Source organism: Pinus tabuliformis, chromosome 8, assembly GCF_031772625.1.
Source record: "Pinus tabuliformis cultivar Carrire ecotype Pingquan chromosome 8, CPIR1, whole genome shotgun sequence".
Classification (NCBI taxonomy): domain Eukaryota; kingdom Viridiplantae; phylum Streptophyta; class Pinopsida; order Pinales; family Pinaceae; genus Pinus; species Pinus tabuliformis.
In genome coordinates this window covers 1,377,147,529-1,377,219,617 of record NC_142294.1, presented here as the reverse complement: position 1 = coordinate 1,377,219,617, position 72,089 = coordinate 1,377,147,529, and the positions used below count along the sequence as shown (strand labels likewise).

General features: G+C 34.6%; 2 protein-coding genes and 1 pseudogene across 2 annotated transcripts; all 3 read left to right on the top strand.

Moving 5' to 3' along the window:
- The first annotated feature begins 23,199 nt into the window (after positions 1 to 23,199).
- LOC149240639 (beta-fructofuranosidase, insoluble isoenzyme 1 pseudogene) lies at positions 23,200 to 24,385 on the top strand (annotated as a pseudogene).
- Positions 24,386 to 28,459: 4,074 nt separating this feature from the next.
- Positions 28,460 to 29,891, top strand: LOC149240638 (antimicrobial ginkbilobin-2-like protein). The gene is made up of 2 exons (XM_089367337.1): positions 28,460 to 29,416; positions 29,546 to 29,891. Exons 1-2 carry the CDS (start codon positions 28,609 to 28,611, stop codon positions 29,707 to 29,709), a joined length of 972 nt encoding a protein of 323 aa, XP_089223463.1. The 5' UTR covers positions 28,460 to 28,608; the 3' UTR covers positions 29,710 to 29,891.
- LOC149240637 (cysteine-rich receptor-like protein kinase 42) lies at positions 29,783 to 31,453 on the top strand (the record flags this gene model as incomplete). The annotated part of the gene is made up of 5 exons (XM_089367338.1): positions 29,783 to 29,929; positions 30,033 to 30,243; positions 30,341 to 30,575; positions 30,659 to 30,803; positions 30,917 to 31,453. Coding segments are annotated over 5 exons (1,077 nt in total), but the record flags the coding sequence as incomplete, so codon positions are not given.
- Positions 31,454 to 72,089: the final 40,636 nt, after the last annotated feature.

Here is a 72,089-nt window from a genome sequence, read left to right as displayed (position 1 = left end):
ATCTATATATATTCATTCTAAACCAAATCAATTAAAAATCATGACATAAACATAATAAAAACTACAATAAAAATTTTAAAATTATTTTTCAATTATATTTTAAATATATATATATATACTCAAATCTCTTCATGTCTATATATATTCATTCTAAACAAAATCAATTGAAGATCAAAACACTAAAGTCTCCGCATGTTCTTTAATTGGGATAGATAAAAGAAATAAATTTCCCGTTTCATTTTTTATTTTAGAAATATATATTTATTAAATAAGATTTCGAAGAGAAAAAGGTTTTTCAATTTAGAATGAAAATGATTTTTCATATATATATATATTTCCTGTAAAAATAAGAGTAGCCCTATGATAAAATTTGGAAAAATAATGAAGTTTATTCTTCAAGCGCGTGAAAATATTTTTTAATTTAAAAGTGATTTTTTAATTAAAAATGATTTTATATTAATTCATTTAGAAAACAGATACATTAAATATGAATATAAAATTTAAAAAAGAAAAGAAATTAGAGGTAAGAGAAAATCCGAAAAAATTTCATATGAATTTTGTAAAATTTAAATTTTATTTTGAATTGAATGGTCCAAGTATTATTTTCATCTTCAACTTTTTTCTATAAATCTTAAACTTAAAACATAATGCCAACACAAACCATAAAGTCAGTTCTGCACTCCATAGATTTATATATATATATAAATATAAATAATACCTTCTGTAAAATATATTCACATTCTTTTTAATCCTGAATAATTAGACACATTCTTGTTTTATTGTATATACTACACTCTCTATTGAATGGTTAAAAATAATTGTTATCTACCTAGTTTCGTTTCTGCATAATCGTAAAAAAAAAATACCCCACCTTTTAAAATATTTCAAAAATATTCCACTATATATTTCAAAAATTTTCCGCTTAGTTTCACGTAATTTGTTCCATTTTATCCCATATGCATCGTATAGGAAATTAGATAATCAAAACCCAAATTAAGCAAGATGGTTTTAACATTTCAGATAACATGAATATAAGATGCATAAGCTTTCAAAATTTAAAATAAATTACAAGTAATTAATTATTTTAATAAATAGGGGGAACTAAAGCATTATATTGTATTGTAGTTATTGTGAATTTTTTTTTTTTTATTATTATTTATTTATTAAATTAGTTCTTTGATTGAGTAGGTTTAAAGATTTATAATATGGGTTTTCCTTTAAAAAGCGATTAAAAATTGTTTTTTTTTCTTAAAATATTAACTAAGTTTCACCGAGAATTTGGTAAATTGTATTTAATTTATAAATATTAAATTTGAAATAAAAATATTATTTCTATAAATTTACGAAGGAATTAGCAAGGATAATTTTCAAATGTAAATCATTATTATAAAAGTTGAAGTGCCAACTTTAAAGCGAGCTAATTAGGAAGGCTAATTTTGAAGTGTAAACTCATTATCATAAAAGTTGAAGTGCCAACTTTAAAGCAATCCATTAAGTTGGCGATGCTGGATTATTATTAGACTCACTAAAATATATTTATACGTGTTATAACACTATTGGTAAATGTTGTTGCTAAAGTATTAGGGTTAAGATGATAAATATAAAAAATATTATTTATATATTTTATTTTTTTTAGTAAAGTTTAGAGTAATTTTTTTATTATTATTATTAGTTTAGTTTTGATTAATGCGAGTTATAATGTTTAATTTAAAATATATATATATATATATATATATATATATATATATATTATTATTTCAAAAATTACTTTTTAAATATTTGGTTGGATCATAACTTGAATGTCTTATGTAGGTTTTGCATAATAAAATGCCATACGAATAATTATCTCAAATTTTTCTACCATATTTTTTATGCACTTGCAATATTTATGTCATGATTTTCATATATTTGTGCAATCAAAATCCTTGAAAATAACTAACACCCATTAAATAACATATTTACCAATAGTTATTGCCCACCATAATTTAGGCAATTATTTGCATAAAAAATGGATAGGAACAATATGTAAATAAATATACCTACCAATAATTATTGCCCACCATTATCTATGTGTTGTTCATCTCTTTAACAAGTTAGAATAAAAATGTAGATGTGCAGACATATTAGTGGTTACAATCTATCAAAATTTATACAAGTCCTTATCCCTTAGTAGGAAAATAATTTTTCCAATTCATATACCAATGTACAATTTTTTTAAAAATATAATTTCCACGACAAAAACTAGTCTACCATGTATCACTTATTTAATTTTGAATCATAAATTTTCAAAAGAATAATAAATGTAATTATTAAGCTTAAGATTTAATAGTGAAGATGCTCAAATATATATCAATACCCATGAATTTACACTCAAAAAACCTTGGAAGGGAAATTATATTGGATTATTTCATATTTATATATTGGATTATTTAACATTTATGTATATTTCTATTATAAAATAAGTCATTTTACATACAATAAATGATCACAATAATATCTCATAATAAAGTGTTTATATTAGCCATCTTTATAACTATTTGTATTAAGATCTTCCTAAAATTTCCTCATAATTTACTAATAACTAAACATTATGCATAGTGAAAATCTCTATAAATGAACCATATAATTTGTACAATATTGGTCATAATTAAGAGTTAATCTTTGACACTAAACCCATACACATGATTTCAATATATAATGATTATATTTTGTCTCTTAAACTACTATAATCTCATATTTTTCTTTTCTTTAACTTCAATTAACAAAATTCTTTATCTTTGATATTACTCTCCACTAGACTTATACTAGTAAAAATAACCTTATACTAGTAAAAATATCAGACACCATTTTTTCAATTTCCATAATAAAAAGTCATCATCTATCCATCTAAGTCATTATCAACTATTATTCTAGGTTTTCTAGGTTATTTTAATAGATTTTCTGGGTTATTTTAATTTGATGGTCATAATTGATATCAAAATTAGAGAAATCACCCGTAAAAATCCCAATTACACCCTTTTCTCTTGGTGTAGTGAATTTTACTGGTTTTACCCGTATATGGACTCGATTGCCACTAAAAAAGATATGCTCCAATGAAAACTTGTTGCAAAGAATAATGAATGAAATTTGTTTAAAGGAAATAAAATAAAGAATCTTTTAATTACAACCTAATCAAAGAAAGATAAATAACATCAATCTAAAACTATTATTATCTCACTGAGCGAATATATCTCGGGTAGGGTATCTTACATATGTGGAACAAAAGGAACAACATCAAACATGAGATACAAATATACTAGTTTATTAGATGTAAGAGATCAATTATAAATAAGGCAATAATTCATTAAAACTGTTAAACGAACTTCATTCATCCATAGCGTTCACACGTAGATTTTTGTCTAATTTCTTCAATAATGATAAGAGTGATTAGTCCTAATAACCGATTTTATTCATACATTATCAAAGCAATAAAAAAGAAATATTTTGACCCAAATGAAAATGGGTAAACAAATGATAGTAATTGTACTATAATTTCTTAATCTTGTAGAAACCTGAAATTGAAATGGTCCATAATTATATTAAAAAAATATAAATCTTACAATAGTTGCCATTCTATTCTCTTAGAAAAGATTAGAACCCTTAATTCAAGGATGTACTACCATTTAAGTAATATGACAAAATAAAGGATAAAGATTTTTTCCAAGTTTTTATGACTTAAAAACTTAAAAATAAAAATTACTTTTCTTTAATATAAAAATAAGTCTTCAACCTATTGGAGTAATGCCTAAAAAAGCATTATTGGATAATTTCCATTTTGAATAAATTTTTAAGAATTGTGTGTAAGAAAATATAGCTAGATATTGACTTGACATTTGAAAACACATGCTTCCATGACTAGTAGCTCTTATGCAATTCTTTCAATGACTAATTTGATCATGAGAAAGAACTTTGTGATTTGACAAAAGCTCTCCAAATACCATGCAAGTCAATCTTTGGAATCTATTCAATATTATTTCGTTTCTCCTTCTTGCTTTCTTACACCTTCTTTCTTAGTGAATTAGCCTTTGTTGGCTTATCTTCTAAAACCTTTGGTTCTAACTTTATATGTTTGGTTATTTGTATGATAGATTGCATCCATGGAGAACAACTTTATTGTGAAATTTAAATTAGTTCTTTAGAACTATGGAAGTGAGTCTTCTATGTTTTGAACACTATTTTATTTTTCAATACCATAATTCGGGGTAGGGTGGAGATGGTTCTATTCTCATTGCTTTTCCAAGAAATCATCTTAGTTAGAGTGCTATTTTCTTCCTCATATTCTATTACTTGATCAATCAAGTCATTAAGCAACATGTCTACCAAATTATGATGGCCCTGAGCAAGAATTAGCCTATTACATAATTTCTCTTATACATGAAGGAGTTGTTCATTAATTTCAATGGCCTCTTATTTTAACTTCTCAAGGTCAATTACATTATTTTCCGCCTTTATGATTTTTTATTGAAGTTCGATCAATTGAGTATTATTTTCTTGATTTGTGACTTGTAACTCATGTTGTGGTTTGTTGATTTCATTATTTAGACTCTATTGCAAATCTTACATTGTTATGAAACCAGCTCACAAAATAGAAAAAGAGATAGATCAACGACTTCAAAATAAGCCTCTTCGAGGGGGCAACCTCCTTTACATTAAAAAAAAAGAATTCTTCGATGATACAAATGATAATACTTCCTTTCTATATATAGGAGTCTAAGGGGTCACAATATAATCAGAGCTAACATAACAATAATAATGTAAGGGCACAACAATAAAAATAGTGGGCTTCTATGGGGCAAAATAATAACAATATGGGGACTACATGTGCACAAAAATACAATAAGGAGGTTGCACTAATAGCAATAAGGGGCTACACTAGTAGTATAGCGACCTAACATGCCCCTCTCCTCAAAAAAGTGTTGTCGTCAATGCTTGAGTAGTTCTGGATGCTTTTGTATAAAATTATCAACCTCCCATGTGGAATCTTTAGTGGGTAAGTTCTTCCACTTGATGAGATACTCTGAAATTGATCTATTTCATAGCTATCGGGTTCTTGATTCTGTGTCTACTTCAGTTTCTAATATGGTTTTTCCTCCCTTGTCAAGTTCGGACAATATTGTTGGAACTGGGAGCTTGTTACCTATAACATTCTTTAAGCATTAAACATGGAAAACTGGGTGCACTGGGGAAGATGCAGGAAGCTCCAATTTGCATACCATAGTACTAATATTGGGTCATAATTTATTATCCTTCTTAGCTTGCTTGAGGGACACTTTTTTTCTATGGTTGTATCTGTAAAAATACCTAGTCGCTTGCATCAAAACTTCTATCGTTGTGATGTTCATATGCCTATTGTTTCATTCGATTCTGCGCCAAAGTGAGGTTATCCTTTAAGAGTTGGAGAACTTGTTATTAATGCTCGATGTGGTCTTCCATTTCTTGAACCTTAGAATTTTCTCTTAAAGATGATGTGATGGATGGTGGATTATATCCATAAATTTCCATAAATGGGGTCATTTTTGCTACGTATGGAAGGAAGTGTTGTACCACCATTCAACCAGAGGTAACCACTTGACCCATTGTGTTTGTTTATCAAATACAAAGCAACGAATATATCATTCCAAATGCTTTTTCACTGTATTCACTTGTCCATCAGATTAAGGATGATAAGATGAGTTATGAGCTAATTGAGTACCCAGACAACAAAATAATTCCTTTTTCTTCTTGATATGTCCATTTATCTTGAGAGTTTGAGAAGTGGTAATTCCTGCCAATGCATTACATGATATGGCCGGATCCATTTCTTCTTTCTCTTAGGTTGGTTCCTGGAATATATCCTCTTCTTTTGGAATTCCTTGATCCTTTTCTTCCTCCTCTTCAGAATCTATGCAAAACAATTTCTTCTCAACACACTTATGACCTTTAGTGTATTTTCTATCATAATTGTAACAAAGACTTTTCCTCTTTTTTCTTCCAATTGTTTTAGGGTCAACCTTGTAGGTTGTAGAAGGCTAGGAACAACAACACTTCCATATTTATAGCCATCAATGGTAGGTTTTCTTATTGCCATAATTTTGCTTTCAATTTTTCTTGCCAATCTGAATGTCGTGTCCAATGAATCAAGTTCCCAAAGGAAAAAATCATGTTAGATGTTATCCTTTAGAGTCCTTATTAATACATCAATCCTATGGTCATTGGAATATCATTTACTCTTATAGTCAACTTTTGGAAGTCCTCAATGTGCTCCACTATTGAACCCTTTTGTTTGATATTTATCAATTGGCTAAAGAAGGTGTTTCTCTTTGTATCCTCATAATGTGATATCATTTCCTTCGTAAAAATTGAGCAAGTCACAATTTGTTTATGAGAGAAAATCCATCGATACTATACAAACTGAATGGGTTTTAAATATAAAATTACAATGCGTATCTTTTGTGCATTTTTCACATTATGGAGATCAAAATATTGCTCCATCTGTAGTATCCATGTTATGAAATCCTTGTCATCAAACTTACTCATATCGATCTTTGGAATATGGTGGGTCTTCAATCCAATATTAGAGTCTTTGAAATCATGAATAACATTTATTTTGTTCTCATCATGAGTCTCCTATACTACCTTTTCTCCATTAGGAAGCATTTCGTGTAGCAACTTTGCCAAACCTCCCTTCAAAGCTTCCATGTCTTTCTTCAAATATTCATTATTGCCTTTTGATTCATTGATGCCATTCCTCAAACCATCAATATTAGCTTCCATGTCATTCTTCAAACCATCAATCTTAGCTTCTGTTACTTTTTGTGAGAGTGAAATTTGTTTCACTTGGTCTCATAATTTTGATATATCATGTTGCATTTCTTCCTCTTCTTCATGAGTCATAGAAGAGATTTCAGGTTGTTTACTAGGTGTTTCCATTTTCTTTTATTTTTTCGTTTTGTTTTATAGGAGCTTGATTTTGAATCTGATGTATCTCTGAAATTTGAGATCTCCAAGGTCTAAAATTTTGTCCTGTCATATACTTCTGAGTCTTCTTTGTAAAACCACAATTCTAATCAAGATTGGATTTTCCAAGAAAGCGTTATGCCCAATCTCCCACAATGACCTAAATATACACTATTTAATATAGTGAACTTGTACAAAGTTCCATGTGTCACTTTTTCAACCTTAGGCCCTCAAAACGATATCCAACAAACTAAAGTCCGTCCTATTTATGTATCTTTTTACGAAATTTGAATCTGATGCTCAGAGAGAAAGTTATGACAATTCTTCCAAGGTCACCATTTTAGGATGAAATTTAGGATCCTGAAAAAACACTAACTTCCTCAGTTCATACCTCTGAATATTTTGTGCTAAATGGTCTGAAATTCAAACATGAAATTCTCCAAGATATCTTCTCAAATGGGTTTTTTCAGCTTCTAAAGCTTCGTAGAAAAAATATTATAGTGAAATTCCACGATGGCCTGTTTGAAGCAGCGAAACCCTAGAATCCAAAGATTTGATATCAAATGTTATGAAACCCGCTCACAAAATGGAAGAATAGATAGATCAACGACTTCAAAATAAGCCTCTGAGAGGGGGAACCTCCTTTACATTACACAAATGAACAATTCTTTGATGATACGAATGACAAGACCTCCTTTCTACATATAGGAGTTTAAGGGGTCACACTATAATCAGAGCCAACATAACAATAATAATGTAAGGGCACAACAATAACAATAGCAGGCTTCTATGGGGCACAATAATAATAATAATAACAATAAAGGGCTACACTAGTAGTATAGTGACCTAATGTACATTTTCTTGTTATATTGTTGTTGAGATTCATGTTCTCATAGTATCAATTGGGCTTGGAACTAATCTCCTCGTGTGATAAATATTTCTCTAGCTATAATATTTTACCATCACTTTGTTCAAAAAGTTCCATGAACCTGGTGACAAGGAAAACGTTGGCTTCTCCATATGCTCTAATAGAATGAGACAAGTCCTAGATTATTTTTTACCATTTAATTGAGAGGCAACTGAGACAACCTATGGTGGAATATCTATTTCTTTGTTTTCATTTTTCAGCTCTTCTTCATTCTGCTTCTTTTAATCACAACCTTCTTCTGAGGGTTAAAGAAAAAATCCAATGAGGGAATACACTCCATATCTCACATGAAGAAATAGTGGCCAGCTCGCTATCAACCACTATAATAGGAGTTTTCAACAAGACTTCGGAAGTCACGAAGCCAGTCTCGGCATGGACAGGAGTAATTGGCTATTGTTGTGCTGGTTATTTAGGAGTAGAAGTGTCAAAAGGAGCTTTGATAGTATTATTATGTTTATGAATGCTTTTTTTACTATTTAGGAATTCATCTCATTGCTAATAGATTTTGATTGTGTCGACGACTTATTCAATAATTCCATTTTTTAGGAGGTAATCAACAACTTTAGCAAACACTTTCTCAATGTCTTCTGAATCTTTATCTAAAATCAATATCAGAAATTTAGATGAAGGAGCTTTAGCTAAAGAAGCTTATGTAGTATGGGTTTCATCTATTGATTACTATAAAATCAAAGGAAGGGATCCCTTTCTTTCTTCCATATATACAAGGAAAAGTCGCTACTGATTAGGGGAGAGTTCTTGAGCCTTTTGACAGGATTTCTAGTAGGACTGGACTCTCCAAACAATGTGATCAAAGGAATACTTTTCATGTACATACATTTTCATATTGACTACAATGCAATGGTTTCTAACAATCCCTAAAGGTTCATTATGTTTTAAATGAATTTGGGCTAATTTAATAAAACTAAAGTCAATAATTATTTCTTGCAATATGAATAATTGTCCAAGGTGTATATGTCAATATGTATGGGAAAACTTGGCCAAATATTTTTGGAGATTTTGTGCAAATAAAAGGCAATGTTGGTTTCAACTGTCTAGTAACTTATTTATTTGCAAATTAATGTATCAAGAACAAATAGAAAAAAAGTATGTGGAGTTGCTTCACACACATTGATTCTTAGGTAGGAGAAATTTTCTTCAAAGTAGCAATCACCAATTGGAGCAATGCCAAGCTTGGCCTTTTTTGAGATTCAAAGGGGTTTTTAGTGGAACAACTTCTGAGAAATTGAAATAATGAAAAAATGACAAATTGAATAGAAATGGTCACTATAGTTCTCTTCCCAGTATTTTAAATGGTAAATATGGATAGGTAGTGGCTCAGAGGGATTCCATTTCTAACCCATTGTAGGAAAGGATGTCAGGAAATAAGGCGTTCCTAATGTATTTTGACATATAAAAGGAAGGGCTATATGTGTCAATATTAAAGGCTCTAAAACTAATGACCATTGTGCATATATTTTTAGATAGAGATTAACCTAATTGAAGGAAATTCCTTCAAAATCTCTATGAATGAGAGGAACCTAGTCTGAAGGAGAATGTGTAACCCCATTTTTGGAAAAAAAACCTACAAAGCATGGCAACAACAAAATATTGACCCAAACTTAGAGCAACGAATGCACACTCTTTAGAAACCTCTTATGTAAATTTGTGTTAATTGATCCTCCATGGTTTAATCCATTCATGCATCCTTCTTGCAAAATCAACACATTCCTTTGGAGTGAAATTTTTAATGCATTTGTCATTGTACTGCAATTTATGCTCGAGAAGTTTATACATAACTTGAAGATTGTATGATAGAAAGGAACCAACTATAACACATCCAAGAATGCATATGGAAAGCATAGGCATGTCGACATGATTTATGGCCCAAAAAATCATATCCATATTGATGTCGATATGGTATTTCCAAATGCCCCTACTTAGAAACTTTCCTCCAAATAACAATTATAAGCAAAACCACTATCTTAAAAAAATCAGTGTATACCATTAAAACTCCACAAGTACACAAATCAAATTTATATACTTCAGCAACGTCAGGTTTATAAGGTCCCAAAATTACAAATTCTTTGTTTTCCCAACTAAGTCAGTCAACTTCTCCACGAACTATTTGTGGTTGGATAAACTAGCTTATGCAAAATTTCAAAAATAAAGAAGGCCCGAATAAGGGTCGAAGCTGACCTGTTCCAATACGAGTTTCAAGGTTATTGTGGTACATGACTAGGTCCTACTGAAGTCGCCTACTTGGGGATCAACTTTAAGTTAGATCAACAAAGATTTAAGTAAATTTGGCTAAGTCTTGATGGCCCAACTACTCTCGGTTTGCATGCTAGTGTAATAAACTTGAAAGATTTCAAGCTTGTATTTTCCTTACAAATTCCTCCATTCAACCAATTTGTAGGATGAATATGAAGTCAAACCACTGCCAAGGAACTCGATCAGTGGTGACCTAATGACACTAGATAATTTTATTGTAGAGGGAGTATGGTAGCTTTGACAGTGTACTCAGTGAGGTAGTCCTCACATTTAGTGCTGGAACAAAAACTTAAATAGAGATTTTGTAGTAGATCTATAACACATAAGTAGGAAGAAAATTTGAATCAGAAAAAAATACTAGAAACCCAATGACAAAAGAGGGAAAAATGTATTCGATTAGTTCAGTCCCTCCTTCAGAAAACATACCAAACCACACTTTTAAAATATCTCCATCTCTCTAACTCTTTGAACCTCTCTCTCACTCCCTAAAACTTGAAAATATAAGAATGTTTTTAATACAAATTATAAATGAGTTTAGATCCATTAATTTTGGATATAAGTCCTAAATCTAGAAAATATCTAAAATAATAAAACTAATTACGAATATTTATTGGAGATTATCTACAACAAATTCCTAATTTATGCAAATACATAACAATTCCAACTAAACACTGATCTTCCTAAGTATTTCAAATAATTAAAATAATTCAGAAAACATGCTTCCTATAGCAAAAAAATTTTATGACCATCACAGTCAAAACAAATTCACTGATGCTGATGCTGATGCTGATGCTCCTACATCATGTATATGGAATAATTTTGGGTAGCATAACAATTTTATGCAAGGATGACTTTAGTACATCATGCAAGGGGGTCTCAAGAATGACTTGGCTTGGTTGTACCTCTTCTAAAGTTCCTTAATATTCTTCCTCAAGAAACTTATAAATACCATAATATTCCAGTATTTATTTTTGCAATCACTGTATTGGAGAACAAGATTGCATTGATATTTTTTTCATTCCGGTCCTCTGTTTCCAATGTTAAGGTCTTTGTATTTTTACACCTTCTTTCCTATGATTTGAGTTCTCCAAAAACTTGTAGAGCATGAATCGTGAGTCTACATAGGATAAAGGAACTTAATTAGAAGATTATTTTAAACACTAAGAAACTTATTAATAATTTCAAAAAAATCAATAAATTCATAGTATTTTAGAATAAATGTGATTAAACACTCAAACAATGGGAACTACATGCAAGGTGATGTCCCGATTATGCACAGATTCACCAAAGAAATGTTGAAAAGACTCACCTTTACCCATAAAGGTGCCTTCTATTATTCATAGGATTAAAACTTAACTCATTCTTATTATCCATTAAATATGAATTAACTTTAATGTGTGTCATAATTTGTTAGTTGTGTTTGTGTGATACCTCATGAAAATGTCGCAACATGACAGGAACTATATTTTTCATGGAAAGTGAAAATTGAATTTTTGTAGCGTAAGCTTAGTTGGCAAGATCCCATGTGGCAAAGATGTTAGAATATCACCTCAGGGTATGGGCATGTGGCAGTGAAATACATGATTCTTGCATGTTAATTTGGCAAAGAAAAATTGACACATGACAGTTCCCTGAGGTTCCATGTGGGGTACGAAAGCCACGTAGAGTTTAAAGTAACATCACTATGGGAGATCGTTCCTCAAAATGAGCTCATAGTGTGTTGTTTATACTTGTCAGGAGTCGTGGCCTAACAAAATCTATGAGACGAGGATATTTTATATCATGTAATGGTAAAATTGATGTCCCATTATGGAGTAACATGTAAGGTTTAGTGCCTTCACAATGAGAGAGTGGTGCATGACTAACGGGAAGCAAGAGATGGGAAAGTCATACAGTATATAACATAAAAATTAACATAATTCTGCATGACTTAAGTAAAGGTGCATTTTCAAGTTAAGCATGGTCTAACAAAAGTTAGGGAATTTATATCTTGAGGGATAGAAGAAGGACCTTCATTTGACAAAGTGCTCAGGACTTAAATATTTGTTGTTGTTTTGGGATGTTTAAAGGGGTTGTGGCCATGGATTTCATACATATGGAATGATAATGGATTTTTTTTCCAAGGGGAAAATATACATAGAGGAAGAACAATAGTGGACGAATTTTAAAACATGGTTGAAGAACAAATTGAAAGGGTGAGGTAGGAAATAAAATAAGAAGGGTCTCATTTTATTAGAAATTCAATACAAAATCGGGGGTTATTTTCTTTCCAAAACAATTGGTGACACATTAGGAGAAACAATTATCTTTTTTCATGAAAGAATAAGGGAAATACAAAATTATATTGCAAAAGATAACATTTTTGTAACTTTGTAGTGCATCATGAATCACTCTTTTATAATCAATTGTAAAAGATAAGAAAACACGTCTATATGTGTACTTTTTTACTTGGTTATTCTAGAGGGACAAAAGGGACAGCATTATAAACTTCAAAAGAGGAAAATTGGATTTTAGTATGACTAATAGGAAACTATTAAAAATAATGATTTTAATGCAAGCAATTTAGCTCATCTTTTTGTAACTCAACACTTCTTCACTACCAGTGAGCATCCATAGCCCCATAGAAGTTTCCTTGATATCATGCATACATTGACCGACTACTAGTGAGCATTCGTAACCCCAACGAGTTTGTATACACTTCCCATGCCTTTATAATGCTTTTACTTATTATATTATAATTTATTCATCACTTTTCGGTAAAAGGGAACTTGTGATTTATTTTTTGAAATGGTGATTAGGAAGTGGGGTGATATGAAGGTTACTTTGATGTAATGCAAATAATGACGTAAGACTAAACTCTTTATCTTAAAAATTTTTACTCTTATCGATTCTTATTTCATTCAAGCAATTAAACTTTGGAATAAACTGAAATTCTAAGTACTTTTTGAGAAGATGTTCTCTTGATAAAAATCAATTGATCGTATAAACTTTTTCATCGTGATAATTTTTACACTGGTTATAAATTTATAATCATTGTAACAACCTATTAATGATAACTCATTATTGATAAAGATACAGGAGAGAGATATGTAAAAACATAGTGTGTTACTAATTATTTATAACAAAAAATAACAAACAAATAAATCATTGGCTTTACTGGAATTATTTACATATTTACAAAAGAGATTCATTCATAAAATAATAAAAATAATTGTTTAATATATTCCTATTAATAGAGAGAGTTTCATCTAATGCATCTAAAGATTGTAATAGAAAAGTTGACGGCCCTATCATTTTAGAAAATTGAAAGTGGCCTAGCTAGAGTTTCTGAAATTTCATATGTTTTCCTTTGTCATCATGGACCTTATTCCATTGTAGTTCGAGATATCCAACATCATAGCTCTTATCGCCCACTTATTGGTTATCGAACCATTGCTTGACCATTTTTTGGTAATTTGAAAATGTTTACTTTTCCTTACCTCTAACCTCTTCAAATTTTAGTAAGTGGGATAAACGGTGTTGCACACTTGTATAGGGATCTTCTTGGACTGATTGAACAAGCATTAAAGATGGTAATGACACATGAGAAGACATTATTGCTTCATTTCCATAGACTATTAAGTAAGGTAAGCTTCCTATTGCGACCTTGTAAGTCACCCTATCTTCCCGTAACATGCTCATAAAACATTTGTGCTATTTTTTCTAACTATCAGCTATGGTTTTCTTTATTATTTTAAAAATATTCTTATTAGTAGATTTTATGAGACTATTACCCTAGGAATAGTCATTTTTAGAACATTTAGTCTAATTCCCTTTTGAAGTGTAAATTTAGTGAGTGAAGTAGATGTAAAGTAAGTTGCATTATAAAACAATAATTAGGAGACCAAATGAGGGAATGATAAATCGATCAATAAAATATATTACTTGTTTAGAAGTAACATTTTTTAAAGGAATGGATTATGGCTTCCACCCATTTTCTAAAATAGTTTGTTGATGAGAGGATATGCTTATATGCTTCTCTGAAGAGTTAGGTATTATTTCGCCTATTACATCAAATCTCCACTTCTCGAAGGGTTGTTCAACAATCACCAACTACAATGGTAAGGCTGGAATTTTATCCTTGTTAAATTTTTATAGGTCTAGCATTTTTAAACATAGAAATGTGCATTTTTAAATAATGCCAACCAATAATAACCTGCATGCAAAATTTTGTGGGATGTAGTATTCCCACCATAATGTCCACCTACGTGGCCAACATGTAGATCATATAAACCCTTATCAATATTAGACTTTTCAATACACCTAAGAAAAGCTAAATCATATGTTTTCTTAAACATCATTGCATTTATAAGTTAGTATTTATTCGCTTTTAATCTTAGGGATTTGATCTTTCTAAAATCTAAGTGTGAAGGTGTAGAACCATGAGATAAATAGTATATTAAATATGCATAGCAAGAATTTAAATAATTGGGAGTAACACATACATGTTATGTTTCTTGACGAACATTTTCAAGTTCCTCGTCATCAGAAATTTTGTCAGACTTCGAATAAATTTCCTTTGTTACTAATTAACACAAACCTTTACCTCGGATGATTTTAGAAGGTTTAATTTTGAGGTCATATTCCTGGAGTGTCATGACCCAATGGGCCCTCTTTTCTCCAAGATCTTTCTAAACCAGCAAGTTTGTTACTGCAAGATACATAACTATTAACCTCATATGTAATTTCAAAATAAATGGTCTAAAATGCTTGATGGACTTGAAAACATCAACATATGTATAATTGAGGTTAGCTCTTTGAGATCATGAACTAGTAAAATATATGGGAACTTCAATGCCCTGATCATTCTTTTATGTAAGGATAATTGTATATGACTGATTATAAGAAAAAGCATAGAAAATAAAATATTTATTGAATTCAAGAGAAATCAAGGCATAATAGCTTGTTTAATAAAATCATAGGTTACCATTTCAATAGAATTCCACTTGAATGCTTGAATTTGTCTTTATCATATTTTAAAAGGGTAACACGATTTGAGCGAACCTGGGAATGAAGCACCTTACAATTTTATTTTTTCTTTGGAAGGACTACATGGACACTTTATTATGTGGAAATGGAATTTCAGAAATGGCTTTGACTCTAGATGGTTATATTATAATCTCAACTTTGGAAATAATAAATCCTAATAATTTACCCTCCTCTAAAGAAAAGAATGTCTTTTTAGGATTTAATGAAATTCCATATTTTCTACATTGTTCAAAAATTTGTTTTAGAGGATGAAAATGGTCAACTCATTTCTTGGAATAAATAGTAATATCATCCAAATAGAATAATACCAATTTTTTTTATTAGAACTCTAAATGTAATATCCATGGCTCTTTGGAACATTTCTCTAGCATTAATTAGTATGAATGGAATTTTTTGGTAGGCGAAGGTGCCCCATTTATTTCTGAATGTTGTTTTAATCCTATCATTCATATCTACTAAAATTTGATTGTATCCAAAAGGCCCATCAAGAAATGGAATTAATTCAGATGCAACCATTGATTGAAGAATTTCTTTCATAAGAGGGAATAGGAAGTTATCTTTTTTTGAAATACTTGTTAAGATTTCTAAAATCGATGCATATTCTAATTTCTTTGCTTTCATTCCTCACTGGAACAAGAATTGAAATCCTTTATGATTGTCTAGAAGGAAAACGTTTTTTTTTTCTCTTAACAATTTATTTCAACTCGGTTTTAACATGAGTTTCAAGATTTTGATGGATCTTCCTCAATTTATGCTAAATAAATTTTACATCAAGCAACATTGATATCATATGTTTTATAATGGATGTGACACAAGTATCAACATAATCATATGACCACTTATGTCATAATTTGATCAACAAGAAGCAATGTCACAAATTCATGAACAAGAAATGACATCACAACTTTATGAACAACAAAAATGTCTCAATGTGACATTCCTAAATTTACTAGGTTGACCTAGGTTTACTAGGTTGACCTAGGTTTATTAGGTTGATATAGGTTTACTAGGTTGACCTAGATTTACATGGTTTAGTAGATTAACCTAGAGTTACTAGGTTTATTACGATGACCTTGGTTTGCTAGGTTGATGTAGGCTTACAGGTTGACCTAGGTTTACTAAATTGACCTAGTTTTATTACTAGGTTGACCTATGGTTAACTAGGTTAACCGTGGTTTACTAGGCTCACTAGGTTGGCCTAGGTTTATTAGGTTGACCTAGCTTTATTATGTTTACTAGGATGACCTAGGTTTACTACATTGACTTAGGTTTACTAGGTCGTAGTTCGACGGACAATAAATGACATAATAATGTGATGAACAAAAAATAATGTCATAATGTGACATTATTAACTTACATTTATTAGGTTTACCTACCTTTACAAGGTTGACCTAATTTTACTAGGTTAACCTAGGTTTATTAGTTTACAAGGTTTACTACATTGATATAGGTTTAGTAAGTTGACCTAGGTTTACTAGGTTAATCTAACTTAACCTAGGTTTATTAGGTCCACTAGTTTGATCTACTTTTCTAGGTTTATTAGATTGACCTAGGTTTATAATGTTATCGTTTGTTCATTGGGTTTACTAGGTTGACCTATGCTTACTAGGTTTACTTGATTGACCTAAGTTTACTAGGTTGACCCAGGTTTACTAGATTAATCTAGGTTTATCTGCTTACTAGGTTAACCTAGTTTTATTAACTTGACGTAATTTTATTGAGTTTACATGGGTTTATTAGGCTTACTACGCGACCCTTCACTAGGTTAATCTAAGTTGACTAGGTTGGCCTAGGCTTACTAGGTTGACCTAAGATAGGTTTATTGGGATGAAAACCACATTAATAAAGTGGTTTGCTAGATTTATTAGGTTAACAACCACATGAACTTCATCTATAGTTAAGCATTAACAACTATGGTCAACCATGTTCACCCATAGTCAACCATGGTTTTCTATAGTTAATATGGTCAAACAACTTGAACCACAGTCAAATATGCTCACCATGGAGAGTCATGATACAACATCGTTAATAAGTTCATCCATGGTTAAACCAACTCAGCAATGATTGACCATGGTCATTAATGGGCAACCATGGTCAACATGTTCAATCATAATTGACATGGTCACTTATATACATCTATAGTTACATGTTGATAGACATGGTCAGATAAGCCCAATAATGGTTAAACCAACTCCATGGTGGTCAACCATGGTTAAATGAGATCAAAGATTTTAAACCATGGTTAAATGAGCTCGATGATTTCAAACCATGGTTAACTCACTTAATAATGGCTAACCATATTAATCTTTTATTAAATATTGACAACCATGGTCAACCATATAGTCATCTACAGTCAAACATTGATAGTCACGGTCAACCATTTTCACCTATATTCAACCATGGTCAATCGTCTTCCCCATAGTCACCCATGGTTGACCAGTTAACCATGGTAAAAAATGGTCAAAGACTTTAATGTTGTAATGTGGTGAAAAAAAGTTGAATTAGAATTTGATTAATAAATATTAACATTGCATTGTGAGAATTTTTTTTTGATATTACAGTGTGATAAACAAATACCAATGTCACAAACAAATGAACGAAAATAGACATTGCAATGTGTTGAAAATAAAGTTTCTCCAGTGCATGTGATGAAATAAATTTAATATCACAATGTGATGAAAAAAAATCATCACCATAATGTGATGAAAAAAAATTGATGTTGCAATGTGATGAACAAGAATTGACATTACATGTGATGAACAAAAATTGATGTCACGTTGTGACAAACAACTACCAATATCATATTGTAACAAACAAAAATCGATGTTGCATTGTGATGAACAATAATTAGCATCACAATGTGATGGAAAACATGCACAACACATCCCAAATTCAATGTCAATCCTAGTCAACTATGGTCAAACATAGTTAGGTAACTCAACCATATTCACATATGGTTTACCATGGACAATATTGGGTACACATGTTCATCCATGGTCAATAGTAGTAAACTATAGACAACAAGATCAACCACAATGAAGTTGGTCAAACATGTTTATCCATGGAACACATTCACAAAAAAATCAACCCTTGTCAAACATGGTCAAGTGATCTACATGATCAACCATGGTAAAATACGATTAACCATAGCCATCTATAGTTAAACATTGAAAACCATGTTCACCAGGGCATCCTTATGTCGATTTTTAATTCCCCAAATATTCGACAATCAAACGGACATGGGCACGGTCATAATTGACCGTGCCCATGTCCATTTGATTGTTGAATATTCAGGGAATCAACAATCAACACAAGCTCAGGGTGTTCACCATAATAACCCATATGTGGCCATAGTCAACTATGCTCATATAATATTAGTCATGTCAAACATGATCACCATGGGCAAACATAGTTAACTAGTTAAACCATATCTAATCATGCTCAAACTAGCTCAACTATAGTCAACCGTGGTTACCATGCTGATACATATTTTTGTTGGTCAACCATGGCTAAACATGTTTGGCAATGGTTAAACATAGTCAACATGTCCACCCATTATTAACCATAAACAACATGGTAGCCCATGATGAACTTGGTTAAATAATGCATGACCATGGTTAACATGGATAACATAATTTAAACATGGCTAGGTGGTCTACATGGTCAACCATGGTCAACCATAGTCATTTATTGTTAAATTTTGCAACTATGGTCAACCATGTTTTCACATGGTCATCCATAGTTAACTAGTGTCAACCTTGGCCAAACAAGCTCAACCATGGTCACCAAGTCAAACATGCTTAACATGGTCATCCATGGTCATGTTTAGTCCACCATAATCTATTATCTACACCATCATTCAACCATGTTAATCATGGCCAACCATGTTAATCATGGCCAACCATGGTTGATGATGATCAATTAAGGTCAACCATGGTAACCAAGATCAACCATAAGCAACCATATTGAACCAAGGTCTACCTCGATCAACCATGGTCAACCTCATCAACACACTTCAACCATTAATGTAACTATTATTGTAACATTAACATTAAAATTAATGTAATATCAGTTGTGGTCAACCATGGTCAACATTAATGTAATGTGAATCTAACATTGTAACAATCATCAACATTAATGTCACATTGTTAAATTAATGTGACATAAGTACATTGCCATGTTAATGGTTGACCATGGTCAACCATTGTCAACCCTTGTAAACCATTTTTAACTATAGTTAGTGAAAATTAACCATAGTCAACCATTGTCTTTGAATCCATCCCATGCACATGGGCCATCTATTGGCACAATCACATAAGTAAAAGTGGTTGATATACGAATGTCATCTTTAGATGTCGATTGAAGAGGTAAAAAATGACGCTGATGAGTGTATATCAACTACATTTACTATGCTAATTTTACATAAGATTATATTAGTTAAATAGTTCACAATAAAAAATGAAAAAAAAAAAATTAAATAAAAAAAAACAAATGAAACTCTGGTCAAGGCTAAGAGTGCATTTTCCTTAGACGAAAGGAAATAGGTTAATGGACCAAGATGTATATGCATCTATGAAGAGTGAAATCTTGCCTCCTTATGGACATGTGGTGCGGTTTTCCTTTAGTAACAATGATGAGTCAACCTACATTCATAGCTAGCATCTAGTATTGACTATCCCATTGTTCGTTGGACAAATAAATTATGAAATTTTTTCCCAAACTCTAGTCAAGGCCCATATCTTTGTGCAATTATGTATATAATGTCATTTATTCAAGGCCAATATCTGTGCAATTGTGTATATAAGGTCATTGCTAACATCTTAGTCTGTCATTTCAATCCAATCTTACCTAAAGCGATATCAAAAGAGTAGTTTGGCTTCCTTGAAGGGTGTTAGATCCATGAAGCTATTGGAGTAGCCTAGGAAGGACTACATTGTCTAAAATTAAGGAATATAAAAGGTGTGATTCTGAATATATTGACCTTTCAAAAGCAAATTATCTGGTAAGTTGGATCTATATTCGTTTATTGCTTACACATATGTGGTTTAGTCTTCCTATTTTTAACTAGATTATGAGCTTCATAATCTCTATTTCCTTCATTATACTTATTAATGGATCAACCTTAATTTTTTTTCATGCTCAAACAGGTCTCTGACATGGATTTTCATTATTTCCTTTGCTCTTTTTATTGGTACGGTTGAAGGGTTAAATTGAATTCTTAGGGAGGCTAAAAGGAGGGGTTATCTAAAAGGATTATGTGTAGTTGTTGGGCTCTACGCCTCAAATTTAATATTTCTAGATGATGTCTTTATATTTTTTGATGGTAAAATTAGAGATGGTATGACCATAAAAAATTATCTTGCTCTCTTTGAAACTACTACAGGTATGAAGATTAACTTTATTTATTTATGGGATGAATGTTGAAGATTTGGCTTTTTTATCAAGGTACTTTCCCCTTTGTTGTAGTTGAGATTGATGTGGGATTGAAATATTTGGGATTCGGGTTAAAGACTAACACATATAAAGTTGCAAATTAGGTTTGGTTAATAGCAAAAATCAAGAAGAGTACAAAACACTGGATCTTAAGATGTCTTTCTAGAGCTCGAAGACTAGTTCTTATCAAATCAGTCTTTGATGCAATGCTAGTTTATTAAATGCCACTTTCCTATATTCAAAGTGATATTTTAAATAAGATAAAGAAACTTCGTGGTAAATTTCTATGGTCAAGTTCATCAGATCACTTCCATGGGTAAACTAGACAATAATAACTCTTAAATCTTTTGGAGGCTAGGGTTTAAAGGACTTACATTTGTTTTCAAAAACTTTAGCATCTAAAGCTAGACGGAGTTTATTAAAAACTCACTCTCTTTGGACAGAAGTGGTGTATATGAAATATATGCAACCTTTGTAGTTAGACAACTCGATTCATTTACCCAATAAACCAAAAACCAATGTTTCTATCATCTAGAAAGTTGTTTTCTCCTCTTTCTCTTTGATTGATTTGGGCTTTGCACGGAAAATGGGTGATGGCTCACATTTAAAGGTTGGTCTCAATCCTTGGACTCGAAGTCTTAATGGTCACAGAATTCTAAAAAAATTGATTGAATTCCTTTATGTCAATGGCCTTGTTTCCCTAAGCCAATTTGTATATACAAGAAAAACTAATCTATGGACTCACGGTTGGGTCTCGACTAATCATTTAGGCATACCCTTGCACCTTCATCATTTCTAGACTAGATATATTGGCAATTTACATGCATCACATATCAAATTAGTACATGAGGAGGATGAGTTGATTTGGTCCCATGATCCTCATGGCGTTTATATGCCAAAATCTAGATATACCTTTCTTATTTATGATTAATTATAAGATATTCATGAGGACTAGTGGAAACTTTTATGGAAAATTTAGAGTTCTTGCAAAATTAACACTTTTCATGTGGTGTTCACTAGCTAACAAAATGTCATCTTGGGCCAATTTGACAAGGAGATGTTTTCAAGGTACTGAAAGATGCATGCTCTATGCAGAGCTGATGAAGAATATCTTAGGTCTTTGTTCTTGTTGTGCCTCTATTTTAAAGTTGTTTGGAAATATGTTATGACAAAGCTCAGATATATGGGTATTTAGTCATGTGAAGAGTTAATGGAGTATTGGTTTCAATGTCTCTCATTGACGGAGAACAAAACACATTGAGTCTTACCCCTTTTAATAGTTTGGGGATTTTGGATCACAAGAAATAGAGTTAACATACATTGAAGATTGTCTCATTCCTGTTGAGTTTTCTATGACACATATCTTAGCTATTTATTACCTTCTCCAAAAGGACCAAAAGGACAATAATAATATAATTCTCAATCCGGTATTCATTGATAGATCACATCCTTGGGCATTCTTTGACAGGGATTCTCAAGGAGATCGTCGTGGATGTGGTGGAGGATTTGTACTTCATCTTTCAGAGACTCCTTCTTTCTCTCTAAAAATGGGCTTGGGAGCAAGGTCAAACAACTATGCAAAGCTCTTATATTTAAAATTGCTACTGATATTTGCAATTGAGAAAGGAGTGGATCATTTACAAGTCGAGAAAGGAGTGAATCGTTTACAAGTCTTTAGAGACTCTATGTTCATTATAAATTGGGTCAAAGGGACTTACACTTGCCACAACATGAGACTATTACCTTGGGAAGAAATATCAAAGCTAAAAGATACTTTTACTCATACTTAGTGCTTCATGTTTCTAGAAAACTCAAGAGTCAAGCAAATGGTCTTTCTAAAAAAAGACATGGTATTGGATTTTGGGACTTTGATGGTCAAAGAACAACAAAATGATTAACTCTATGAATTTTATCATGGACCATTGACTAATAGAATTAATAAGTTTTGACATCCTTTCTTTTGGCTCACATGCTTCATTAACATTTTGTGAAATTGTTTTATTTCTATACATTTATAATTATTTCATATAACAATTCATGTTTAGAGTCTATTTTGATATTTTGTACTCAATATTGTTCAATATAATTTAATTATTTTAGAGAACAATATATGTAACAATTTTCTAAAGCTACCTGGCCTCTGTTTTTACACAGATCCTAGTAGATCCTCATACTTGAATATATGCATTTTTAGGCCGATAGGCCTTCCTATGCATCAACAATCGTCAACACTTTTACCCTGCTCCATTGGATCAGGTGAGACACTTTCAATCGTTGATTTGAAGTGTTACCACTTTTTCCAAATATCGGTTGAGTTGCCTTACCGCTTTTTCCCATTCTTTTATGTCACCCTTAAAGATATTTTTACTGCTTTTTCCCTACCATTTGTTGTTGTTGTTCTTCTTCCCCGGCTTTTGGCAAGCACTGTTCTTCTTCCCTGGCTTTTGGCAAGCACTGATTAGTAACGATCATCCTTCACTCGATTGCAAATCTAATGGCCGGTGCTATAAAATAAAAGAGCATGTGAACGTATAGCATTTGGTGTATTCGGTTCTGGTCACAGAATGGGGTCATGGGTTAGAGGCATTCCGATCTATCTCATAGCTCTGGCAGGGCTCTGTTTAGGCATTTGTGTTGTTATGTGGGTTTCTCATCTAGAACGTACTGTCAACACAACCAGAACAAATGTTCAAATCGGTATTGCATAGCTTACCATTTTCATCCTCAAAATAATTGGATGAATGGTGTGTACAGTCCATATTATTCCAGATTTTCCATAACAACCCTATATTTGACATTATTGTCGATCTACTAACTCTGTTTTGCTATGTTTGTGTTTGTCTGCATGACTATGTCGAAAACCTCCAACATACCCAAATGGTGACCTTTTCCTTCCTCTTCAATTCATTCATTCAATAGTTCTCAGATTTAAAATTTTCTGTGATGAAATCGAATTGGGTTCGTTTTGCAGCGCCCATGTTCTACAAAGGGTTTTACCATCTCTTCTACCAGTATAATCCTCAAGAAGCAATGTGGGGAAATACTTTTTGGGGGCATGTTGTTTCTGAGGATCTCATTAACTGGCATTCAATGGTTCCTGCCATTGTTCTGAGCGAATGGTATGATATAAAGGGCTGCTGGTCCAGTTCGGCGACGTTACTGCTCAGAGACAAGCCTGTAATTTTTTATATTGGATGGGCCAATTCATCCCAACAGGTGCAAAACGTGGCCATTCCTAAGAATATCTCCGATCCTCTTTTGAGGGAATGGGTGAAGATACCTCAGAATCCTATTCTGATTCAAAGCGATGGAATTAATGGGACTTTCTTTAGGGATCCCACCATTGGATGGCTAGACACGAATGACAAATGGAGGATTGTCGTTGGAAATAAGAGTAATCGTAGTGGGGTGGCTCTGTTATACGAAAGCGAGGATTTTGTCAATTGGGTGAAGGCCGAGCATCCTTTACATTCATCAAACTTGACAGGAATGTGGGACTGTCCTAATTTTTACCTTGTTCCTCTTTCTGGGACCAAGGGGCTAAACACTTCCGCAATTGGGCCCTCTCTCAAACATGTTTTGAAGGCGAGGCTAGGCGATAACATGATCGATTATTATACAGTGGGAACTTACTTTTCTGGTCAAGATCGATACGTGCCCGACAAAATCAACAACGACGACAAAAATGGGTTGAGATATGACTATGGCAAATTCTATGCCTCCAAGTCCTTTTTTGATCAATATAAGTAGCCACGAATTCTGGTAATGGTGGCGCACTGCTCTGGTGGGAAGTAAAGAACAGAGAAAGAATGGAAGAAGATTTTATTAGAAGGTGGATTCGGTCATTATAAAATAATCACCATTCCTGATTTCCAATCTGTGATTGAAGCATCTCTTTCTTGATTATCTGCTCTTTATGGGCTCATTTTTAGTATTTACAGTGTTAAAATACAAACAAATTATTGTATTTACAAAATAAACGAAGATTTATCAAGGCCTTATGGAGACATGAAACATCCATAGCTAGTGATTTTCTTTAGTCTTACCTCGCACTCTTGAGAAGACAATGCATTAATGGGTCACGGGACGCTCCTCATCTCCTTTAGAGACATGAAGGATCCGTAGATAGTGTTGTCCTTTCATCTTACCTCTCTTTGAGTAGATAATGTATTAATGGGTCAGGGGGTTTTGTTTTTTGTGGTTCTATTATGGCTCATGAATGGATGTGTTTATGGATTGAAATTTAAGGAAAATATGGGTTTACTGTAGCATATGAATGGGATGCATCCAAGCATTGAAATTTCAGAAGTTGGGTTTATTGTGCATATGAAATGGTATGTGTTCATGCTTTTGACATTTTACTCAGAGAAAAGAAAAGATGGATTTGGTATTGCATATGAATGAGATGTATTCTTCGTATATGCTTGGCCATCTATAGAGGTTTCTTGATTTTGGGTAATTAACTTAACCTCTTGATTTTGGGTAATTAACTTACTCTAAAATGAAATAAGACATTCGATGTGTTCCTTGTAATATAGATATAAACAAAACATCTAAAGAAAAGTAATTGCACAATGATTCAGTTCAAAAAAACAAGGTTTTCCACAAACCAATTAACTCTTCTAGAAAAATTCAACAATTCCAATTTAATAATCCTATTGGCCTCTCTTTGTACCTTTTGGGACAATTGCTAGTTATATATACATTTATTTCTTTAGTCATGTAATTAGGCCGATAGGCCTTCCTATGCATCAACAATCGTCAACACTTTTACCCTACTCCGTTGGATCAGGTGAGACACTTTCAACCGTTGATTTGAAGTGTGACTGCTTTTTCCAAATATCGGTTGAGTTGCTTTACTGCTTTTTCCCATTCTTTTATGTCACTCTTGAAGATATTTTTACTGCTTTTTGGCAAGCACTGTTCTTCTACCCTGGATTTTGGCAAGCACTGATTAGTATTAAGCATCTCACAAAGGGCATTCTCACTTTCATCTCATCATTTTCTTCAATACTATGCATTGCATTGGCTTGCCTTGTTACTTGTTCAAGTTTATTTTCTTTGTTGCATGGCCATGCATTTTGGATTTTACAGTGTTTTATTTTCGTTTTGTTTTTCTCTGTTTTGAATTTAATTTATGTTTTTTTTAAAAGAGTGATTGCATGGTTTATCTTGGCGATTCTATTTTGTCGCTGTTATGTTAAGCAAAAGAATCGATAGAGATGAAATTCTTGATCCATTGGAATGAAATTTTTGAAATTTTTTATGGATAGAAGAGGGTATGCTTTTGGTTTTCAATATCTATGGGTTTTACTAATAAATTTGTATAGGGAAAAGCAGCGTGGTAGATAATGGCTATGCTTGGAACCCAATTTTTTCAATAGTTTCAATCCACTATTTCTTTATTATAGTGAAGCCGTGGCAAGGGCTTTATAACCGTAGAGATAGTGTTTTTATTTTATTTGGCAGTTTTTGATGAATAGTTTTGCCCTCCCTATTAATTTTGCAACCGAGGAAGAGAATAGTGATTACATTTTCTTTGCTGAGTTGTTTAACCTGGCTATATTTAGAGGTTATGACGAAATTGCTTTCATGGTACTATATGCAGACGAGAACGGAACAGAAAAGGACAATTTCGAGCACGTCCTTTTTTAGTACGAGGTTCTGAGTGACTCCACCGGAAACTTTGACAGAAACAACATGCTTGGCAGAGGAGGATTCGGTGAAGTTTATAAGGTCAGTTTGAAACATGTATTTGATGGGTTATTCCACATATATGCTTTATTTACACTGTACAGATCAGTTATAATAACTTGAGTTTAGTAAGCAGGGAAGACTTCCAGATGGGACGGATATTGCTGTCAAAAGACTGAACGGAAGGCATGAGAGTACTCATCATGTGCGGGAGTTTCTGACAGAAATAAAGCTCCTAACGAGCGTCCGTCACCGCAATCTTGTTCGTTTACTCGGATGTTGCACAAGTGGGAACGAACGTTTGCTGGTTTACGAATTAATGCTGAATAACGGTCTTCACAAGCATTTGTTTGGTATGTAGCTCTCACTAATGCTATTGATTTCAGGATTCAAGCTTTTAACTTCTAAAATCATAATGTATAGCGTTCTGGAGGTTTGTTTTGTTTTTTTTGTCTGTCTTGTTTGTCAAAATTTTACAGGGATGGGTTAGAAATTTTGAGTTGTGAATTTTCCAGGTTTCAAGCGCTGAGAGATTTTTCCAGAGTGGTGAATCTATACGTAAGAAAACAAAATATAAAGATTTGATAAGAAAATTATTGCCTAATTTCCAAAAAAAACTCCAAAGCCATAGTTACCAAATTCGGGTGAATTGTCACAAAAAAATCCTAATATTTGCGGGTTCAGTTTGATTCGTCTGCTAATTAGTGAAGTTCAATAAGGTACGGGTTTGGCTTCCTCTCGTTATCATCACTCTGAAAGTGTGTCGGGCTACCGCTAGTTCAGTCTAGTCATTATAGTATTAGTATTGAGAAGATATTAGTATTTTATAACGTCACATGGCAATCACTTTCTCAATGTATAAAGTATGACTTTTATGCAAATTGTGAAGGTCTCAATGTATAAAGTATGAATTTTATGCAAATTGCGAAGGGTCATCATGAATTCCTCTCGTTATCATCACTCTGAAAGTGTGTCGGGCTACCGCTAGTTCAGTCTAGTCATTATAGTATTAGTATTGAGAAGATATTAGTATTTTATAACGTCACATGCCAATCACTTTCTCAATGTATAAAGTATGACTTTTATGCAAATTGTGAAGGTCTCAATGTATAAAGTATGAATTTTATGCAAATTGCGAAGGGTCATCATGAATTCCTCTCGTTATCATCACTCTGAAAGTGTGTCGGGCTACCGCTAGTTCAGTCTAGTCATTATAGTATTAGTATTGAGAAGATATTAGTATTTTATAACGTCACATGCCAATCACTTTCTCAATGTATAAAGTATGACTTTTATGCAAATTGTGAAGGTCTCAATGTATAAAGTATGACTTTTATGCAAATTGCGAAGGGTCATCATGAAGCCAAATAATTAATGGGTACCACCTTGATTGACATTGCTAACAATGATCAAAACCATGTGGGATCACCTAAAATTAATTTTTAATTTATCGATAATTTTTATTATTTATTTTTTTCAGAAAAAAATATAATATATTTATATAAAAAAGATTATATAAAGTAAATACAAGAATATTTATATAAAAAAAATTATATAAAGTAAATGCAAGAATTATATGCAGAAAGCCACATACAAATTTGTTTTAAACAGATCACCAAATACAACCCCGAAAAACAACAAAACAAACCCATCTATAAAATGCAGATAACCTTTATTATTTATATATCTTAAATTATATTGAAATTATTTTTTAATTTATCAAAACCATGTCCGATCACCTTTATTATTTATATTTTTTAAATTATATTAAAATTAATTTTTAATTTATCAAAACCATGTCCGATCACCTTTATTATTTATATTTTTTAAATTATATTAAAATTATTTTTTAATTTATCAAAACCATGTCCGATTGCCTTTATTATTTATATATTTTAAAATATTAAAATTATTGAACGTGGAAACACCTTTACGGAATCTTAAATTAAATATAATTAAAAAATAACCGAGACGTGGCACGATTATCATATTTTAAACTCTAAAATATAATATTTTGATATAAAAAAACATGTGATTATTAAATTTAAAGTTGTATAGATAGTGAGATCCTTGGCTATGTAGTGATTATTTATTCCCGCGTTCGTCTGCGAATTCCACGGAAGCCACCAAAGCATTAGACGATATCTGCGAAACTTCCTTGACGACCTTGAAGGGATCCTGGAAGACGAGACTGAAGACGAAAGCTATAACTTGAACATGCCAACGCCATTGCCGAACCACCTGCACTCATCTAATTAGAATAGAGGAACCCGTGGACAATGGCGATGAAGATGAAAGAGTTAATTAGCAGCCTCTTCCTTATCGTAAGTGTGTCTATCCTTATGCCCCTCTCAGCTGCTGATCCGTTCAATAGTATCATTATACGGTATTGTGAGAATAGCGAATATACCGACGGTGGCGCTTTTCAGAGTAATCTAAACCAGGTTCTGGATTCACTGGTGGGGAACGTTTCTACGAGTGGATTCAATACATCTAGTCGTGATGACGGGCAAAACAGCCACAGTAGGGTTTATGGGTTTGCCCAATGCAGGGGAGATTTAAACTCCTCCGATTGCAAACAGTGCGTAGCCACTGCAAAAGCCGCGATTGGAAGTTGCATCCAAACTTCTGGGTCCATTATACTAGCTGGCTGCTTATTACGTTACGACAATCATAGTTTTTCCAACAAATTTAATGAGAGCACAGAATACTTTCGTTTATGCCGTCCTGGGGAAAACAGCCCTTCAGACTTCGAAATTACTATTTTGGCGATGCTCCGAAAGGTTCTGTCTAAAGCTACGAAGGCTCCCAAATTTTTTGCTGCGGAGCAAGACGTTGCGCCTAATAATTCGACAGAGCACATCTACAGCTTGGCGCAGTGTTGGGGAGATCTGTCTACAGAAGACTGCGATGCGTGTCTACGCTTTAACTTGCGACAGATAGGTTCCTATTGCAAACCTGGAGCTATTGGATTGCAAATGGGATCTGTGAACTGCTATGTGCGTTCCGAGGTTTATCCATTTTTCAATAGTCCGATTATCTCGCCGTCGCCGTTGCCCTCGCCGGCAGAAAGCCCTCGAGTATCAAGTATCTTCTTTCACATGTTTATAATTTTCAGGAATATTCTGGGGGTTTTGTAAAGATTTTGTTTTGGTGATTTGTGAGATTTCTGAGATTTGGTGCGAATTATCTGAGATTTCTTGTGCAAATTTGCAGAAGCAAAGAGATCTAACGTGCTTTGGGTAACTCTGGGAGTGGCAGCCGCTACGGTTGGATTAGTTGCAGCCATATCCCTTTGCAAGCTGATTTTTTCCTCTCGAAGGAAAATTTGGAAACGTATTTCTGAAATGAGAGGTTTTCAAATTGCTATGATTCAATGACCGCTATCTTGCATATTATGAACCGCTTTCCTATTTCTTTTTCGCAAGGTAATTAAAGACTTTGTAACTATTTTCCGCAGGACACGAAGGAGAAATTAGCTTGTTCGTGACTATACCGAATCGGAATCTTATTTTCAAATACCAGACTTTGAAAGGGGCGACGTCTAATTTTCACGCAGAGAGAAAGCTTGGCGAAGGCGGGTTTGGATCCGTCTTTAAAGTGAGACTTTTGTGTTACAACCACTTTAATTGATTTTAATGTAGATACCATGGTTAAACCATATAATTATTTTTGACCTGGCATGATGCTTCTTGATCGGCAGGGGGATCTACCAGATGGCAGAGAGGTTGCAGTTAAACGGCTGAAAATACGTTCAAGTCAAGGAGATCACGAATTTTTGAATGAAGTAAATCTCATCAGTCATGTTCAGCACAGGAATCTAGTCAAACTGCTTGGTTGCTCAGTTGAAAACTCGGAAAGGCTACTAGTTTACGAATATCTCCGGAACAGTAGCCTAGACAATATTATATACGGTTGCTTTTCCCTCTTTAATCGCTGCACCGATCTTCATTTGTTCGAGTTTTGAGTTTGTTTTGTACCTTGCTAATCTTTTTAGTGTATGTTTTGCAGATATAGAAAAACGCCATTTACTTGATTGGAGACAAAGGTATGAAATCATAGTTGGAACTGCGCGTGGGCTGGCCTATCTTCACGAGGAATCTGAAATTCGAATCATTCATAGAGATATTAAAGCAAGCAATATTTTACTCGATAATAATCACAAACCCAAAATCACAGACTTTGGCTTAGCCAAACTGTTTGAAGACGATAAAACCCACGTCAGCACTAGAATTGCAGGAACTTTGTAAGAATTCTCTCCTCAATATGGTTCATATAATTTTGAGACGTTTAAGATATGGAGATTTCATTGTACATCGTATTGTGCAGAGGTTACATGGCACCTGAGTACGTGTACGGCGGACATCTAACAGAGAAAGCGGATGTATTCAGCTTTGGAGTGCTGGTACTTGAGATTATCAGCGGAACAAAGAATCAGAGTTCAGCTCAAGACACGGAGTTTCTCAGCAAACGGGTATAGCCATTCTGGATCTCATCTTTGAAGTAGATATTTTCGAAATTGTTGTTATAATTGTGATTCCTTGGTGACTAAAGCTGTATGCTTGGTTGATATGGGTCAATTGCCAGACATGGAAACTGTATAACGCAGAGAGAGCTTTGGAAGTAATGGACCCCACATTGGAGGGTAGTTATTCGCGGGAGGAAGGGATTAGGGTCATTAAGATTGGTCTTCTGTGCGCACAAGCAGCTGCAGCGTTGAGGCCTTCAATGTCTCGTGTGGTGTCGATGCTGACGTCTGAGACAGAACATCTTCCTTCGCCCACAAGCCCCGCTTTCGTAGATCTGCATAGCCTGGGCGTACCTGCCCCTGATAGAGCCTCAGGCAGTACAGCAACTTCTAGTACACCACCCGATATCCACTCTGCAGCTGCCGATCCTTCATCAGGCATCCTAGAGCCGAGGTGAAAATCTGCAAACGCTTTGATCGCATTATATTAACAACGGTTTATTGTTGGACTTCTCTCCGTGTATTACTTCTCTGTGCAATAGAGAATTGCTACTTGGAGAAAGGCTATGGAGTGTCCGTGATTGTCTACGCGGTCAAATTTACATGTTTTATATATGCAACTTTCGGGTAAAAAGAAATGGCTGATCTCACAGCTATATTTATTATATATTTGCTATTTTAAATTCAAAATTATGTTTCTTATTTTGAGTTCAAGAATATGTACCATAGTTTACAAGCAATTCAATTTTCTTACTAATACAAGATATTCGTTCATTTCATGAATCAAAGCCATCTTTTTTTCACGAATTGAAATAAGTTTTTAGTATTTCAATTTAATTTGATTGTATACATTCTAAATATAAATCTATTAATTATTATTAAATAGATAATATGATTTTAATTTTAATTTTAGCAATTAAATTATTTAATTAAAAAATGTTATATTTATATGAGTTAGAGTATTTTTTTCATCTATTAATAAGTAATAGTATTAATCTATAATATTATAATAAAATTTATTTACAAATTAAGAATCTCTTGTAAAATAAGAAAATGAGAATAAATTTTCCTTATTAAGAATTTTCTTATATGCTACTTTATGTATATATGTGTTTATTTAATCCATTTAGTAATTCTTTTTATAATTGATAATAATATTATATTAATTTAAAATAAAATTATATTTATTTTTTCCAAAAAAATCATAATTTTCATTATTTAAAATAGAAATAAAAATCATAATTTTCATTATTTAAATTAGAAATTACATTTTGTAGATGCACCCTTATACATTCAAAAGACCATATAAACTACCCTTCAAAAATACAAAAAAGAAAACAATAACTTATATATCTCGTCTGTGTGTTATATGATCACGATCCCCTCTGTAAGGCCTCTGAGTGATGGGTGAACGACGGACGCAAGGCGAGCGCAAGGTAAACGACGAGCGGGCGATGGGTGATGAGTGAACGATGGGTGTATGGCGGTGCGAAGTGCAGTTGGCGACACTTGTGCAACAAGTGGTGCGACGTCCTCTTGGGTGTATTACGACAGAGATGCGACGAAAGCAAACACTTATGCGGCTAAAGTGTTGGGCGTAATGCATAGACATATGCGATGGTTAAAGAAGTACAAGCCGACGTGTAAATGAAGATTTGGGGGCGTGCGTTAGTGGATTGTGGGGTCGGCCATGGGGCTGACACCCCCATGTAATCCTACGTTAACTCTCATATAAATGAAAAGAGCATGAGCTCATTTCAAACATCGAATAAGACTTCGCTCATAATACATCTTCGCATAGGACAAGAAGGTGCGCAGTTTGGTGAAGCACATGCGCATATCTCATGCGCATGAGACTTGGAGATTGCGCAAGTTTGCCTTGGTTGATGGTTGGCAAGTGTGCCATGTGTTGAGTGGGTTTTAGTGTACGGTTTCATGCAGGACTTGGCTAAGGGATCTTAGGTGGCTCGGGTGAGCACCTCCCTTCGTGCAAGGGTGCAGAACATGTTGTAAAAGGCAGGTGGCCTGTCTATTGTAAAATTCGGTTAAGTGTGAGACTTGGTTCGGCCAAGACACACTGTTGTATGTAATCTGATATTCTTAATAAAATTGTCGGGCAGACTCACATTACGGGGAGTTGCCCCTCCCCTTTATACTTGTTTGCAATTGTTGACGTTCTTGGTTAATTGCATATGGATAATGAATGAGTATGGGCTTCATTAAGTATATAGGATTATGCTTTTACTTGGTTGCGAAACACAAACTAAGTATGTTAATGTTGAAATAGGCGTAGTCCACGAATGTTAGTATTGTTGAAAAGAAAGCGTTCAGTGGTGCCGCACCTCGCTACAAGCGGTTGGAAGATCACCGCAGGTGTAGGGGCGTGACAGTTGGTATCAGAGCTCGGTCGGAGCTGGTGAGCAGGGTTGCTCGTGACGAAGGTAAAATGGTGAAGCCTGATAGAGCTGAGTTGCTCATGGCGGGTGAAGCCGATGCAGATAAGGTTATGGATAAATCATGGATGAATAGTCTGGGTTTCGTAGACTTGATGGTTCATGGCAAGACCATTCAAGCTCTGGTAGACACAGGTGCTACACATAACTTTATGACAACACGGTTAGCAAAAGAGGCTGGGCTGACATCTAATATGGAGGTCAAGGCAGTAAACTCTAGAGCTAAGGTGGCAGGTTTGGTACACGATGTACCTGTACAGATGAAAGAATGGAAGAGTCAGTTGGACTTCATAGTGATGGAGATGAATGACTTCGATGTGATACTTGGACAAGAATTCTTGAAGGGCAACAAGGCTATTGTTGTCCCCTTCTGTGATGAAGATGTTGCAAACACGACTATGATGGAGGATGAACTTGAGGTTGATCAAGTTGAACCAGGGTCGTGCAGTTTGTCAACATGGATGGATGTAGTCACTCACAGGGAGGAGCCTCATGATGATGAAGTAAGTATTGATACTTGTGTTTCATTTGGGCATCTGGAAGATGGACCATGTGCAGGGAAGGGCAAAGCCAGTTTGCCAAGGCAAGAGGACATCTCACCATGGATGACTATGATGGAACCTTGTATGGAAGAGCAAGGATTGTCAGTTGTTGGAAAGCTTGTTGGGGTTACTTGTGACCTTATGATGAAAGGTGCAAGGACCTGGGATAAGGGTGGAACTTGATGATCGTTGTGGAAGAATGAGTCATGCTTTAGCCACATGAATTGGCTAAGTGCCCGACATAACTCATGGACAGGTTGACGAGGGCACACACTTGTGATGTTTTGGGTGGACTTGTCATGGCCGAAACCAAGAGCAAGTCTTGATGGACACTTTGGTGGAGGAGCTATGATGAAGGGACTCATGACATGATGATGAGATGGTTGGGTGACCGAGTTCACTAAACCGAAAGTTGAAGACTTGGATGGGATGGCCAGATGTTGTGATGTGTCTACTTGTTTGGACTACATGGGAAACTTAGTCATGGACATCAGGTTGGAGACTTGAAGATATGGAGCATGGCAGACCTATGCAAGGACATTGTGTGGAAGCACTTGTAGAGATGTCAAGGGACATCCAAAGAGGAGTGCTAGGGCAGGAATGTTATGCAGGAGGACTTGCTAGTGTGACATGGGAACTTGAGGATGGCACATTGCAGATGATGAAGAGGACTTCATGGACCTGAATGGGGCGCATCAAGAATTGATAAGATTGGAGACTTGAGGATGGCACATTGCAGATGATGAAGAGGACTTCATGGACCTGAATGGGGCACATCAAGAGTTGATAAGATTGGAGACTTGAGGATGGCACATTGCAGATGATGAAGAGGACTTCATGGACCTGAATGGGGCACATCGAGAGTTGATAAGATTGAAGACTTGGATGGACTTGTGAGCAGCTATGGAGCATTCCTACTACATGGGGATGGGTTATGGAGCTCATGAGGACATGGGATTGTTGTGACTTAGGGACTTCATGCATGGTGGACTTAAAGATCTAACACATTGAGGAGCTGAGGTCAGGTGACTTTGATGCAGTATGGGATGCATACTTTCAAAGTACATGTATGGGCATGGCTTGGAAGAATGACTTGATGTAGATGATCGATAAGGGGCACTTTGAAGTGATGAAGTTACAATGATGATGCTTTGGTGATACACTTGAGCATGGGTTGAGCCGAGACTCAACGACTTTCTATACATGAGAGCTGATTTGATCAAGGATCATGGGCAGCACATGGATAGGTAAGACAAGTGCATACTTGTTTCTATGAAGACTTGAGGATGGCACGTTGCAGATGATGGAGAGGGCTTCATGGACCTGAATGGGGCACATCGAGAGTCGGTTTGATGAGATGATCTCTTCACTTTAGAGGAGACACACACATGGACAACATATTGCAGATGACAGTGGTTCTACATATGTTGCGGTGATGTTTGCCTTATGTGGAGGAGACAACATCATGGATGATGGTATGTTGTTGAGGACGACAACAATTTTAGGTGGAGGAGAATGTAAGGCCTCCGAGCGATGGGTTAACGACGGATGCAAGGCGAGCACAAGGTAAACGACAAGCGCGCAATGGGTGATGAGTGAACGATGGGTGTATGGCGGTGCGAAGTGCAGTTGGCGAAACTTGTGCAACAAGTGGTGCGACGTCCTCTTGGGTGTATTACGACAGAGATGCGATGAAAGCAAACACTTATGCAGCTAAAGTGTTGGGCGTAATACATAGACATATGCGATGGTTAAAGAAGTACAAGCCAACGTGTAAATGAAGATTTGGGGGCGTGCGTCAGTGGATTGTGGGGTCGGCCATGGGGCTGACACTCCCACGTAATCCTACGTTAACTCTCATATAAATGAAAAAAGCATGAGCTCATTTCAAACATCGAATAAGACTTCGCTCATAATACATCTTCACATAGGACAAGAAGGTGCGCAGTTTGGTGAAGCACATGCACATATCTCATGCGCATGAGACTTGGAGATTGCGCAAGTTTGCCTTGGTTGATGGTTGGCAAGCGTGCCATGTGTTGAGTGGGTTTTAGTGTACGGTTTCATGCAGGACTTGGCTAAGGGATCTTAGGTGGCTCGGGTGAGCACCTCCCTTCGTGCAAGGGTGCAGAACATGTTGTAAAAGGCAGGTGGCCTGTCTATTGTAAAATTCGGTTAAGTGTGAGACTTGGTTCGACCAAGACACACTGTTGTAGGTAATCTGATATTCTTAATAAAATTGTCGGGCAGACTCACATTACGGGGAGTTTCCCCTCCCCTTTATACTTGTTTGCAATTGTTGACGCTCTCGGTTAATTGCATATGGATAATGAATGAGTATGGGCTTCATTAAGTATAAAGGATAATGCTTTTACTTGGTTGCGAAACACAAACTAAGTATGTTAATGTTGAAATAGGCGTAGTCCACGAATGTTAGTATTGTTGAAAAGAAAGTGTTCGGTGGTGCTGCACCTCGCTACAAGCGGTTGGAAGATCACCGCAGGTGTAGGGGCGTGACACCCTCCCTCCTATTAGTTGAAACCCAAAACTAACCTGTTTAAAGAGGCCTATCAAGTTTTCTGTTAAGTTGTTCAAAATATATACATAAATATGACTATATACATTGTCCACAAAAGTTCTATAAAGAGCTTGTGGTACTAATCAGAAGATATGTCGCATATCCTTTCAATTATTAACAATATGAGATGTATAATGAAGTAAGCATTTTGGTGATTAACTATTTTAATTAGCCATTTAATTTATAAAGTTGCATTAGTTAACTATTAATTATTCATATTTTTGTCATTTCTTTAAATATAAAATAAATTCAAATCTAGAAACTTTTATATTAAAAATATGATTTGTTTATTGTCATATTAACTAATTATTATTAATTTGGCTATACATCAATGAAATTAATATAAAAGAGACGAAATTACTCTAAATACTAAATACTATGACAATATTATTGGAGTTTAAATTCATAATATATATAAACATAAAACTTAAAATAATGGAAATGAAATATAGATTAAAAAAATATTTTAAACTAGCACATTAAATGATTGATAAATGTTGATAGATATCAATTCATAATAAATATCAATACAATAATAAATAAGTGGCATGGAAGTGTAGTTTTTATCGCTAATACCTATAAGTAAGTCTCCACATTTACCTTTTTACTCCTAATTAAAATATTGAACAACACAAAAATAATAAGACCTTTAATTTATGTCCAATCAAATATTTTTTATTTTTTATTTTTATAATATCTTTTACAAAAGAATATTCCATAACCACCTATGCACGCATTTGTGTGGAAATGGACTTCAGTGCCAGATTCCCAGCTGAAATACACCTAACAAGTAAAGACTATGTGTGGAACCAGAAACTCGATTATGAAAGTGTCCTCTTTAGATGTTGATCTTGCTTTGAGAGAGGCCACCTAGCCAAAAATTGCTCAAATGCCTCCCAGATAAAGTCTGCTAGGAAAAATCACCATAGATCTACATGGTGGGAAGGAGCACAAAAAGAACATTACACTGTCATCAAAGAAAATGCTCTCGAGAAAATTCTGAATCAAAAGAAATCGGGCAAGAAAGAAACAACTCTCAAGACATGCAGGGGGGAAAACCCCAGCCAACAACAAAAGAACGAACTCGACAACCCCTCAAGCATCAACAGTTATGAGGATTAGAATACCACACAAAAGAAATCTTCATTTAACAGTAAAGTAGATCTCCTAGACCAAACTTCTCCGAATATCTTCAAAAGGACGAACACAACAGATCGAGAAGCTAAGACACCAATGCCCTAAGAACCAGAAGAGATGAAGGAGATGCAAGATAAATAAAGTTGGAAGACCGTGGAGAAGAAAAAGAAAGTTAAAGCACTAATCTCGCCAAGAAAGACGAGGACCTGGACAATTAGAAACTAAGAAAATTATAGGTCCGATAGACCAATTTAGTGTCAGTGGACGTTAACCACCACCATCATCATCATCATCATTAAAAAAATATAACATTGTATATTCTAAATTTTACAATATTTATTACATTGTTGTTAAATATATATTATTTATCATAATTTGAAAAAACTGAAATATTTTTAATAATAATATATAAATAAGATATATATACGCATATATATAAGTGTGCATCCTATTTATCATTTACCCTTAAGTCCGAAAAATACTCCAGTACCCTCTAATACAGTGTGTTTTCATATTCATAATAATAATGATATCATCGGTGGACGGCTGAGGTAAAATTCAAATTTCGTTACATTTGTGATGCTCACTCCAATGCCCAACAATTATCTAGTGGTCGTGGTTGTTTTTCACGTTATTTTTAGCGTGAATTTTTGGAAGTTTTTTGAGTGGATTTTTCTGGAATACAGTATGTTTTCATATTCATAATAATAATGATAAAATCTAAATTCTTTTAAATCTGTGATGTTAACTCCAATGTTTAATAATTATTTAGTGGTCTTGGTTGTTTTTAGTGTGATTTTTTGGAAGTTTTTTGGGTGGATTTTTCTGGTTTAATTTTTTTAATGGTAAGAATTTATTGAAATCACAATTTTGATAGATAATCTCTGCACATTAGAAATGCCCTGAGGTTTTTCAGAGCCCTGAATCCACATATGCAGGAAAAAAAAAAGTAATTTAAATAACATAAATCAAAATTTACTCACAATTTTTTCTGCCAAATTTCTTCACAAATTTTTCTGCCAAATTCCAACAACAAAAACGCCAAAAAAATCATACTGAAAACAACTTTTCCATGCTTGCGGTCCTGTCACTCGCGTATGCTGCTGTACGAAAACCTGTAATACAATCTGGCTGTATTGCAGGAGGTTCCTGTGCACGCAAAATTCTGCTTGTAAGACAATACTAAGTTATGTACCTTATTGAAGGCCACGGACTAAAGTTAAATGATATTACGAACTTCATAATCGTATTTAAAGTGGTGTGTGCACCTCTTCTACTCTCGAGTTATTTACTTGTAAGAAATAAAATAATTTAACATTAGCAATAAACTTTCTCATTTTGTTTGGTAACAAATAAATACATATTTTAATATTAAAAAAATTTAATAATAAAAAAGAATGATAGTTTGTTTAGTATTTAACATATTCATGCTTTTCAACTCTTCATAAGTTGGTATTTGAATTCAAACTAGTGCTTAATGGAAATTCCGTCATTCCCCATGATTTGAGATCTCAGAGCATCGATGAAAGACCTTGGCACATAAAAGAAATAGACTTGAGTTATACTAAAGAAATAATGACTTTTTGTTTCTTGCCACATAAAAGAAATAGACTTGAGTTATATTAAAGAAATAATGACTTTTTGTTTCAAAATTTGAGAAGGCTAAAATTTGAAAAGTTGAGAAGACTGTAATTGCCAAGTTAATAATATATAAATAATTATTTTTTGTTTTAAAATTTGAAACACTTGTACTCGTCAAATTAATAATATATAAATAACGATTTTTTGTTTCAAAATTTTAGAACACTGTCCAAACTTTATTAATTTGTTAATTAGATTACAAGTTTTTCTTCAAAATTGGTGATCCCCGCAAAAACTAGTGAGTTCTAAGTTAATAATATATTTTTATATATGTATTATCACAAGTTCTAAATCCCATGAAAACTAGTGAGTTCTAGGGGAGCAAATTTCATGGGTAATATGGACTCTAAAATAAAACATACAAATTTGTAATCCAATAAAATGTTAGTAAATTTATTTATTTATTTTTTAATTCAAATAAAAAATATTTTAATTCTTCATTTTAGTTCAGGCACATGCTTCACAGCTGTCAAGGTGATAGAAGCTCCATGCTTCCTCTGAAAGTAATCGTGCCCACTCCTGAAACACTATACTTTTCGTCGTCACCCATCTCTATGAGTATCTTGAGGTCTTTCTCCTCCAAGGTACTGAATAAACTTTTATCGCTTGTCATGTGGAATGAGGCTCCACTGTCAAGAAACCAACCACAACCCATTATCGATGAAACCATGCATGCGATGAGGGTGAAGCCCATCTCGAACTGAGAGGCCAATGCCTCACTTTCAGATCCTTCCGGGGATCCCTTCTTGGACTTCTTCGATGGCCAATTAGTCACATAATGACCCATCTCGTGACAATTAAAGCATGTCACTTTAGATTTGTCAATCTTATTCCCACCATGAGAAGAACTCGATTTGGGATGAGAATCCTTCTCCTTCCCTATCCTTGCCTTACTTGCTAAGGCCAGATTTTCTTCATCCTCATGCTTAGATGAAAAACCATCTCTGGTGCTTCTCGTGATCTCCTCTTGCATCAGATCTGATCACAATCGTTCCCAATCTGACAATTTCTCCCTTCGATTCACTGAGTCCTGGTAGATATGCCAACTCTTAGGAAGACCGAGGAGAGCAAGACTCACCATATCATCATCGACTGTCGTGATTCTTACTCTTCCAAGCTCATCTCTGAAGGTGGTGAGCTTGTCCAGATATGTAGAGATCGTGTCGCCCTTTTCAAACTTGATTTTCCGAAGCTTGTCCTTCAGTGCCAGTTTCCTCTGGTCGTTGTTGTTTTGATATAGGTCCTTCAATGTCTTCCACATTGAAAACGGAGTCTCCTTCCCATGGAGGCTCGAGACAATATGGTCTCGAACTCCCTCCAGAAGAATCCTCCTCACTCTCACCACACATTTCTTTTATTCCGCCAGTTCTTGGGCATTAGCTGCTGCTGGCTTGGGGACTTCTTGATCAATGAAGTCCTTCAAACCATTGTCCTCTAATACCACTTCCATGCGATCCGTCCATGCTATGTAATTTGAGCCACCATCCCGGGAATACTCGAGTCTCAAGCCATTGAACGCCATTGGTGAACTTTGAGATGTGATAAGCAATCGATTTTGTACCTATAATCAAATACTTGAAACTTGAAACTTCTCCCTTCTTTGTAGACTGTTCTTAACTTTGATCAACTTGGCTCCGATACCATGTAGAAATTTCTCTATAGATCAGCTAGCTCTGATACCATGTAGAAATTCTCATTGTAAATTAATCTGATTATGCAATGTACTAAAGAAAAATACTTAATCTACTTCTATAATCAAACTTGCGGAAGCTTAATCGATTTTGAGCAAGATCAAATAGAACATAATCGCACATGAAACACAGAAGAATAATCTAGGGAAAGCCTCAGCTAAAAACCCTGCTATCTATATTATCATACAAGGTGGAAATATCTCAGGGTTACAGAAAGCTTTAGCTCTCACAGCTATCCAACTCTCAGTACAATCCCTCACTCTTGCTCATAGACAAAATAGACAACACATATGCCTTCCTTCAGTCCTCCAAGCCTCCTATTTCCTTGTGTAGTTTCTCCTGGGTCCTCCAGCTGTATACTATGTGATTGTCACCTCACACACTGCTCTGACCTCTGTAGTAACCCACAATCCTCAAGGAATCTGATTCCTTCTGCATGGATGAGTTTCCTTTATAGGAAAAATTCCTCCAACTAATAGTACAATGTGTCTATCTTTAATCTCAACTGGGTCTTTGTTTGAACTAACATGCATGAGTTATTTATGAGAGAATATTCAGTTATCTGGAGTACAATGGTTGCATGCATGCATGCATTAACTGACTGAACTCACAGTTAGTTCCTCAAACTGTTTGGAATTAATTTAATTGGACTTAACTCAGTGAACTGAGCTAACTAATTACAACTCATTAATTCTCACTTTTATCTCCTTAATTAAGGGATAACTTCCTCAATCAAAGGGATAACTATTGCATGTCTTCACAAAGACTTCATGTTTGAATTTCACCAACTAGTTAACTGAAGATGAATTAATTAATTATTTTTCAACAGCTGGTGAGACTAAATTCAAATTTTAATTCTCAATTTTAATTCAAGGGAAAATTAAAATTGGAATATATCGTGAAATGTTATCTATAGCAATGCTATTTTTAACATTTCTTGTTGCTATTTTCAACAATATACTATATGGCATGTAAGGTTAAGAATTTGAGTAGCTATATTTTCTTAGAAATTGGTGAATGTTAAAAATGATCATTTACCTCATTATATACTATACTAGAATAGCCCCAAAACCCCAATGTGGTGGAAGGGAATGCTTAAGAGAATATAATATTGATATGTTACACAAGAAAAGTAAATTGTTATTTTCTTAAGTAATAGATATAAGTGAAAAGAAAATTCTTTTTTTTTAAATATTTTTGATGAATACAATACACAAATAAAATTAGGGAATATATTTTACTAAGATAAATTCAATAAAATACAAAAATAAAATTAGGAAATATGTCTTATTAATATAAATTGCATGTTATAACCATTAAAATTCATATTATACATTACACTACTTACCCATTAATTCACTTCTATTATACCATTAATAAGAAGGATAACATATAAATTATTTCACAAATACTACATAGTCATTCATCTCGTCACTAAACTCTTAACATATTCAAAATCTAAATTTACTATATTATATCTATTATTCATCCAAAAGTCTTTAGCTTACTATTTAGTATTTAGGATGGGGTATGGATAAATTTCCTCCACTTCATTCTTCATGCCAATTCACTTTATGTTATATATTCAAATAAGTTGATTGTTACCATATGTGGAGGTTTAGTAGTATTATTATTTATATTAAACTTAAACCATATTTTTTTATTTTCTTTAACAAAGTTAATAGTCATAAACAAAAGGAATAATATATATTGATAAATCCTTTTTGTGAAGTTCCAAATTAATAATATTAAACAAATATAGGAAAATAGCTTTTAATACCTTCAATGAAATAAGTGATTTTTGACTAAGCATGAATTCATGACATGATTTTAACTCTAAAATTTATATTTAGTAATTATATTTGGCCTTAATATACATTATCTTTTTACACGTTTAATTGACCTTCATGTGTTCACCACATCTTACCAAGGATGTATTATCATACAAATGTATCTTTTTTTCAATATATTTATTTTAATCATTTTAGAGTTTTTATAGTCATTCAATTTTGTATGTATTATCATACAAATGTATCTTTTTTTTCATTATACTTATTTTAATCATTTTAGAGTTTTTATAGTCATTCAATTTTATTTTATTTTATAGCACTTTATAATATTGATAATTACAATTAAAGTTTTTTTTTTTTTTCATTTTCACAATTAGTTATGGAACAAATGATATAATAACTGGTTATATTTAACTTATATATTAATTTTTTTATAATTATTATAATAATAATAATTTAAAATAAAGTTGTGATTTAGTTAGTTTTATGACTTTTTAAATTTTAATGTTAAATGTATTATGAAGTGTTTTGATGCTTATTATGGATTGTTTTCTCTTGTTTTTTATTATGAATATTTCAACATATTACTATAGGCTTAATTATTGTCCCCTTATAAAATTTGATTAATTTTACATTATTTTTTTTTTTTTTCAAGTTTGATGTTTAATTTTTGACTTGACCATCTCATAGTTATTGTCAAATATGCCATTATTAATCAATTATTTTAGGATATATTTTTAATGATGTGATGTGATACAAAGTTTATATATAAATATATGCAAAATAAATATCATGAGATCTCCCCTCCCATTCACGTCATAGGATCTCCCTCTTCTTTAAAATATTTGGATGATGGGCATCTTAATCACCAAGGATAATAGTAACTAGTAAATCTAAGGGACTCAATTGGATCTGAATATGAGATATATGCATTCCTTGTTGACAATATGCCTTAGGTGGATAGTTTAATGAATTGAACTAACCCTCAATGCATATATTTGTGTGTGTGTGTGTGTCTAATGGTTAAGAACTTGTGTTTCCTCATTCGAGTCAACACGTGTGAGGAGGTGGATAAGGTACACACACTTTCATAAATTAAGTAGTAAGAGAAGGTATTTTGTCCCACAAACAAGGGGGTCTCATATGTTAACCAGACATTTGGTTAGGTCATGATCATAAGATTAGATCTTTGTGTGTGTGTGTGTAAAACCTCACAACGAAACCTTGGGTACCTCCAGATATTTCGTGAATGATACATGGCATAAATCCATTGGTGTTTATTAGGCACTCAATAGAGTCGAATAGATCAAGGGATTGACCCAGAGACATCCTGGATGTAGCTCAAAGCAGTCAACCACTTTAGCTAGCCCACTAGCTTGCCCCACACACATTCAGAGTAATGATTTATGTTTTTTTGTTTCTGTGCATTCCAAAAATCTTTTTAATTTTGATTTATAAGCAATCATATATGTGACATGTCTTACTCACCGTAACTTGTATATCACACCTCTCTACTCTTAGTGAAACAATGGTTAATTGGTTTCAAGTTATATATATATATATATATATATATATATATATATATATATATATATATCTATATATATATATATATATATATATATATATATATATATATATATATATATTTATTTATTTATTTATTTATATATTTATATATGTCTGGTTGATTGCTACCTCCTTTCTGGTATTGCTCTAAATAACATATAATGAATAATAATACATGATAATAGAGAGTCATAGATGCATCAAAGATCTTAGTTGGTACCCTTGCATCCTCCTATAACTTGCATATACTTACATGCCTTTGGAATGTTTAACACTCAAAACAAAATGATTGACCAAGTACAAGCAAAGTCTAGGTGGACATGCTACATGGTTATTGGGGTATGTCAGTAAACTAATTAATTCTCAAGAGATGTAGATTTTGGGCATAATGTTTTCATTTATGACAACCAATGTCATGTCATTGATGTCAAAGGAGGTATAATGTATTTATTTCAAAGGAGGTATAATGGGTTGAAGATTATTTAGAATTATTATGATGATCAAATGAGTAAGAAAATGGTCTAGTTGGAAATTCCCCTCCAAGACCTTTCCAACAATAGATTTCACTTGGTCAAGCACTTTGGGAATAAGAAAATATGCTAGTATGAAAATACAATGGTGAAAAAGGGTCAAAACACCAAATTTGTTAAAGTTCATGTATGTTAAAGGTGGATCTATGCACTCATTCATAATTAGTGGTTATTGGCACATGAACATGTGCATTGTTTAATGGGCCTAACCATCTCACAACTCTAATCAGTTACAATGGTTATGGACATAATGTATGGAAAATGGAGCAAAAACTTCAGCGATAGTTAACGAAGGTTGCACCACTCCCCCCCCCCCGCCATGTCTTTCAACCTCTTGTACATGGACCTAATAGAAACATGGCATGTTGAAAACAATTGGATGACATGGAACTTTCAATGAGTGAACATGTGGGTTGGTGATGTAGCAGATATAGCCAATGGAAATTTGACATGTCAATAGGATGACATGTGTGACATGGATGATGTAGCTAGGCCATCCAATGGTAGTTTGACAAGTGGAAGCATGAGATTGGTACACATTGTCAATGCCATGGAAGTATGATGGATGATGTGGTAGCACGAAGGGGTACGACATGGCATGTCTAGTCAGCAAGTTTTGGTAGCCTGTTAGGCCAAATATAGTGACACATAATACCACTGAGAGAATGCCATGTGTCATCATGATGTCACACTGACGTTAACATCAGATGGACCATGGACCCCTAAGGACTTATTCACATAGCAGGAACATATGGATGAATTACGAAAGCCTAAGGGGCTACCTTGGTCATGGCCTAGGTGCCAAAATTAGGTCATAAGGAAGTTTTCACATTGGCCCAAAAATTGATTCATGTTTACCCAAAATCAAATTTGTCATCCCAAACTCAAATTTGTGTCAACCCCAACATGGCATAGGGGAAACCACATGTATGTGTGTGCGTGTTGGTGTAGTACATAAGCATATCAATCGATAGATTAGTCTCAGACATAATACATAAGTATTTCTCATGGATTTATTGTGAAGCACGAATAATATTGACTTGGTTACGAGGTTGAGTCTTCGTTTATCATTTCACATTATGGATTTTATGAGACATAACAATGTGACTCTGTGGTTGTGAAGCACAAAAACTTTTGATTTGGTTATGAGGTTGAGTATTGGTTTATTATTTGGCATTATGGATCAGTCTTAGACATAATAGATTGGCCCTATGGTGGTGAAACATGAACAATTTTAAATTGGCTATGAGGTCGAGTTTTTGTTTATCATTTATCAGTATGGATTTGGTCTCAGGCATAATAATTTGGCTCTATATTTAAGCCTGAAATTTGTTTTTGGTTCTTTCATGAGTTCGAGTCCCGGTGAAGAAATTCGATATGAGACAAAATGTATGGTGTGGCTATTTGGTGACTCATATTTAAGAAGGGATTCCCAATATTATTTTAGCTATAAGTGGGAAATCATAAGGATTCTTAGGGTCATTACAAGTGAAGGTCATATTTAGTTCCTAATGAAAATGATGAATGCCACCTGAGAGAAGTATAATATCCTAGGATAGTTCAAATTGAATTTTAAAACCCATAGAGGCCCTCTAATATCTATATAACAATATGACATAAATGTGAGGCACATTTTCAATTAATAGATTCATCATTAAAAACTTTGTTGGTATAAAAACCATTCTTACAATATATCTTTGATAGTTCGTTAGCATTGGGATCCCTTAGAATACGTATCTGTGTATGTGTGTGTGTTCGTGTGTAGATTGTATGTATCTTTGTAATGTCTTGTGATGTCTAATCCCAATTTTTCAATGACTAACAATGACATCAAAGAATAGGAGCCTAAATTCATAAAAATAGTTGTGACATGAAGGTCATGGAGATCCAAAGTGATATACAAGGGACGGGTATTTCCATCACTCATGTTTTGTAGTTTTTCTAACACAATTTTGGGTGCATCATGTTGCAATTTATCAAATCAACCTAGGAGAGGGGTTCAGGTTGTAGTGTAATGATACTTACAAATTTTCATGTGCTCTTACGTTGAGAAATTTGAACTTCTATAGTTTGAGGATACTCCCTTTCTCCTAATAGCTCACACATTTCTCTCTTATGATAAGCATTCTTGACAACTTCAAAAGGAGCCATCGAGATATCTAGTTTGTTCATTACATGCCTAATATTGAAAAGAAAAGGAATGAAAAGATTTGTTTCTAAGCATTTGGTCAGAATAATGGGTTTGATCATTGTAACCTTTGCTTATTTTGATGTTGGACACTTCTAAGTATTTATAGCAACAAACATTTTGATGTTAGAAGTATTTAGTGCTTCCCATTTATTTAATCTTTCAACACCCTTAAATACATCTTAGCTTCTAAAATTTTAGGAATTTAGCGCAAATTCATAGTTTCTTATTTCTTTTTTATGTTATCAAAATCCATTTTGAGATGAAAAATAGCCATCTCAAATGATTTATTATTATTAGAAAGAAATAAGCATTGAATACTTTCTTTGCCTCTTTACTCATAAGTAGGCTACTCGAGCCAAACCGAGAGGAGAAATCATCTTCCATGTTCATGTTATCATCAATATGTAGAAATAAATTTATGTACATGGGCTACTTTAGAAGATCCTTAGTGAGAACTGTAGGTTATGAAATAGGGCTCAAAATATCCCTTGTAACCAGTTGGAACCTATGGGAATAACATGTCTAGCTTTCCCGAGTTATCTAAAGACATGTGTACTTAAGAGAGGTTAATAAATGTTGAAGGAGGTGAAGTAGAAAATTTTGGAGATTGATTTGGTGATAATATATTAGAATGAAAAGTTTACTTGTGATGAGATATTAGTTTTAAGATTATCTAAATAAAGTAAATCATTAATTTGTAGCTCACATCCATGAGATATCATGTTTGGTATCATCTACATATAGTAAGCCATTAATCCCTGAACCAAATCCATCATTAATAATCACACTTGAAAGTATACTAAGGGGATTATTAAAATAAGGAGGAGATGTAGAGTTTAGAAAAATAAAATCAAGCCAGTTAGCTATAATTGATCATGGAAATCATTGTCGTATTCACATATAAGTTGTCCTAAGTACAAGAATAGTTTTGTAGAGTCACCTTCTTGGCTATTTTCTTTGGTTCAAAGATAAAATAAATTATTTTCAAGGATTCCTAATGAATGAGACACCTTTATTTGTAATAAATTGTTTTCAAGGATTCCTAATGAATGAGACACCTTTATTTGTGAAATTACAATAATGATAAGGTTTTGTAAATTTTAGAATACTTTTAGAATATATCCATTACATCACTTCCTCTTTGATAGAAAAAAACCATCTTATGGTATAATGGGGTTCAATTTGTAAAAGGAACCTATAAATATACAACATGTTTGGGTCTTTCTACTAGGGTTTGCACTAGAATTGTAGAGAAAGCAATTGTTAAGAGCACTTAGAAGTGAGATTGGCCATTTTATAATAGTTGAAGGGAATTTTTAGTGTCTAAGTGACAAGAAAATTTCTCATATATTAATAGAGGCGTTTGGTTCTTTGTACTAAGGTTTACACTAGAATTTTAGAGCAAACAAGTGTTAAGAGCACTTAGAAGCTAGGTTGGCAATTTTATAGTAGTTTAATTGAATTTGTGGCGTATAAGTGACAAGAAAATTGCTCAAATATTAGTATAAGTGGATATTAAGGATGTGATCCTAGCCAATGTAGAATTATTAGAGGCTATCAATTTTTGTTTGGAAATTGGATTATTGGAAGGTAGCCTTGTTCTCTTAAAAACAATAAGAGATTGGGAACTTATGGAAAGATTGAAATGAACAAAAACAAGGATGAAACCCTAAGAAGGTGATTTGAGTAAAAAATTGTGTAGCTAAAGAGCAGGTATCCCCAAAGACAAAATCTTCAAGTATTGTATATGAATATTGTCTCTTGTGTGTCTTGACTATTTGTGATAGGCTTCTAGTCATTTCTTTCCAAAATGATGTGATGAAATTAGAAATTGAGGACATATTTACTTATGCGCCATTTTTACTGGGAAGAAATCATAACACCATTCCACTTGCCTTGTTGCTAAAATTTTCATGCTCATGTTAAAATAAATGGAGCTAAGAATTTTGTTTCTCACTAAGAAATTCTACTACAACACAAGTTACGATCAACCAGACTATTATGGTTCCAACAATACTAGTTCATATGCCTTCACCTCTTTTGGTGACCAAAAATATCATGCTTCAACTTGTCTCTCCCAATCTCTACAGGCTGTGAGGTCAATAATGAATTGTTGGATGTGTGCTATAGATTTCCAACACTACACTGGTACTAGAAAAGGAAACATTATTTTTTCCTCTTTTTTGAGTAAATAAACCAAAATCGTCATGATGATTACTATCATCCAGTAAAATCCTATTAAAGGATATGATCCATATTTATGTGCTACCAGCCTTGATCCATAAATCTAGATTACTCTAGATCTACCAAGTGTTGAGAGGGATCAAATATATTTTTACTCTAAAAAAGATTCACACTAAGATATTTGATCTCTATGGGTCCTTTTTAAATCCCATATTAGGATGCATCTTGGTATATCTCATGTTAAGATGGATCTAGGCTAGCATGTGTGTGTGCGCGCTCAGTCAACATAGTGAATAATGGTATGATTCTTCCTCACCACTTGTATTCTTTTAAGCATCTTCTCAATATTTAAATTCTAAAAACCAAGTTTTTTATAAAATATCACCAATAAATTCAAAACTTACAAATTTAATGCCACCAAGTTTTGCAATAGATAAAGTTTATTTATTTTTACCTCTATGAATCTCAGTTTGCAAATTATGAGAATTTTTCAACTAACTAAAATTAGATCAGGGACTTCATCCATTTCGACTTTCTTGCTACATATTAATAAAGGACGTCCTCATTGCATTTTGATACCTTTCCTTTTCACATAGTATATAGCAAAAAAATCAACTTGACCAAAATAATCACTCCAAGATGCCAGTATGTTATTACTCCATTTCTTGGCCATTTTTTGCATCCTGACAATGGATCCAAAGTCCATTTTTCACTTAGGGACAATGTCTTCAAATTCACCCTTGTAATGAAAATAATACTTTCATTTGAACCCTTCCAGTAGAATTATTAGAAGCTTAAAATGTTTGTAGGAAAAGACCTTCAAATAACATGGCTACTCCAAATCCTTGTTAATATTCTCTAAAGAATGAAATTACATTGTTCTCCTTGAAAAAAAATCCCATATATCTCTAAGAACCTATGGCTAGTGATCATTCCAATTCTCAAGATAAAATTCAAAATAAAGGCCACAATATAATAGTAGAAACTTTAATAATCACATTATTTGGGATAGTATAGAAAAACTTAAAGAGTATATTTAATTAAAAATGTGACCTGGCATGAGATTGGAGTTTTATGAAAACCCACCAATTAAATTTGTACCTGATATCAAGTAAGCATGTTATAAATTTTACAAAACTCATTTAGGGAAGGGATAGAGTAGAGATAAATAGCACCCAAATCCCCATTGAAATCATTCTCCTTGCAAAAAAGGAGAATTCATTGGAATTTCATTCTTTAAATGGTCTACATTAAAGAAAAGTATCATGGGAAAAACCATGGGTTAAAAATATGATGCGAAAAATCATAATTTGTCCAAATCTATATTTCGAAAAACTCTGTTTACATGACATGACAACATCTATTCCATAGTGGAGAGAAATCATTAATTTAATTTTTTTAATCTAGTTTCATCTTATTTATTTTTATTTTTATGTAGTTTGACCAAATCAAAATGTTTACAGGAAAATACATTGCAACATCTCTACTATACTATGTTGGAGAGTGCCTCGACATAAAAAAAAATATGTATTTTCACGAAAAAAAATATATATGCCTTTGTCCTTCATTAATTAACAACAAAATACTCACCATGGAATATATTTGAACCAAAATAAAATAAAAAAATCCTTTCACCCCACACTTTGAACCACTATAGCTCCATCAATTCAAATTTGTGAAAAGCCTATGACCAAATTGGTCATTGACCATATGCACTATGAATGATGGGTCATACTCCTCCCTTGCAACCTTAAGGATCCACCTAGTATAGTGTAGGACCTCCACATATGAATGCTTCCTTGTTCTTCACCGTGGAAAATATCCACAATAGTGTTGGGTCTTCTCCATGTAGCTAGAGTGACATTCACATTACTACAGTGGTGGTTGATTCTTCCATGTTATTTCCTTTTAAAATCTTTCCTCTCACATAACAAGACTTCTACTTCCACCCATAAGTATTTTAATATGATCTCCATTGATCACCATTCAATTTACCTTTCTCCCGGGCACATGAATTACATACGACCTTTACGAGCAACTTCAAAAACCAATAGTCTAAGAAAATAGAGTAGAACATGTTTTCTTCACTGATAAATTATTAATATGTTCCCACAAACCATTATCCATGCTCTAATATCACTTGACAAAAGTAAGAGTTGCCTTACCAGGGAAAGAAAGCCAAAAAAAATTGAAGCAAGGAAATCAAATTGCAAACTCAAGTAAAAGAAAGGAATACTAAGAATATTACTCCTAATCCTTTAAATGATTTTAACAATTAATCAATCTTAGTGTGTTACAATTATTATACAAATGGTTCCTTATAACTATAAATGACCGTTACATAACTATCACAATAATTTCTACTATCTCAGCAATCATCTCCATATCTATTGTTTATTATCTTTCCACTATATCCCTTAAACTCCTTCCATGAATCACTCGATAAATCATTATCCCTATTTAACTTATTCCCTTTAATTTATCCTTCATAGTAAAATTAGTCTACATCTCATCACATCATTTATTTATTAAACATTACAAACTTAGGAATCAATCCTTCATGCATTCTTTAATGAATTGGCCCCTTATTCATCTTTGTTCCTTTGTAGATGCTTGATTTCATTTATCATCTTTATTATGGTTGTTTATTTTCCCTAGATCTTCTTTATATTGTACCTACAAACATAAATATTAAGGGAGTCCATATAAAAATATTACCCTCCATTGAAGTACATGGGTTTCCAACCATTTTATCCATCGATTCTCTAGTAAATCCTTTCTTGTACATGGTTCATAAATCACTTTACATTGCATATGTGCATATATTACTCCCTCTATCTCATCATCAGTTATCATATTCATCATGAGCCATTTTTATTACATGTAACCATGCTCTCGATACACCTATATTAACAAGGGAAAGGGATACTAACTATGCAAGAATATAGGGATTAAATCCTCCTTGCAATGGAAGATATAACTCTCTTTTATTTTTTTATTAGTTGATTATGTTGTTGATCCAAATTGGATCATTATATTATTTTTCATCCATATTGATTCTTTTAGAGTGGAAAAAGTAGAGGAATCAATGTGCAAGACCATTTTTACCAGCAGTTTGAGTTTGGAAAGTTTTGGGTCAAAAAATTTAGGAGTCGCTTTAAGACCTTATATGAACACTTTTGTGGTCTTGACCTAACTATGGACCTAGTTTCCATTGTCTTCACATTGATACCTTTCCAACAACGTAAGAATTGCCTCAATCAAAGCTCATATGAGGAATTTATGGCTCCCAGAAGTTGACATATCAAAATTAACCACCATAATTCAAGATGATGCCACGTCTACCTTCATTATTAGTGGAAAAGGTGCTAGCCACATAATCATAATGAATAGTATTGCAGAAGATGTAATTTCATAACTCTAGTTAAGGGTTGAAGGAGTCAAACCTAAGCACTAGTAAGCTATTAGGACGTTTTATAACCAAACCACTAGGGGAAAAAAGGGTCTCATTCTTTCCAAGTGCATATCATTATATAAAGGAGAAAATTAGCCAAGAGGGATATATAGACAACATACAAAGGATTTGTACATTGTAGTAGCCCATGGGCCATAAGCCTTACTAATTTGTACTCATAATCATTTTCTATTCAGATGAAGAAAGCAAATAAGCCTCACCTTCCAGCTAGGATTTCTCCCAAAAGGGTTTCCCAAATTATATTTTGTGTCAACTTTGGTTTGTAAATTTTTATTTCACTACTCTCTCTTTTTTGCATAATTATAATTTTCATGCATACACAATAAACATTAATATACACATAAAAAAATATAAAGAGAATTAAACCCTCATAGTGTATATTTCAAGTTTTTAAGTATAATTTTATTAAATCTATTATGATAAACTATCTAATGGAATACCTATGGAAGTTTACAAACCAGGTGTTGGTTCGTATATCCTTATAGTCATGGAGGGTCAATATTTTAGTTTTAAGGTTGTTAGTTAGTTTTGATGAAAAGTGAATGTAATGTTTCAATGTAAGCTTGAGTAGTTATATTGTTGTTTTGTTGAACAATCATGGTCATTTGAACTAACCCTAGGGGCTAGTAGAAGTGTATTTCAGTTTCCCTTATGAACTATCAAACATATGCATTTTTTCCTAGAAAAGAAGTACATTGTTGTAAAGATGGTCTTAATTAGAGAAATACTCACTTCTTGAGAAGGACGAGATTGGTTGTATTGTTTCTAATTCTAAGACTAGAAGATACGTCACCTAGTTTGAGTTTGAGGTTCTTGAAGTTTGAAAAAAAAAATCAATAATGAGAATTTTGATAATAAAATTTAAAATTAAGTTCAACATACTATAAAAATTTTGAAATACACACACACACACACACACATGTGAGGGAAATTTGAACCTGAGCCAAGCCCGCTCACCTTTTGAGTAGTGAGGGTTTCTCAATAGATATGCCTATGGTTTGACGAAGATGGTGTTCAACATATGATGGAGATCCCTCCTATAAAAATGTGGTAACAGATAAGGGGAAGGGATTCAAGGAAGGATTTAGGGTTCTAACATAAGGGGTGTTAAGGAATGCCCAAGGTACGACTGGAGTAGGTGGGATCAGTAAGAAAAGAGATGATGATAGAGGTACGCCAGGGAATTAAGCAAACTAGTAGCAAAAACAAAAGTCAAAAGGACCTTCGGTATCGTGTAAGCCAAAAAAAACAATAATCCCAATGGAACTAATCTTTGATCCCGAAACTCAAGGCTTTATGGATCACATTAAATCATATGTTGTCATATGCAAGTTTGTGGGGCTTTGGCCCATAGAAAAAGCCTTATGTGAGTGGATTAAACATCACTGGAAACAGAAAGGTTATATATAACTATATCTAGGGTGCAAAGGATTTTTTACAGTGGTATTTGCCAATATGGAGGATAGAGACTGAATATTTGATGATGGTCCCTACTTCTTTACATCAGTTGCCTTATACATACGACCATGAATGGAGAATTTTAGGTTGTACGCCCTACCTCTGGATTATTGGCTACCTTCAACCCTAAAATTTATAGGATCTATACACTGGGGAATTTTATTAAAATATCGAAGGCAACGCTACAAGGAAGATATACATCATACGCAAAAATCTGTGTGGAAATGGATGTCTCTGGAGCCCTACCTGTAGTAGTCAAACTAGAGTTCAGGGATGAAATATGGTTAAAATATGTGGACTATGAGAATATTTTGTTCAGATGCATAATATGCCATGAACATGGCCACCTAATATGAGAATTCCCTCTGAACAAAGTGGAAGAGTAAGGAAAAGAATCAAAATTAAAGGATACAGGTGGGTTTGTAAGACTTCACCCAATGGGAAGGGAAAATTGAAGACAACAACACATGAACACGGGAGGGAGAAAAGCATAGAGAAATAGATTTAAAATATTATCAGAAGAGAACCCAGAGACTAATGGGGTGGAAGAATATAAAAATGAAGAGAAAGAAGAAGGTAAAGAGTAAGAACTACTGCAACCGATAGAAGATATTGGACAACAGGGGGATATCGTAGATCTATCAAAGGATTTTGAGGGAGATACAAAGATGACTCCAAAAGAGGTAGGAACAAAGGACCAATAGTTTCAGGAAATAGTGGAAAGGGAAGGAATCAACGTCTAAAATATGATGGAACAAGTGAGAAAACAGGTACTGGAGGCCATCCCAGCTAAGCAAATGGATTGGATCCAATACCTATACTTGATGAGAGAAGAAAAGAATATAAGAGGTAAGAAAAGATCACATCCTTTGATAGTTTATATGGGAGTGGAGGCATCGGGATCTCTGACGATTTTGGTGCCATGACACAACTATCAAAAAAGAGGAAGGAAGTCTAATAATGTTTCCCTCTAGGATTTAGGATCCATGCTAATTAATTTGGGTAAGATGAGAGCGTTAATCTCGCAACACCTTCAACATAGTTAAATCATGAAAGTTTTAACATGTAATCTAAGATGCATCAATAACCTTAGGAAATAAAGATTGATTGAAAGGAATATTAAAATGGAACAAGCAGATCTTATTTTTCTGCAAGAAACAAAGTGCTCAATAGAAAAAATTAAGCAATTAAGTAATAAATTGGGGAGGAGGTTTGAGATAATGGAGGTCACAGCACATGGATCTGCAGGGGGACTAACAATTGGTTGGAACCCCCAAAACTTGATTTTACTTGATGCAGAAGTGATGAGGTCCTCTTTATTGTTGGAAATCCAAGCTATGGTGACTCCAAGATCACTAGTTTTTATGAATGTGTATGGTCCTCAAAGAACATAGGAGAAATCAATCTTCTTAAATATTTAAGAGAGATAAGAACTAGGTAAGGCCACCTCCCTCGGGTGTTGGGGGTGGGACTTCAATATGATTACCTCTCTATCGTAGAAAAAAAGGGGCCAATGACATATAAACAGAGATGCTAAATCCTTTAAGGAATTCATTGAGGACGTCAATATTATTAACATGGAAACTACCAATGGTTGCTTTACATGGAGTAATAAGCACGGGGGGAATCATCAATTTGTGTCTAGGCCTGAATTTGTTTTAATTTATGAGGATTTGTTGATGCAATGGATAGATGTGAAAGCAAATATCCTTCTCCGTGGAGGATCAGATCATTGGCTGGTGGTATTATGATCACAATATTAGGTACTCCCAAAAATAGCCCTTTCAGATTTGAGGCCTTTTGGTTCGATCACATAGCCTTGATGGAGAATATTAAAATATGTTGGGGTGAACAAATCCCAATTAGGGGCTCTATAATGTACATCTTATAGGAAAAGTTAAAATATATCAAATTGAAATTAAAGAAGTGGAATAATTTAGAATTTGATAACATATTCCAAGAAAAAAATGAATTGGAATAGAATATTGAAACAATACAACATAATTTGATCAAAGAAGGCTACTCAGATGAAAGCAGAAAAGAGGAGATAGAACTGCTAAAATAATGGGATTAAAGGTGAAGATATGAGAAAATTATATGGAGAAAGATGTCTCGAGTGTTATGGCTTAGGGAGGGTGATAAGAACATAAAGTTTTGTCACTAAACATAGAAAATCCAATCAGATTCTCAGAATTAAGGATGAGAGGGGGCACACTTACAAAGTACATCAAGATATTGAGAAAGTCTCAATTCAACACTTCCAAAATATAGCAAAAGTTCCTCAAGTGGATAGAAGAGAGAATATCCAACTAATTTTTAGGAATATCCCTAAGTTGATCATGAAGGAACACAATAAAAATTTGAATAAGCTGGTCTCCATGGAAGAAGTGGCCCAGGCTGTGAATGAAATTCATAATGGAAAATACCCCAATTCAGAAGACTTTACTATAGATTTCTGTAAAGAGTGTTGGGATGTAGTTAAACAAGATATTCATGAGGTAGTAGTAGATTCAAAAGATTCATCAACTATTCTGAAAGCCTTAAATTCGACTTTTGTTTCCCTCATTCTGAAGGAAGAAAGGGCCAGCACTCCTAAGAAATTCAAGCCAATAGCCCTATGTAATGTTCTATACAAGATCATATCCAAAGCAGTGGAAAATAGAATGAAAATGATTCTTCCATGTTTGATATCAGTAGAACAGTCTGGTTTTATTAAGAGGAGATAGATTTTGGATAATGTGATTCTTGTGCATGAGATAGATCACTCATTAAAGACCCAGAAAAATGCAAGTATTATTATTCAAATAGATTTATTAAAGGGATATGAAAATATTAGTTGAGATTCTATGAAACTGGTATTAGGGGAATCTGGTTTTGATAAGAGAAGCATCTCTTGAATTATGGCCCTAGTCTCATCCCCCAGTTTTTAAATATTGGTTAATGGAGCCCTGAAAAATCCTTTCTTTCCGTCTAGAGAAATGTTACAAGAGGATGCCATTTCTCCCTTCTCGTTTATCATAATGATGGAAGGTGTGGGGAGGGCGATCATCATGGCAAGAAGAGAAGGAGATATAAAGGGCCTCAAGTTGCATGAGGAAGGTCAGGAAACAATGCAACAACTATTTCTTGTACCATGTTGCATGGTATTACCATCGTGAAGGAGGATAGTTCATTTAAAGTCACCTTGGATTCCTATAATTCTACTTCATGTATGGATATCAATCAGTCCAAGTCCATGATTTTTTTATTTAACACCCATATTTCTATCAGAAGAATTTAATGACTATCTTAGGGCTCCAAGGAAAATCCCTCCCATCAAAGTACCTAAGGGTCTGTCTAACAGTGCAAGCCTGGAAGAAGTCCAATTGGGAGAAAGTTATCTCAAACCTTGAGGACATGGTTAAACGATGGACGGTAAGAGCCTTGAACTTGGCTGGTCAATTGGTCCTAATAAATTCATTGCTTTAGGGTATTCCATATTACATGTTATCTATCCCTCCTACTCCTATTAAGGGAGTGCTCCAAAGACCATACAAATATAAAGGAACTTCTCGTGGAGAGGGGTAGAGGAAAAACACAAATGGTCATTAGTGACTTGGAATACTATTTGTAAACTAAAATATGAAGGAAGCATTGGCCTTCAAGATCCAGAAATAACCAATGGAGATGGTTAAAAGAGGGGTCGACTCCATGGGCGAATCTATGGAAATCAAAATATGCTCCTGACTGCCAAACAAAATACTTAGTCAGGCTCTCGGGTTCAATCTAGGGATCAACTATCTGGAATATGACATGGAATAACAAAGGCATCATACAACAACATTATTTCTAGGAAATAAAAAATGGAAAAGAATCCCTATTCTAAGATGATTCTTAACAACAACAAATAAATTTAAGTAGAGAGGAATGGCATCCTTTCTAATGAAGCAGGGACAACCAGCGGTATAAATAAGTCCACCAATTCTGGGAACAAATACAGGAGAATAAAAAATGGAGAGGATGGAATTTGAACATCTTTCAACATCCAAGCTCAAATGACCTAGCCACTCAGAACATAATTAAGGAGCTAAGCTAGAGAAAAAAATTGATTAATAACGATCAGGACCAGCTTAGGTGGGGGGAAAAAGAAGGAGGGGAGTTTAATTGACACATATTCCATGATAAGAAGCTTTCTATCAAAAATATGGTGGAGGAAATAAACGTCAACTTAGGGAGACAATTATTAGCAGAGGCACTCAATCCTTAGAGGAACAACCATCCCCCCAAGAAGTGAGAATTCTGAAATTTTTGATATGGAATACCTGAGTGGTCCGAGCCATCAACCTAGTAAACAATATATCCAGGTTGGCTCTGCAGTGTGGCTAGATCCCCCTAACAATTTCTTGAAACTGAATTTTGATGGGGTGTTGAAAAGGAATTCGGGCAAGGAAAGGAATGGAGGAGTCAGTCGGGCCTATACAAGTAAAATATGAAGATTATACATCATAAACATGGGGCAGACCTCAAACAATGTAGTAGAATTCCAAGCCCTCGAGCATGCATTGGAAATGATGATCCGTGAAGGAATGATGAATGTGATAGTCAATGGGGACTTTATGTTAACCATCCAAGCAACACGAAGGATGAAATGTGGCACACATATGAGCAAAGAAACGAAGAACTAGCACTTGGCCCATTTAATCCAACACATTCAGAAACATTTGGAGGTATTGAAAACTATGGATTTCACCTTAGTATGTCGCTCAATAAACACATTGGAAGATAGTGTGGAAAATGAAGGGGTCAAGAGCAACTAATAACTAATTGATGTGGTGTGGGAGGAAATGTATGTGTGTAAAATAAAGGATGAATGTCGAAGGTTGGAAGAGAGAGATAACTCTACATCAGGAAGGTGGGTTGATAGAGAAGGAGTGGGCCTGAATCAAGACAACAGACCACTTGGCGAGGTAAATGAATAACCCTCATTATGGAAAGACAGGTAGTGACTAGTTGGGAAATGAGAATGGGTTTGTGTTCACTATATAAGGAAGTAGTGATGTTTTATGATGGGAGAGGGGATTTCCTCCTTAATAGACCATCCTTCGGATCACCTCATTAATTGGAGAAGGCTGCGAGAGGAGTGGAGAAGTATGATATCCCGAGGGGTGGCATACTAGAGAAAGGCAATGGCAATTATGACTTTGTACAGACTGATCGAAGGGGTGAATGAGAGGGAGTATTCCCATAAGCTCGCATGCTTGTACTGAAACACCGCTAGCATGACGAAGTTACCGAAATTAGAGAAGGAATACACTCAAAAATCAGTGAGGTTGGTCATGTCTTGGCTATTTCCTTTAAATTGTGAGTTAGGATAGGGAGTAGGAATTGTAGAGATAAGGTTGGGAGCTGGAAAGTGGTGTAACAGTGAGGGTGGGTTAGCAATTTTAGCATAGGAAATTAAGGTTCCAGGGAGTGTAATGGCCAAGGGTCGCAGTGCTGGAGGCAGGTTGAGGGGAAAACCTCATGCAGATGCTCAGGGTTCTGAGGCTAGTAAAAGGACTCAAATGGAGGATGTGACGACTATTGCGCACAAAAGGGAAGGAGATAGTGGAAACTTGAGAGAGGGAGGTTAGAAGACAGTGTTGGGTTGTCCCGAATGATCAAATTGAGGAGGTGGTGTACTGGATTATTGACATAGGGAATACCAAAACTCGGATGACGGTGTACCATAAGACCTTGGAGACATCTTGACACATTAAAACTCTAGTTGGGAAGTTGCAAGCAGAGGCAACATATGAGTGAGCCAATGGATAGATGGAGTCACAACTCCAATTGAAGGTGATAAACTAGAGATTGAGAGCTATTGAGGAGGCTCTCAAATGTGTAGAAGAACAAAATGTTTGCAAAATTATAGGATTGGGGATATGAATAAAATTTTCTCGATCTACCAAAAGTACATCCATAATCTAGACATCACATTGGGTGAAGAGCGAGGGGATCCTACTCGTCTAAGAAACTATAAGGTTCAAGAGGTCAAAGATGTAGGCAATCATCAACACAGCTCCAGGTGTGGGAGGGGCATCATAAAAAACATGAAGTGAAGGAGAAACCCCTACAGTTGAGCAAGGTCCGGGGACAATGACGAAAGCAACTCTTGTTAGTTGATTATGGTTTTTGCCACTCTTTTGTTTAGTTTTGCTTTATGGTTTCATATGCAGTATGGTAGTTATTTTGTTAAATTCTAGTATGTAGATATAAAATGTGTAGTCAGTAAGGTAGACAGATCGATAATTAGCAGTAGTAAGGAAGGTGATTTTTTTGAACTATATAATATATACCAAAGACAGAAAAACCTCATGGCATGCCTTGTTAAGTATGTGATTAAGACAATCGTTTAATGTAGTTAGTCTGGTTTCCAATCTGGCATACTAGCTATCATGTTTGTACTCTGTGTTTATATCGTAATATAAATATTTGCTACTGACTGACAAAACACACACACACAAACAAAAATACTTCTAAGTTTCAAATGTGTGAAGATTCGACTTTGGAATGATTTGAATGGTTGTTTCATTGTATTGAAACTAGACTTGGAATGAATGTTATGTTATGCCAAGTGGGAGGAAAGATATGTAGAGGGAGGAGTATTCTATGCAACTAGAAGACTTACTTAGGATTTTATTTTAGTACTATTGTTTTTTTATAGTAAAAAATATTGAGTTTTAATTTAATACCAATGAATTTAGATGAAAACAACTTAATTTAGTCAACAACTTATTTGAATTTGAACTCAACTTTAAATTTTCATTGAACTTCATTCAATTATAACAAATTTATTTGATCTTGCTTCAAGTTTAGCTAATTTCAAATTTCAACCTTGAAATATGTTGAATCTAATGACAATGCTTATAGGTTATATAAAAGGCTTTTGGATTTTTTCAATGTTTCTCCACAATTATCTACAAATGTTGTAACCCCAAACTTCACATCCATATAAAATAATAGGAACAATACAAGTTGAAAGAAGAGTTTATTTTATTAGCATCACTAAAAACCTATTGATTTACAATTGTTTTCAAAACCAAAAAATTCTTTACATAATCTAATAGTCATTGTCTCAAGGTTATATTTCTAATACAACTTATGATAAAGGTAAACCTAGAACTAGTTGTTATTGTCATGCACAAAATTAATATAAGTGATGTTTTGGATTTGATTATCATAACCTTTATTTTGTTAGGGCTTATTATCATACCTATGCTAGAATAGCAACTTTTGAGAACTCTTAGTTGTTTTTTGACCTAAAAGGACACCTCGCCATAAAAACAACATAATTAACTTAAAGAAAGATGGCTATTTGAACTAAAATAACATCATCAGAATATGCTTTCTAAACATGTCTATAGATTGTAAATATATATGCCAAAAAAAAGTAATGTCCATAGGAAAACCTTACTTAACTTCCTAAAGGTTATTATTCTTTTAATATTATATCAAGTTGACTTATAATCAATTTTCATATGAGAATTCGACATGGATATCACAACTTAATATTATGTTAATATGATTAAGATATAAGTGCATTGTTTATTATCTTTTAGACTATATAGATCTACTCAACAATGTCTATAATTAGTTACTTAAAGTTAAATTTTATAATAATAATAATTTAATTTTAAAATAACAACCCAACCAAACACAAATTAATATATAAAAACCCTTTGTTTATTGATAAAAAAACCCATATCTAAAAACCCAAATGCTCTAGATGGACAATTGTCAATATAAAGGGACATACTTCTCCTAGTAATAATTAAGAGTATGTTCTTTTAGGGCTTAGATTATGTTTTAAAACTATTTTTATTTAGTTAAAAGTTAGTTCTTTTTAGAAGTAAAGAAAGAGGTTACGATTTTACACATAGAATAACAATGATGATTCAACTTGCATTAGTTGATAGTAGCCAATAATAGTTGTCCCCATTATTGATTTGACAACTAACTTATGATCAGTTTTCCCACTATTAAAAACAAGGAATGTTTTTTTTAAGATTATAATTTTAAATTAAATAATAAAGAAAAATATATTATTATTATCTAATTTTAAGGTCATGGCCAAGCCAAACACCAAATTGGTGTGTGAGACCCCATTGTTTATGTGACAAGGGACCCACCTACGTGCAACAATTTGACTACGGGGTCTACGAAGGCATAGATACTCTACCCCGCAGTCTACGAAGGCATGGATACTCTACCCCTCTGGTTTTGAACCTGTGACCTCTTAGGAGGAAACACATACTTTTAACCATTAAGTCGTATGTCAATTTTATTATAATAACTAAAATTTTAAATATATAAATAATAAGACGCTTTTCTCACCAAAGTTGTCAAATATTTTATCCATCCCAAATTTTTGTCTCAGAAGCATGAGAGTATCATAGATATCAGTAGATACGTAAAAGTATAGGCGTTGCAGAATGTTCACCTCTTGATATCATGGGAGAGGAGTTGAAGGCTTCACTCCTTCACTTGTTAATATGTTTGGAGAGGGATGAAGGCCTCGAGTATTCAATGATTATGTTCAGAAAAGAGCATTGTTGAGCTCATAAAATAGTTGGTTGGCTTCTTGTGTTGTTGATTTTGGTGTTTACGAATGGAATTTCGAAGGACATTTTTTTGTGAAAAAAATTATGTTCTTAAAAGAATATTAGAATATATAAATTCCGAAGAATATCAACTTTATAAATAAATAATTAAATTATATATATATATCTATATATATATATATATATATATATATATATATATATATATATATATATATATATATATATATATATATATATATATATATATATATATATATATATATATTATTTTGTTGACGGTGTTGGACCCGCCAACATTCAGGGGATTTCCCCGGTGTGAAGTCCCAACTAGACCTCACAGCGTTTGGTACGATGGCCAGGTTCCCATTATCTTAGAGATTTGCCTTAGCTGTTGTTGTTCAACACATGAGAGTGTTATGCTTGTAACTTCAAGAAAGCAAGATGAGTGTTCCTGGTGAATGCGTAATGTAATTCTGTGTCTCGGTTCTCTTATTGTAAAAAATGACGGAGAAAAGTGAGCCTCTTGATGAGAGGGAATAGTCCCAACCCAGGAAGAAACACACGTGAACAACAACAAGGGTCTGTCCAGCATCTAGCGGAATAGTCCACGGCGGATGTGGTAGTCATGAAAACCAAAGTTCAAGGGAAACATGTACACCATCCAGCGGAATAGTCCACGCAGGGGTGACGGTCGTTAAAACCAAGAAAACACAAGGATGGTATGTCTAATGCCCAGTGTAGTAGTCCACACAGATGGGACAACAATGATAAATAATAAACACATCTTCAACAATATGAGTACTAAAATAACCGAAGTAGTTCAACTATCTTAGTACATGTTAAGCAAACATATATTACAAACGTTTAAAGAATAGTCTTACTAACAGATACAAAACATCTGTGAAAATGTGCTAGCTTGAGACAGGCTTCTGAGTTAAGAAAAAGACCCAAGACACATTTGTACACCATACATCACTAGCCCTAGTAGTGGGACATTGGAGCCACTCCTCGCTACTCAAAGAACAAACTATAGACTCTTAAGGCTATGTGGGAGGAGCCAAGATGAAAAGTCCCTTGCTCATATAATAATGGGGTATATATAGCCAAGGGGGTATAACTGACCCTTGTGACTCTTCGACCTCCTTCATGACAGTTTGACTTCCTATGACTTTTCGACTTTACATGACTCTTCGACTTCATATGTGGGTCTCTTGGACTTCCACTTTACATGACATTGATTACAACAGGTATGGCCCAAAGTAGTTATGTGGCCAAGACAACTCATGCCACAACTCCACATGACACTACTACCATGTATTGGCTGACTATGTTGTCCATGTCGAGCTATTGTGTTGTTGAGTGATGGTATGCTCGCAGTGTAATATGTCTTCACCTCCACATGTCAAAGTGTGGGGCGTCTTCGATGGTCTTGGTATTTGCTTGATGGTGCATGTGAATGTGTCCCTTTCGCTCACTTGCTCGATGTGTTTCATGTGTTCATTCGACTATGAGCAAGTATTCTAGCATGCGCCTCTTTTCCATCTCGTTTGTCGTTGTGCAATGTTTCATTGATGTACCTGTTCCTGCAATCACTCATGACGAGATGACATCAAGTCCAAAAAAATCTCTTAGTCTATTGTGTTGCATTGTTTTCCATTTCGGTGCAGGTGACTGGGAGAGGACAAGGAACTGAAATTGTAGAGAGAAAAACACAGGATGGGATGCGAGGCTTTAGAGAAATGTCGGGAAAAGTTGTGCAGATGTCACTGGGAGACATATTTTTTCAATCCGGGACAACAATGATAGTTGTAGGGAAAAATCCAGCTGGGAGGTAGAATTGCGCAATTTTCGGGAGGAAGGCCAGGCTGGGTGTCGAGAAGTTGTTGGGCCGATCTACACAATTTTCAAGGGGAATACTTGGAAGGTCATCTAGCTAGGATCTACGCAATTTCTCTGGGGAAGACAGTGAGGGCAGCAGGAAGCGCTGGCAGAAACAATCTTCGTATTTTTATAGAGGAGGACAGGATTGGGCTGTAGGAGCTGCTGGTCAAAATTGCACAGCCCTAGGAGACAGTACAGGCCTAGACAATTCTCTGCAATTACTAGGTTGATTGCAGAGAAGGGAAGAAGGGTTGGTGACATCCAATTCTACATATTTTTCTGAGTGAGTAGAGCAGGTCAACAAGGAATCCTCCCTTACAGTTCTGCATAGTTTCTGGGTTGTTTGCAGAGCAGGGAAGAAGGGTTGGTCAAGGATAGCTCTGTTCAATTCCTGGGTTGGTTACAGAGTAGGGAATAAGGGCAGGTGGAGGAAAAATCTACCCAATTTCAGAGATTAGTACAGCCCTGGGTCATAGCTCAAGTCATTTTTTCCAATTGACCATTGAGAGGCTTGATGGGAGGTCTTATGGGAAGTGCAGACTCGATCAGTTTCGAGAAAAACTTCTGCGTAGTTTTAGGAGTCAATCAGCTGGGTCATTTCCATAATTATGCATAGTAGGTTGCTCGGAGGATAGCTTCAAGCTCTGCGCATTTCTGGGCAACAGTGCAAGGTCACTAAGATTGGGTCCAGTTGACAGAGGGTTGTTTGGTTAACAGATTTTTAGGAAAATTGACAAAGTGTTAAAACAAGTGTACTTGTGCATACATAACAATGTGATCACACACTTAGCACAACTTGATGGTGACACCTCAAACCAACAAGAAAACATGTGCTTAGTGAGACTAACTCAAAGGTTAAGAGTGACAAGTCTATTAGTTTACATATGTCTTCGAATTACCGTGACGACACTTGCATGACAGTGTCTATAACATTGTGTGTGAGTGCGAACGATGTCGATAGAGTGAATAAAACTCATTCACACAAAGAAAAACCTTCAAAATGGCAGAACAAACTCACAAGCATGACATAGCGATCAACATGCCAAAAGACAACCCTGTGATCAATCAAGTGAAGAGGGTGTAAAAACTTGACAAGAGCTCATGTTATGAGCCTGAGTGTTTGCAACCATCAAGGGGAAAAACCAAGGAAAACCCTGAAATTTGGATGCAGGCCAAAAATTTGGAGGGTGTTGCAGCCGCTACAACACTTGGTGACACACTGGTTGAATACCAGCTTCTCTATTTCGGTTCATTTGCAGCATAGGGCCTTGGCCTTTCAGGAGTTTTTGATTCGTTGTGCAAGCTACTTTGGCTTCCCCATTTACCCCATGGACATACATGGTTCACCTTGTTCCAACTCAGTCAAGCACAATAAAATTTTTAGCTTGATGACAATGTTTCAAAATCAGGAAGGGTAGTTTGGTTTGTGAGCTTAAGATTTGCAGAGTATAAGTTTTGATCTCTAGTGTTGCTCCCCTGATAGTAGGCCTGGACAATATCCCAATAGAGTCATGTAGGAACACAAGCATTTCTCCACTGCCAGCAAGCCTAGATAGTACCTCGGTGGAGTTGCCTTCTTCACCTCTCTACGTAGGAAGCATTTCTCTTCTTTCGCCTTTATATTTTTTGAAAAGAGGATTGTGCATAGGCACTTATTTATTTTTTGGGTGGAAGAGGGATCCCAAATTATTGAGAGAAGAAGAGGTTGTTCCTTCAGAGAAGCATGTAAGACCTCTAATTTAGGTTTGCTCATTTAGATTTATCCCCTTCTTCGTTTCTACTAGTTGGATTAATATTGAACACACAGAGCATACGACTAAGTACATGCATGGGGTTTCCTAGTTTGGACACAGGTTCATGGTTTGACCAGAGCTTCCCTTACAGAAGGTTCATATTTTCCATCGAGGCTTCATTGACCAAAAGTTACAACTGAGCATAGAGAAGATGGACACTGGACTAGCCAAGTGTTGCAGTGTCATAAGACTCTTTAAACTCAACCACATACTTATTCAAAATCCAGAACACAGTATAGGACAACACTTATTTACAAAAAAAAATGACAAGACAACCAAAACAAAGCAAAGAAAAACAACCAAAAATAGGAAAGTAAAACAACAAAACAAAAATAGCAAAGCAACAAAGTAGCAGTAAGAATGTTATGTACATAGGTGAGGCGCGACCACAAATCACTGAAAATACAACTTTAAATCTTGGCCATTGATAGGAAGGTTATCAATCCTCCCGTCAAGTGATTGCAAGTGATACGTGTGTTGGCCAAGTGTTTTGTGAACCGTGTACAGACCAATCCACAAAGACTGGAACTTCATGCATTTTCCTTTGTCTTCATGGGGTTTGTCCCATTTCAAGAATATTTCACCCACAAGGAAGCCAGGATTCCCTGTAGACTTTCAATTGAACCATCTCTTGATATGGTTATGGTGGAGTGTAAATTTTTCTTTTGCTTTCATATATTCTTCCAGTAACTTGTATAATGTGTCCATCCTATGCTGAAACAATAAACACGACTTGCCTCGGGATTCTTGGGATAACTGGAGAGTAGGAAAGTAGATATTGGGTGGCAGGATGGCTTCTTTGCCGTATACAAGGAAGTATTGAGATGTGTTCAGAGAGGGATTGGGTGTAACTCAGTTAGCCCAAAGTGCATTCACCAGGGAATAATGTTAGTTTTGTAGGTCAGAGTAAATGGTATTTTTGATGATGCGAATAACATTCTTGTTTGTTGATTCAACAAGACCATTTCCATGCGGGTAGTAGTTAGATGAATGTTTAAGCATAATACCATATTGTAATGAAAAATCATACAGTTTCAACAAAGAGAAGAAAGTTGCATTTCCAAAAACAAGTGATACAAGAATGCCAAACCTCGAGATGGTATTTTGTTGAAAGAAGTTGATGACTTCCTAGTCATTCACTTGTTTGAGTGGGACTCCTTCCGTCCAATGCGTGAATTAATCTATAGCAGTATGAATGTAGTGGTGTTGTTTTGATGAATGGGGGAAGATTTCCCCAATGATGTCCAAGCCCCACTATTGGAGTGGTTTGTCCACTGCAACAAGCTGCAGCGAGGCTGCTGACCTTTGAGTTCTATCGATGCATCACTAATAGAACGAGCACTTGCGGGCATAAGCGTGTGCATATTTAAAAAATGTGGGCTAGTAGAAAAATGCTCTTGTGAATTTATGCGCATATGTGCTACCCACAAAGGGACTTCTAACTGGTCCATCATGCATGTCATGTAACACTCTCTCAAAATCTTATGCCTTTAGGCACCTGAGAAAAATTTCATTGTTGTGCTTTTTGTAAACTACTCTGTGCACTAACTGGTAAGATAAGGCCTTGAGGCCAAGGGCCCTCTTCTATCGCATGGAAAAGTGAGAGGGCATGGTGCCATGCTCAAGGTACTAGTGCAATTCCTCGTACCAAGAGTTGTTGTGCGAAGTGGGTGGTTCTCACTCTATATTATGCATATCTATTTCTTTCTCCAAACCGATGATCTCTTCTTCCTCCTCTTGCGCATGTACTTCTTCTGCTGCAAGTCTACAGAGATCGTGACCCTTGATAGTGTGAAATGACTTGATGTCAAGATCATACTTGTAATCCTGTCATCTGGTTAGCACGCCTTTCACCCAACTCTTGTTGAACAAGTAGTGCTCTGATAGTTGGGTGTGGCACAAAGACTATGTAATGATTTTTTAGTAGGTAGGGTATGAAATGCTTCACCACCTTGTATACAACATATGACTATTTATCCACGACAGGATAGTTGAGCTCGAGCCCCTGCATGCTCACGCTCATGAAGGATATGGGACATTTGTTGTTCAACTCATCTTTCTGTGTGAGCACCGAAGTGAGTGAGTTATTGGAAGCGAATGTATATAGCAAAAAGTCTTTGCTAAAATGTGGTTTGCACAGTGCAGGTGCATCTGCCATTACTTGCTTGATATGGGTGAATGCATCCTTTTCCTTCTTCCCCCAGCTGTAGATTTCATCCTTCTTGATCATATCTTGGATAGGTTTGACATTTTGTGCATAATCTGAGATGAACTTTTGGAGGAAGTTGATCTTCCCCAAGAAGGATTGCATAAATTTCTTGTTGACTGGGTGAGAAATCTGCGTGATAATATGTACTCAGTTTGGATCAACCTTGATCCCCTATTGGAGATGATATCCCAAGGAGGTTCCCCTCAGACATTGCAAATAAGCTCCTCTTGGGATTTAAGGATATCCTGTACTTTCAACATCTCTAGAATATCTTCTTGAGATGGCATAGGTGGTCTGACTACTTTCTAGAAAAGATTGTCATGTCGTCAAGGTAGACCACCATGCTCTCTCTGATAAGCCCACGAAAGGTGATGTCCATAGTGCACTGAAAGGTTGCACCTATGTATACAAGCCCAAATGGCATTCTTTTGTAAGTGAACGTACCCCACATGGTACGGAAAGTAGTTTTAAGTATATCAGGTTTTGCTACCAGAACTCGGTTATATCCAGAAAATCCATCAAGGAGAGAGAACATTTCAGATCCAAATATTGTTTGCAATATGTGCTCCATAGATGGCACAGGGTAGTCATCTTTTTTGAGGCCCTGCTAAGTTTTTATAAATCTACGGACAAGCGGATCTCCTCAGACTTCTTCCTTATAGGAACTAAATTCAAAACCGAAGTAGAATGTTGAACCTTATATATGGTCCGAGCATCCAACAAATTAGTCAATTCTTTCTGTATGAGGGGTTCAAGTGACGGATGGACTTTTCTGAGTTTTTGTTGAAACAGATTAACCCCTTCTTTTATTGGAATGACATGTTGGATTATTCGTGTGTCATATGTTTTCAAATAATTGTATGTCCATGCGAATACATCACGGTACTGTATGAACAGGCAGACAAAGGCTTGCCTCTCCTCTATTGTGCAACATGTGCCAAGATTTACAAACTTCAGATGTCTTTTTGTTCCCAAATTGATATGTTCATGCATTAGTGTGGAACTATACGTTTTGGTGTCCCTAGGCCCTTTGAAGTCGTTCTGCAAGTCATAGAGTTTCTCAAGTGAAACCACACCCTTGGGGATGGGGCTTCATTTGTTGTCATCAGGTGTGTCTTGCAGAGCCTACGCGTCATCCATCACTGTGTCTTTGAAAAAGTTAATACTGTCCATAAAATGCAGTATATGTTCATCATCATCAAAAACATGCAAATTAGTTATGTTGCTAGGGATAGACAGTTTATAAAAAATTTCAACATTAAGTCTATCCCTAAGCAGTGTCATCCTATTAGCTGCATTTTCCATAACATTTGTAGTTGCATTGAACATTCTTGGTACATATATGATATTAAAAGCTTGAAAATTAGAAATAAGCCACCATACCTCTTGCTGGTAACTTTTAAGATGAGGTGAGACATAGTGTATGTTGTTAAGTACCTTTCGTACCACAATCTTTGAATCACCTATCACTTTTAGCATAACAACATTGAGGCTCAGGCCTTTGTGCAAACCCAAGATGAGTGCTTCATATTTGGGAGTGTTGTTTGTGCACTCGAAATCCAAATAGCTTGAGACTAAATTCTTTCTTTTCCTTGGGTCGAAAAAAACACACCCGGCTCTAGAGCCATCCTGTGTTTTGGATCCATCAAAATACAAGGTCCACAAGTATTCTGTACAAGGACCACTTGCCACACTAATACTCCTAACACCACTGATATTATTGTTACAAAGTATTGTACAAGTTTCATTTTCACCAGTTGGGCAAGGAAGGAGACCCAATTATGTATGTGGTGGGGTGGGGCTCGACTCTGCAAGATATCACCCCAGCTGCGTTTCCAAAAAGAATTTTTCAAACAAACATTCTATGAAAGCCAATGGTTCATTTTGACCATCCAAGGGAGTAACAATGTGATTCATATACCTCTAAGAAAACACTCGAATCTAGTTGTTTCTCCCTTGATACAGAAGCCATAAGTGTGACTAGTCTATAGCGAAATATCCTTGCAACTTGCTGGACTAGTCTCTGCTGAGAAGTAATTCATATGCTCCTGGGATGTCCACTATCACAATGTTGATGCACTAGTGAGCTCATTGTTGGGTGTGGAGCATGATTATTTAGAGGTCTTTGTTTCAACCGGATGTATACCCTAGGAAGTTTGTACACCACACGGGGGTTTGAGGGGGCTGATCCACGTCGGCTGGGGGGTCTCGGGGCCAGTGGTCCCCCAATGGGGGTTTCGGGGGCAGTGCCCCTGAAGCTAAAAGTAGATGTAAAATTTCCTTGTAAAAGTATAGTAATTTCTAGTCAATCTGGGCCGTTCTTTAGGCGGATGATTTGATGGTAGAACTTATGTTTAGTTTAGGGTTTTTTTCCCTAGAAGGAAACCCCTCTCTTTGTATGAAGGCATTGTATTGAGGCTGTGTAATAGATGTGTATTCTCCAATCGAGAAACAAAGAGGTGAGACTGTGAGAGAAAACAGAGGATATTACAGCGAATTTGCTATAGGTTGTGTCTCTTCATTTTGCTAGATAATAGAAATGAAGGACTGGCTATTTAGGGTGGACATAGCCCAAACTAGGTGAACCATGTATATCTGTGTCTCTCCGGATTTATGCATTTTCTGTGTTTATATTTATGCAATATTCTATGTGTTCCATTGCTCTGTAATATATAATTCTCTAACAACTGGTATCAGAGCCGAAGGTCTATTTGGTTGACAAACTCGCAGGAGAGAAGGGTTCTTGGTTTGAGTGGGAGCAATGGTGGAAGATGGTAAGTTTAGGGTCAAGAAATTTAACGGCCAAAACTTCTTGTTGTGGAAGATGCAGATGGAAGATTATCTGTATCAGAAAGATCTGTACCTACCATTGGGCGGAAAAAAGAAGATGCCAACGGGTATGACAGATGAAGAATGGAACCTTCTCGATAGAAAGGCACTCGGAATAGTACAATTGTGCCTCGCAACATCAGTCACCTTCAACGTTTCAAAGGAAACAACGATAGAGGGTTTGATTAAGGCATTGGCGAAACGAAAAACCCTCGGCCTCAAACAAGGTATTTCTTATGAAATGGTTATTTAATATGAAAATGTCGGAAGGTGGATCTGTTGCAGACCATTTAAATGATTTTAATACTGTTACAAGTTAGTTAAGCTATGTAGGGGTAAACTTTGATGATGAAGTTAGAGCTCTGTTATTCTTGTGCTCATTGCCAAAAAGTTGGAATGGTTTAGTAATGGCCATTAGTAACTCTGTTTCTGGATCTAGTACTTTAAAGTTTGATGATATTGTCGGTGCTATTCTTAGTGAGGAAATGCGATGGAAAAACTCCGGTGAGACATTGGGTAATGCTTTGAGTGCAGACTCTAGGGAAAGAAAAATGGAAAGAGGAAAGAGCTCAGGATATCGCAATAAATCAAGGAAAGGCAGATCCAAGTCCAGATCGGGGATAGTGTACTGGAAATGTGGAAAGAAAGGACACCTAAAGAAAGACTATAGATCTCAGAAGGGAAAAGAAGGAGATGCACAACAAGAAAACAATCATGAAGCAAATGTGACAGGTAAGGTGTTACAAGATGCTTTGA

Excerpts from the sequence above, each read along its gene's own strand:
- LOC149240638 (XM_089367337.1), top strand. The coding sequence starts at position 28,609 with ATGGCGATGAAGATGAAAGAGTTAATTAGCAGCCTCTTCCTTATCGTA. Across the intron at positions 29,417-29,545 it reads AGAAAGCCCTCGAGTATCAA|AAGCAAAGAGATCTAACGTG; the intron begins GTATCTTCTTTC and ends GCAAATTTGCAG.